The sequence below is a fragment of the Cloeon dipterum genome, chromosome 1, assembly GCF_949628265.1.
Source record: "Cloeon dipterum chromosome 1, ieCloDipt1.1, whole genome shotgun sequence".
Taxonomy (NCBI): domain Eukaryota; kingdom Metazoa; phylum Arthropoda; class Insecta; order Ephemeroptera; family Baetidae; genus Cloeon; species Cloeon dipterum.
The window spans coordinates 16,145,238-16,215,858 of NC_088786.1; the positions used below are offsets into that span (position 1 = coordinate 16,145,238).

The 70,621-nt window shown below is 41.0% G+C and overlaps 1 protein-coding gene across 2 annotated transcripts; it reads right to left on the reverse strand.

Annotated features, from left to right (window-relative positions):
* Window positions 1–20,277: 20,277 nt before the first annotated feature.
* LOC135947873 (zinc finger protein Gfi-1-like) lies at window positions 20,278–43,372 on the reverse strand. 2 transcript variants are annotated; one of them, XM_065496844.1, is made up of 5 exons: window positions 42,944–43,372; window positions 40,466–40,627; window positions 34,862–35,717; window positions 32,731–32,912; window positions 20,278–22,319 (listed from the first exon to the last, which is right to left on the reverse strand). In XM_065496844.1, exons 1-5 carry the CDS (start codon window positions 43,197–43,199, stop codon window positions 22,135–22,137), a joined length of 1,641 nt encoding a protein of 546 aa, XP_065352916.1. In that variant the 5' UTR covers window positions 43,200–43,372; the 3' UTR covers window positions 20,278–22,134. The 2 variants fall into 2 exon arrangements, with proteins under 2 accessions (XP_065352916.1, XP_065352915.1); XM_065496843.1 differs by having other exon boundaries at window positions 32,731–32,924; window positions 42,944–43,371.
* Window positions 43,373–70,621: the final 27,249 nt, after the last annotated feature.

Below are 70,621 nucleotides of genomic sequence, written 5' to 3' on the forward strand. Positions count from 1 at the left end.
TATTAAGAAAATTTTCAATTATTTCCATAAAAAGAGACAAAAAATCTGTCATACCTGGCTATGTATACATCTACGCATAATATATCTTTTTTAAGTTTACTCTCCCTAATATCTCATGTTCTAAAAAGTGTATTTTTATACTACCCATTAACACGATTGATATGGATGTGGTATCCACGTTCCGACATAGCTGTAAATTTTTAGGACGCATAATTAAATGATGTAAAATTTTGTCTGGTACTCATGGTGGATGAGCTCCGGGTGTGTGTTGAATGCATTGAAATTTATTTGCGCGCCAGAGTGTGTTATATTCGTCAAATCTCATGACAATTGCGCTCTTTTCCGAATTAATGACCGACGGCCGAGCGGTTCGCGCATTAACGAGTGAAATCATCAACATGGCGGGATTTTGTAGCGCTGCTGCATAATTCATGGCTGGAGCGCACTCGTTTCAATTACATTGGCCGCTTTTTCGCGCATTATGGAGAGCGAGGGAATATTTTTGCCGGCGCGGAATTACACTACAGCTGGTGTGCGGAGAATCTCAATTGTCATTTACAATGATAATGAGTGCCACACCGGGCCTTCGTTTTAATCAAATTCGCAATCAAATATTCATAAAAGCCGAAAGTATATGTGCGGCGCGAGCGAGCGAGCGCACCGCGTTTGTACTGTTCTGGCCGTTCCGCTCAATTTATTGCCGCAATAAATTTCGCCCCCAGTGTGTTATTTAAATTCATAGCGAAAAATCAAGCCCCGATCTGATTCCACGTGACCCTAATTAACCTAGCGGCCTTTTTGTGATGCGCTAATTAAAATTTGATCCGCGCACGCTTTGCATACAATCACTGTCTCTTTTTATAACGTGAAATGAGATTTTTCTGCCTGTATTGAAAACAGCAATGTTGACCTTTATATTAGTTCAACTTTGTTTATTGTTATGAGCCATGGAAGGTAACTTTGTCTCATTCTTTCCCACATCCAAAACCAAAATATAAAACAAATTGTTTTGAAAGAGAGTTTTGTTAAGTAATTCTTGTGGTCGTTTTTTTTTAATTTTCAGGTTTGAAGTTGATTACAACAAAATGGTGCTGATTGAAAATCGCCTAAATCAGCTCAAGGAATGGTTGGTTTTATTTTAATTAGCAAACTCGTCTCAGCTGGCGAGGTTCAGACCAGAAAAGGACCACTATTCATGTTGCCTCCACACTGAGGTCTTTTATTGAGATTCCAAGCATTCAGAAAAGGTGCAAATAATATGCAAGTAGCGAATTGGAATGCTTTTGCATTCCTCTAAAATCAAAATAGACTCGTCATTGCAATGCAAAAGAGTGCGAAACTTATTGTTAGGTGTTCAGCCCGACGAGTTTAGCCCCTTGCATCGCTCATTAACGCGAGAAATCGACAAAGAAATAGATTTGGCCAATATATTGTGTTAATTTATCTTTTTTCCCTAGACTTTAACTAAATTGAAATACTTAAGTTAGTAAAACTGTGAAGCTTTTCCATTTGGGCAATTTGTTCGTCACAAATGTAGTGCAGGTTGCATACTTAAAATTTACGCACAATAAGGTGTTTTTGTTTGCAAATAAATCGGGGGGCTTTAAGATTTTGTTGTTTTTTCTTACAAAAAAAGAAAATAAAATTAAAATAAATAAATAAATAAACAGCAGAATTTTAAGGCTTGTTTGTAAGTTTAGGTTTTTGAACAAATTTAGTGATCATCAAAACAAATATTTTGGCTGTGCAGCATCTACTTGATTGAAAAATCAATCAATTTCGTGATTATGACGGTATTTTAAACACTACCTCAATAACACCTTAATATTTTGACTCAAAATCCTTTCAAATCATTTTAAAAACCTAAAAAATCTGCTAGAGAACATTCTAATCTGCCTCTTACTCTGGTTTAATCATGCAGTAATTGTTTTACAAACGCAAGGAGTGAAATGCTGGTTCATTAGTTGTGCGAAGCCGTGGAAGAATGCTCGAAGTGGAATTTCATTCGCAATCAGAAGAAAGTGGCTCTTACCGCTCGTATAAATTGTAATCAGTTAGAAATGTGTCTGGGGAAGAGGCGCGCGACTGCGACTTTCCCTCTCCATCTGCATAATTTGGATTTTCCTCCTCAATCTAATCCCACTTTTTACATCTCGCATTCGGCACCTCGGTGCGCACCGTGAGAGCTGGCGGGCGAGCAATATAAAGCTCCCAGCAGCCACTGGCTGCGCGCATCACTCGGAATTGAACCGGATGGCTGCACTGCTACTTTTGCCATTCTGTGAAATTGAAGCTTTTTGCCGGTGGCGGGCGCAAAAGTATGCAAGCAGCAAGCAGCCAGCTATAGCGAGCGAGCGAGAGATGAGATAAGGTCTGCGCGCATAAGGGCGGCGGAGGGCGTATTTAAGTCATAAAAACATAACCAAGCGTATGGGACGGTAGCAGGTAGTCTAATATCACATGATGCTGCCACTTTGTTCCTCTGCGAGAGCAAAAAGTATACACGCGGACGGGCTCTCTACAGCAAGCGAGCAGGGAGGAAAAAGTTGGTCCGTCGGCCAGGTATAATACACAGCAGCAACACGCGCGCGGCAAACCGTGTTGTTTGCTAAACTTGTGCGAGTGTAGCGGCGCAGGAAAAAACCTATTAACTTAACTCTACAGTAATAATGCGAGCAGCTTCTTTCATAACAATATTTGCATGCGCGCGAGCCCTTAAAACTTTATTGTTTGCGAAATATGAACGTGCATGTAGATAAAAATGTATATGCAAAAGAGGCAGACGAGAAGAGAAACACACGCTCTCCTCCGCCCTCAAACCCGCTCTCTGCTCGCTTCAACTTTGCAAATGTGTATGCATAATCTGTCTAGCATTATGGCCTTTGAGAATACTCGGGTTAGAGCGGAGAAGAGCAGCGAGAGGCCGCCTCGAGGTTTTTGTTGCCGAGCGCAGCTACCGAGAAATTGATTTCAATTTGCCTTGCTTGCGTCAAATGTAAACTCTCCTGCATCCATTATTGTTTTTTGAAGATTGCACAGAACTTGCCATTGAGGGTTGAATAAAAGATTTTATTGATGTAGGAATTGATCACAGAGAAGAGAGGTGTTCTCTTTTCCGATCGGTTTGAAATTAATTTTGATGTACTTTACTGAAAATTTAATATTGTTTTTGTGTGTGTAATTATTTATGTTTCTGTTGAGTTGAGAAATTGAGAGATTAAGTTTCGAGACCATTTTCCGAAAAATATTATATAATTATTTAATCGAGCTATAAATGAAGTTTATAGAATCCTCACATTTTCCTCTTAAAAAATAGCTTAAGAACCGATGAATGTTTGGCTTTTGAATTTTTAGAAGAGGAATTAAAGCCGCTGGTGAGTGACAGATTTTCACAAGATTTATTTCCCTGTCATTCTTCCACATTGAGCTCAAAAATTTGTTCCTCCAATCTCCCAGTTGTTTCCAATCCCCTTCGTGTTTAAAGTAACCAATAAATGGCGCCAGCGGTTACTTCAGATTTTAAGGAACTTCCGCTACGATTTAAGACTCAATCCTACTGCTTTTTGCATTTTGCTCTTAAAATTTATTACTTTTGATGTGCTAAAAAAAAATTGCAGTCCAGCCAGTCACCATAGAAACGCCGGGAAAGTTTTTTTTACAAATGTTATTCACGTTTATACGGCGATTGGTAGAACCGATTTTGGTTTCCAGCGCTTCAAAAGAAACAATTTTAAGGGCTGAATTCACAGTAGCAGGAATGAGTGCTAAATCACAACGGAAGGGCCTTAAAATATGAATTATACGGTGGCGCCATCTGTTGATCTTCCCAAAATTGTGAATTTGCGCTTTTGCTTCCGCTTGATCTTATTTCAAAACACCTGGAAGCCTTTTTTAGGTTGGGTTAGGTCGAATTAGAAACTTCCAAAATCTGACCAAAGATTGCATTCATCATAACGATTTTTAAGTTTCAATCAAAGCGGAACATTAAAATTTTTGCAACAGAATCCCGAACTGTCTTATGTTTAATGCTGCAACAAAATAAATTGACGGCGGCGGCTGTTAATCTTCCCGCCCCTTTCAAAACTCCGGGCTTGAGCGGAATGGAATAAAAGCTAATTTCGGCAAAAACGTGGAACTTGGCCGGACACAGGAGCTTTGTAATATGCTAACGAGAGAGTGCAGAACAGACGAGAATAATATACCCTCTATATCCAGTCTCTTTCTCTCGCCACAATGGCGGCTTAAAACAACAGCAAGAACTGCCCTCAAGACGCTAATTGAAAGCGCTAAGCTGAGCACTCATCACCATATTATAAACTCAGGAGCCTAATTACATCTTATAGCAGAGTAGAGAGCGAGCGAGCGAGCTGGTTGGCAGGGCGGCGGCGGGTGTATTAAGTTTGCAGAGAGCCGACCACCGCCATAAAGGAAGCGCGCGCGCGAGTGCCGAGAAAAAGGATTTTTAACTGCTCGAGCTATGCAAATGTTTTTTCACGGAGAGCGCAGCTCCGACCGACAAGGAGGGACAAAAAGAATTAGTATTGCGCTTCTCTCTCGCTCTCGGTACTTTTATTTTCTTGTCGTCGCGCGGCAAATTGCAGTTGTTGTTTTGTCGGCGCTCTGTGCCGCTCGCTTCTTCCCCTAATCATTAGTTTTTGCTTTCCGCCCCGCAGCTCTCGCCAGCAAGGATTAAACAGTTTTTAGAGCGACTTGAGTGTGCAGAGATAAAAGGCAGCGCGGCGTGTAAGCGCTGGAGAAAAAGTTGATTACGAAAGATAGTCTGGCGTCTGGCTTTGTTCCGGAGAGAAAGAGAGGAGCGAAAGAAATTTTCATTATATGTGCACTTCTAAACGTGTAGCAAGGATAATCCTGGCGAATTATTAATGCACTAGCCTGCTTCCATATGTACTTGATTCGGCTTCCTCTCTTTGAGAGTATTTCTTGAACAAGAACAATGTTAAAATCCTGAAATCCAGTTTGGTATTGCAATTCCACATACATTTTTTGCCTTTATAAAAAATAAATTATACACAAAATTCCTTATCGGTGTACTGTTTCATTTTATTTTCTACAATTCTAGATAACAATAATTTCATGTCCCAACCAAGATGAATATGAAAATATCTTCAGATCGATTAAATTATAAATTAGCCTAAGAATGTTTTCTGGCCGACAAAAAGTAAAAAATGTCCAGGTCGGAATATGCGAAAAATTATTAATTTTACTAGTTCCATATTAATAATAAACAATGCTGATTTTCGCAAAATAATACGAGACAGTATTTTCATCTCAGAAAATTATCGAGAAAAATAGCAAAAAAGGACAAAATTATCAGGAAAATACCCAAAATTATTAAGGACACACTCTGCGACTTTTTCCATCGCAATCACTACTTTTTCGAGTTTTTTTTTATTCGCCAAAAAGGCAGAGATCATGCACTCAGTGCCGAAATTGGTTCTCTGCTAAAATCGAGCCTTGGCGTGGATTGCCACTTGAAGTGGCTCACAAGTATTTGGACAAGCAGACACAAGGGGTGGCAGCGCAGTGGAGGAGGAATATTCAATTTTCCCTCACAATTTGATCGGGCAACACTCGTCGTCTAACAGAGAGAGCAGAGCAGAGCCAGGCCGGGGGATAACGACAATCCATTTGCAGGTGCTGGGAATAACTTTGCATCTCTGCTTGCCGATCGAGGCAGAGTGGCAGGCTCGACGGCAGAGCAGGTGCCAGAGCGCCTTCCTCCCGGGAATTGGTTTGTGATATGCAATTCTGCCGAATATGCCAATCCATAAAGATAGAGGCAAGTTGCTCCAGCCACGCGATCATCTCATCAGCGGCTTCGTAAACAGAGCCCGTCCGCCCGCCCTTTTATAGCGCTGCCAATCGAGCGTTCGTATTTATCAGTTGTATTTTTGACAATGCATAAAACCAACAGCGAGAGCGAGGCAGTTTTGGCAAAACACCAGTCGATTGTTCGCAGGTTGGACGATCTCTCCGCAGGGAGTAGAGTCAGGAGATTGGCGCAGAGGAGAGGGCGAGGATGAATTTTAATCATAAAAATTCATGAGCAGCCGCGCGTCACGGCTTGAATTAAATCGTTAAATTTCCCCGAACGTAGCTCCTGTAATGCGGGAAGAGGCGGCGAATTAAGAATTCGTGCGAATGTGCGTACGCGACGAAAATCAAATTTGCAGTGTTTGGTCTGAAGTAAGCCAGACCCGCGGAGCACGTTTTCCGCGAGTGGAGTGGTCGAGGCGGCGGCACAAAAAACTGATGCCGACCGCCGAGCTGAATGAAGACAGAAAACCCGGACGCGAGTTTTTGCGCACGGAAAGAGGGATTAGCAAAGAAGATGGAAGTCAGCTCTTGCCGCATTAATGCACGAATGAATAATCCGGCGGTGCTGGCTCACGCCTAGTGTTGGATTCTCTTGAGTTTTTTTCGCCCTCGCCTCCATCAGCGGCGGTAGCAAGGCATTGCTGAAAATAGCTTTTTTGTGTTTATGAGTCGGGTTCATTATTCATAATATGCGCGAATTCCGAGAGGAGCAAGAACTTTGCCGCTTTCTCCCGCTGCCGCTGCTGGGGAATATACACAAATCCGCATCATGGCTCCATTGAGGGTCACAATGAATAATAAATAAGAAACAAGGCGGGACCACCAGCGCCGTTGGCTCTCTCTCTCTCTCTCTCTCTCTCTCTCTCTCTCTCTCTCTCTCTCTCTCTTTCTCTCTTCGCTCTCATCTCGTGAGAGAGCTTTTCTTCCTAGGCGAATGAGGCACTATACTCGATAAAATGGAAATCATTCACATTTAATGCCACTGCATAGAATTCAATCTTCTCGTGGAATTTCTTCACGACGAGTTGCGAATCGATGAGTGGATGGTAAGACTTTCAGCGCAGTTTCAGATTGATAATACAGGAAGTTGATTTATAATTAAATGGAATCATACATATTTACCTTGATATATACATATATTTTTTCTAACATTGCGGTTACAAACTCAAATTTTCCTTGGCTGCTGAGTGAAAAAGTATACCGAAATTACTATCTGACAGTCCTTAAGCTTGAAGAAATTATTTTGTCTTATGAGAGTGTAGTAATTCCAATTTTCGTGCCCGAAATAAAAAGAAGTAACAAATAGGATACCTTGATATAACGGGAGCCTTAAATCAAAACTTGATATTCGCCCAATTTGACCGACACGACACTCAAAGAGCAACACCACTTGGAGCAGGGAATTTCAAAAGTGCCATTCTGCGTCCGGCGCTGCAGAAGCAAGGGACTTGTATTTTTTGCAGCCCGCGTACTTATCATTCATTCTGTGCATGCAGTAATGAGAGCCGCGCTGAAAAAGTGCTGCAGTGGACAAAAAGCGGCGGCGCTGTTGAAATCAATTAAGAGCTACATGAGCCCAGCGGCGTGCACAGAGGTCATCAGAATTAATCTCGCTCGCAAAAAACGAGATCTCTGCTGAAATGCCCCGTTTGTGCGAGCAGAGAGCGAAGCAGCGCGAGGGAGCGAGCGCGCGCGCGAGCCACAGTCTAGGTGCAGGGCAAAAAATCGAGGGCGTCATCACACCGTGTGGATTCTCGTCATCATCATCATCAGGGCTTTCTGGTTTTATGGCTCACGAGATTAAATTTGTAATGTAACTCTGCAAAAAAGCCACCAGCGTGAAACTGCCGACCGGCGATGGATGTCTTTGTTAATGAAATATATAGCTGGACCGGCTTTTTGCTCAATTTTACGCCGCCTCGGTCAGCGTGTGCCAAATCCCGCAGCGGCAAAATCTATTCGATGCGATTTTTGCGATTTGGCTTCAAAAAGAAAAGAGGATTAGCTCGACTTTTTGCGCGCTATTTTCAAATTACAAGGGCGCGGAAGCAAAAAAGGGGCGATTTGGTAATCTGTAAAAAGTGGATTTGCGAGAAAGCACGTTCTAATAAAAGGTCCGGGAGCTTTCTGACCAGACACGCAGGCAGGAATAATACAAAAAAGAACAAGCAGTACGTGCTCTTTCTGTTTTCCACGTTGGATGAGGCCTTGATTTTTACGATTTCGATCGAGATCAAAGCCGGAACCGGGCAGCGCCGGGCAAAAGGAAGAGCGGCGGCCGGGGCATTATCGCGAATTGAATCATTTCTCAGCAGGCGGCAATATTTTTGTGCCTGCATGGAAGAGAAAAAGCTTTGCCACGGCGCCTCTGGGGAACGAGAGCGGCAGTGACCAGTGGCCAGCGTGTAGAGGGGCCGCGCTCGCCGATGACTGCCACCGCCCCTCGGGCCACGAGGGTGCGTCCGGCGCGCGCCCGCCGATTGTCTTTCCTCAGCGCGCGGGCCGCTTGATAAACCGTCGACAGATTCTTACAGCTCGTAAATTTATAAAGAGCATCAAACGATAAAAGGATGATGACGGCAAGAAGATTTGTGGAGATTACTGCGGCCCTCGATGGCCCGTCCGCACTGCTCTCTCGCGTTTATTATTTCCGCAGCGAACATCGGCGATAAATCTCCTTCGGTAATTGAATGTTTAATGATGGCTATTGTGCCATTTATTATTTACCTCACCAAGAATCAATATTTTATGCGCATAGCAAAGCTGTTTATGAGATTAACTTTCATCACCAGCCTTGAGTGATGTAAATCAGGAATCCTCCTGCATTTTATTTCATCATCTCGTCCCCTCGAAATCTAGTGCAAACGAATGCAAAATGTGTGCTCTACACACAATTCAATAGTTCTACTGATTTTATAATGCTGTAACGAGTAATTGTAATCACTCGTTGAATTTCTAGTATGACTGTTATGTTTCGCCATCTAAGGGATATATTTGGAAATATTTGTAATTCACTATTGATAATGTTTGTGAGCCGGCAAAAACGAATGCTCAAGCCTGGCATTAGGAGTGCGTGTCTGGCCGAGTGCAGCACGTAGCTCGTTGAAGGTGGAATGGCCACGACGGGCCATGTCCACGAATGACGCACGCTTTGATGCGGATCTGCGTACCTTTGTAATTTGAACTGATGTTCAAATCAATTTTTATGAGTATATTCTTCATGTGAATTTGTTCCCAAACTATTGTTATTCCTTTGTCAATTGTAAATTTACTATGGCGAACTGTATGTTTATAACGGCAACCTGGCCGATAGGCTGTAGCGTGGACACGGACCAGCTACTAAACTTGTAATTGAAGGACGAACCAATCGGAAGTTAATGCTCCAGTCGGATTTGCACGAAGATGAGATTAGCTCCATTGAAGATCGTCGATTAAAGACCCAAATTGTATATTTGTTGAGTATGATTGTAAATGACTAACCATGAACTGAAATTTATAATTTAATTGCCACACGTCATTTAGAATGAAATCTGACGGTTTTTGATTGATTTTAATCAAAACAATCAGTTTATTTCTCCTCCCGCCCCAATGAAACTTCTATTCGTGACGACGCCTACGCCCACAAGCGAACAAAATCAGGTAAATGGAAGGCTGACAAATTGAAAATTTTAAAATAAATTTAATATTACACGCTCTCGCAATGTCCAACTGGTTTGGCCCTGCAGCCCTTATCAGCAGTATCTTAATTCCAAAACAAAATTCATATTAAGCTAAAGTATTAGCTGCTGAGAACATTTAAAGGCTTATTATGGTAAATTTGTTCGCGCGTTTTCTAAACAGTTTTAAAATCTGTCCTGCAATAGCAAATATATTCTTACCAGTTTAGTTTTCTGTAATTAATTTCGATAGAAATCTGTATATCAATAATTTAATAATTTAAAATTCTAATATATCCAAAATTAATTATTTTAGGTATTGAAATGAACATATCAAGTCTTTTTCTGAATTTTTGAATATCCACACAAATCTATGAGCATATTGTTTTGTGATTCATAGAAACAGCCGTAAATTTCTTTATTATTACACCTGAAACTCAGCGATTATTTTAAAGTTGATCAAACCACACTTTTAATCACCAGTCAGTTGTTCTACCTCGAGAAAAGTCTGGAAAATCCTTCATTTAAATTTCTGGCCCTCGCTAGCTGGCGTTTTTGGTAAATCAAAAATCAGTCCTGGCTCAATTTGCGCGAATGAAAACATTATTTATGAATGTGGAACACCTCAGAAACACACCTTGGTGTGCGGTGTTGGCTCTCTCTCTGCGGTGGAAATCTTGGCTCGCGGTGAAAATGAGTGCGTGCGTTAGACCAAATCCCGGAGGGGACCGGTGGCGCGTAGCACAAACTCGCTCGGCTGGCTGCTGGCGGCAAACAAAAAGCCATAGCGGACGGGAAATCAGCACAGGAAAAGAGAAAAGAGAGCTGCTGGCGTCGAGCCGAGGGAATTGCGTGGAAATCAAGCCTCGGCGCGGCGAAAATTTGCGCCTAGATTGCATGCAGGCTATCGATTTTGGGGCGGCCGCGCGCTGCTGCTGCGGCTGCACACTGTGTTTTGCGCTCATTTGCAGACTAAATCTCCTACTATGAATGTGTCAAGTTGGTATGCGAGTCTCAGTATTTATGGACTCACTAAAGTATGTAATAATCTGGAGCGAGCGGGCGGACGGCGAGGGCCGTGCAACTAACTGTGTGCCAGCCCGGCAGGCTCCCATAAAGAGCAGTATAAAGAGCAGGCGCTGTCAGGAATGCCCGATTTAATTTCGTGGACTGATTTGCAGCAGTTAATCTCCTTTCGCCTCCCTCGCAGCGCCGTTCTAACTGGCTTCATAGAGCTAGTGATTAATGAGCTGCACATTCCACGCGCCGCCGGCTCAAAAATGCATAACACAAGTCTGGGCCTAAATGAAATTAAATTCTATAGGTTTCGCCCTGCGCGCCCCTTCGTCGATATTTCATCTGCAAAAGCAAAATTTCCCTACCCTGGACTTTTAATAATTGACGCGCACGCGAAAACACGTCGCGACTGCTTTATTCGATTTTTAAAAGTCGACTCGGACCGCACGTCCGATTCGGCCCGTCAGGAAAAATCATCTAATAATCATGGATGACGCATTAAATATGGTAAAAGCCCGAGGGGAAAGCAAACCGTAAAGCTGCAGAAGGGATGAAACGTCCACTTGGACACGCCGTGCGTCGTAATTCATAATATTTTTGAGTGTTTTTGGCCGCGCATCAAATATTCAAAAACGCAAAAGCACTCGGCAGATCAATACGTTTTTTGAGGAGTTGGTCCAAATAGATTTATATTGATGGACATCGTAAAATATGGTCGCTTTGGCATATAAAAGCGTACGTTCGCGGCCAGCGAGCGGCAGACGACGACGATCTCTTGTAACTGATCCCAAGATAGTGTTCCTAACACGTAAATGTATAAACGAATGAAATACTAGACTATAAAAATGTATGCTATGCCCGATACACACACTCTCTCATACGTGTCCGAGAGTGTCCCCGGAGACGCTCTAAAACACCAAATGTGTCCTCTGCTCTTTCTAAACTCGGCGCGCGATCACGTTTTACATTATGATAGCTTCAATAATATTGAGTTACCCACCGCTCCTGCATGGAAAATTTTACACGAAGTCGCTGAGGCTTTCCTCTCAGTCAGATTAGGGCAAGAAGAGCACGATTTGGACAAATTTCAAAACTCTTGGTCTTGGGAAAACTCATACTTTTAACGAATTTTGCTATCAGATCTTCATGATAATATGTAATATTTAGAGTGCTTTTCCATTCATTTCATTATTTTTTTTATTATTTTTTTTGTACATTTATTCTCACAATTAGTCATAGTCACATTTGCAACACAGTCAAGGTTTAAATCAAAAGCATGTGAGAAAGAGAAAAACAAGTTAACCAAGATATATTCTGTTTAGGAAGACAAACTCGTGCGAGCCCAAGAGAGAAATATGCGAAGATTTTGCGATTCTAGTTGTTTACCAGCCACGAAATGAACTCTCGTAAACTTTGGCTTAAAAAAATCTGTTTTGGTGATGGATTTTGACCTTTTTCATCATTCTCTAATTCTATGCTGTCTAAAAATATTCTAAAAAGGAAACAAAATAGATAAAGTTAAGGTTGAAACATTATTATTAATAGTTTATTAAACGCAAAATATGCGTGCAACACTCTACATCTATATAAAGGTTGAAATTCGTTTAAAAAAAAAGAAATTCGTTTTACAGGTTTTTTAAATCGTGTCCTTTTTGCAATTTAGTTACCTTTGTTTTTGCGTGCTAAAACGAATTATTTGGTTTTGGATGGAATTCCAAGACACATAATTATTTGTATGAGCTTCTGTATCAAATGCATATTTTTAAAAATAACATTTAACCATACATAAAATATTATGCCAAAATCTAGAAATAAGTAAAATGAAGACGTAAAAGCAGTAAGTTTTTTTTATTTCTATGCGAATTGCACGCGCGTGCCTTATCAAAAGTACCAAAAATATTGCGAATTGTGTCTGAAAAGTAACCTAACCAACATTTTGAGGGCTAATCGATTATTTCTTAACGAGACTGTCCAAAAAATGACCATCTAATCCGTCTACCGTTTACAAATTAACCTCCGTGCTTGCACACCACACCACACAGCCCTTTGGGAAAGAAATTTTTAATCAATTTGGAAATGCGTGCAAAAGTGACAATCGACGTGCGCGCATTATCTTTGGCCGCGCGCAGGGCGTGCCAAAAGGGCAAACGCTTGTTGAGCGGCAGGTCGTCATCACACACACACACACACACACACACATCCGCGAGCATGCGGACACGCTCTTGAAATAATAACAATAATAATCGTCGCACGCGGCTTAATTATTGTAGCACCGCAGGGTGTAATGCGGCATAACGGCCGGCGCGCACTTGAAAGCACACCGTCACATTGCCTATTCACTTTATTCGCGGCGGCTTTAGCGCCGTCGATAACAATTAAACAGCAAATACATCTCGGTGAATGGCTGATTGTATTTTATATCGGGGCATTATGTATCAAAGCCAGTTGCCTTGCCCTCTCTCTCTCTCTCTCTCTCTCTCTCTCTCTCTCTCTCTCTCTCTCTCTCTCTCTCTCTCTCTCTCTCTCTCTCTCTCTCTCTCTCTCTCGCTCTCCGCCGTGTTTTTGCCCGTGCTTCTCGTGCGACGCGCTAATCCCGCGCCCGGGTGGCCAATTCCCAGCAGATCTCCGTGTCCGGCCTCGATGGACGCACGCCTGCTGGCCTTTATTTATTATATCGGCTGCACGCAGCCACTCTGCTCTTTCCAACCCACTGTTTTGCGAATTTTAATTTGCACCCTCGCCACAAAGGAGAGGATTTTATTGCGCGCACACCGAATTGATGAAAAACATCAGCGGCTGCGGTGGCGGCCTGTGCTACACCTGAATCTGCATGTGCTTGTGCGTTAAAAAAATAAAACCATGCTCCGCCATCGTCAGCTTCAATATCCGAATAATATATCGCTTGTCACGAATTAGTCACCAACCAAAAGCTCGATATTTATGTGAATTTTCCGCGTGAGCTCAGCTCTTTTTGAAGGCATTTCTCCCCAAAATTGAATGTTTAATTTATCGCTATGGGCCTGGCTTGAAAATTTCAATCTATCGACTCTTAAGCTCGGTAGAAAATAAATTGTATGTGGATCGTGTCTTTTACTCAATCTTGGTAATCTGATCAAAATTAACATTTTTAGTAATTTCTTAGTAAATTTGGTAAAATTAAAACTTCACATTTATTCAAATAAAAAGATGTACTCACTAAAAACGTACCTATTTGATTAACCAACAGAAAGAAAACAGTAGCTTTTCTGAAGATTTTAGCTTGAACACAAGCTCAAAAGCAATCTATATTTTCGGCAGAACAAGAACATTTTTCCAGCAAATTTAAATTTACAACATTCGTTAAACTGAAATTATAAAAATCTCTCACAGAAAAAAGGTTTGCTTTGCTTGTAAAACAAATATATCCTAAATCCAAATTTTTTAACTAGCTAAACATATTTTCATTTTAATTATTTCCCAGTCAAAATTAAATTTAAAAAATTTTACATTTGAAAAATGCCATCAAATCGTTTATTTTTTTAGCATGAATTTTTACGACGTTTGTTTACCGAATTCTGCGGCTGCTGCTTGACTGCCACTTAACTGCATTTCGAAGAACACACAGCGGAATGCGCCTAATCCTGTGACGAACGCACTGCTTATTGCGTAGATCGAGGGCATTTTTCAGCCGCGTGTCGGCCAGCCGTCAGGGAGAGTTTTGCGCTGCATCACAAATTTCCTTCCCCCGTACTCACCCTCAAGAGTGGTCCAGATGGGGGAGGAGGGGACATTTAGCATTTTGCATGTGTACACACTCGGCGAGCGGCGAGTTAGGTAATACGCACACACACACAATGCACAGCGCGCAGTGACACGCGGGGGGTGCAATATCATTTCTCTTCCCGGCGACCCCTCATCACACAAACTAAAGCGTAATGCATTCATGACCATTTGTTATTAGTTTTGTGCTACAAATTGAAATTTTTATCGCCCATGTTTCGTTTTGTTGTGACAAATTGATGGGCAGTGCGCTCTCGGCTAACGAGCCGTGAACACGCGAATGGATTCTGAAATCGAGCTGACGATGATTAGGACCAAAACGGATTCTATCCTATACAAAAGAGGAGAATTACGACTTCAGCAACCAAAAGTTAGCTCTATTTAATGTCTTATAGTATAGGGAATTGATGCAATCTGACTTTAGGATATAGAAGACCAAATTCACGGCTATATGTTGTAGGAATATGACGTGTAGTCGAAAGCGAGGAGGAAACATAATTAAAATTTCAAAAGACATTCTAAGAGCAGCATTTGTTTATTTATTTGTAAAAATATTATGTTATACGATATCATTAGTATTTCCCATAGGCAGTCATACTTATAAATTGGGAAACAAATTTGGAGCTCCTTTGGTTTTTGATACCTATAGCTTTTCTTGGAATTTTTATTACATCTGTATATACCAATGTATTGTAGATTGAGAAATGAAAAACTTGTAGATTCAAATGAAAAACTAAGACAACCTCGTGTGCTTCTGCCTTCATTGGTATCTATCAAAAATGATTTATAATTAATTTAACTCTAGATTAAAAAAGAAATTCGAGTGGCCCGAAAGGTCAAGTCGTCTGTCGTTTGCGTAATTTGATTGAAAATGATGAAATCAAATTTTTGCTGTCATCAGGATTATAGACAACTTCAGGGACCTATTTATTTCTCAAAAGAGTTTTAGTCTGACTATTTGAGAAAGCGAATAAGAACATTGATGATTAATATTTAAGATTTGAATAGACAGTTGATTTTTGAATGATGTCTAATTTATTGATAATATTGTCATATTTTTTATAAATTTCTGAACCCACCAAAAGACTCGTGAAATACATGTGAAATCGTGATGTGCGTTAACCTCAATACATGTGTTAGAAATAAAAACAACCTACTGATAATTTTTTACACCTTTTGCAGTATAGAATTCATGTCAAGTCCCTCGACTAACATTTCGAACATTTCAACCTTCTCTTTTCACTCTGGCAAACGACAGAGACACAATCGAGTATAGCTCGTAGACTAGTGATGATATCTCAGTTTGAACAGCTAATTAAATTAAAAAATAATTAATTTAGCACGCGGCGAGTAGCGTCTATGATGCGTGCATGCGCAAATTCGAGGGCGTGGATTTAGTTTGTTATGCTCTGGGTACATAATGCGAACTGAGCATGGCATTAGAATTAAATTAACCACTCACGTTCGACTCTTTACGGGCAAAAGCGGAGGACAAGCCCAAGTTAATTCCATTAAAGTTTACGCGGCGGGGTGCGCACATTAAAATAATGACGATAATCGCGCTCGCGCAATGTTGAAATTATGATTACAATAGTGCGGGCGGGCGACGGTTTTAAGCCCAGCCTGTCGTTTTGCGTGGTGTTTGCCCGCGCATTAGCACACAGTGCGTGCGGCATGTGTGTGCGCGCAAAGTGAGCATGTCAATTAATGATCGTGTTGTGCAAATGTAAAGAGAGCAGCCACCGCGCGCCCGCGCCCGCCGCGCTCGTGAATATCCCTTATGCCACAACAATAAAGTATTATTGACACCTTGTAATCTCGTCAGAAGGGATTACATTAACTATTTGCGCGCACACACGCTCGCGTAGAAATGGCAAACAGCAGCTCTCTGAGCCTCAAGCCGACCATAGACACCAGCGGGGTTTATGGCTGTTCGTTTGATCAAACGACCTGTGCAGCGAGACTTGACGCCAATGTTTTGCAATTGCCAAGATATTCAACAATTTTGCAGAAGCGCCTATACTGCCACTGATGAATTTGTTCAACGTTGCACACACAGATAAAAATTGACATTTCATCCAAATTCAAAAGTGAAGTAAATGGAGAAAAATTAATATTTATCAAGGGGCCAGGAATGCTACAGGGCAACAATTGAAAATCGTTTGAATCCGTTGCGACAATATGCGTTCTATTTGTTTGTCTTCAACAATAAAACACAAAACAGTGGAAAGAGGACCAAGCTACACTAAAAAATTAAGAGATTTGACCAATTTTTATGTTATTTTCGGGTTGTGCTCCAAGCTAGGATAACAAGACTTAGACACAGAGACAGTACATAATAATCAAGGACTTTTTCAAGCTATAGCTAACAAATTTTTCTGAATTTTGAAGGATCGTCATTTCTTAAACAATTTTTATGATTTTATTTTGTTAACCAGTATCTATATAGTCTTAGAATTTGGTTAGCTGGGGACGCGTTACTTTGTCCAAAAGGAATTTGGCCGAAATAGGTGTTTCGGAATTTTTTGAAAGGAATTTGTCCGAATTGAGAATTTGCAGTAGGAAACATTTTCCCAAAATTGTTTTTCATAGCAATTTTATCCAATTTCATGCATATAGATATTATCACTGTATTTTGTTGTGTTCAACCTGAAAAAGTTACTTAATACTACAACTGCTAGGGCACCAATGTATTTTTGCTTGTTAATTGAAATTAATCATTTAACTAAAGCTAAGCAATAAAATTGTAAAATTATATAACCATTATCGGTATTAAGATTCGCAGGGACTTTTGAATTCAGCTGCTTTTAGGCTTTAAAAATAATTTGCATCAAGTTTTTAGAATTATGCAAAATGCCACCACCTTGATTAATTCAAAAACTACTTTTTGTTATCTTTGTAAACTTTTTTCGGATTTTGACAGAAAGTCTGAAAATTTAATAAATACACATAACAATTCTTGGCATCATATGGAATTAATATTGGGTCTCTTCCAAGGTACTTTTATTCATGCTACATTTTTGCTTGTAAATCATGATGATTTTTTTAATTCAAATTGCCTTTCCCGTCACATATTTCACAGGATTGAATCAGAAATGTGTCGTGCAAAGCTTGTGTGATTGCTCCACATTCACATATCATTATCGTGCAGGCCAGTGCTTTTTGTCGAATGAGTTTGCAAGTAGGGCGGCCGCCAGCGCGCGGGTGACTGATGTCAGTTTATACGTTTTGTGATGCGTATTCTGGTGGCTTGATGGAATTGTATAATCTGAATGTCCACTACCGCACTGCCCGTTACGGGTTTGCGTGCTTCGGCTGATATCACGCAACCAAGAGAGCGTCTCTTTAAAAATTAATGTGCACACAGCCCTGTCATCAGTCAAATACTCACACTGTCATTGTGTTGCGGGACGCGGTGGCGTTCCACGAAAACGAAATTTGAGTGAGTGCATTGGCGTTTCGTGATGTGACTTTTGACGGCGTGGGAAATCTGTTGCATATTGCATTCCGTGAGCGGCGCTTAAACATATTTTTGTGTATGTACATAAGTGAATAAGTGTTGGCTGTTGAGAAAACATAACATTATGAGAGTGAATAGACCAAAAAATTATGCTTGAATTTTATCGCTACAGTCAATTTGTAGAGTTAAATTCATTTTTGAGCCTTTGCGAGGGTAAAAATGTATAGAAAGTGCAGGAACAAAAAAAATGATCAAAGTTTAATGGTTTTCTTATTATTATAAGTTTATTTTTTCAGATTTATGAGCCCAGTTCATTTTAGGGCGTCAGAATTTTGTAATTTATAAAATAAAACTGTAAATTTTTTAACTACATAAATATGAGAAAAAGTTAAACAACTGAAATTCCTAAGCCGTACATGAGCAACGTCTGATTCAACCCCCAGCTTTCAATTTCGAACACTTGCCACAGGTGATATTTGTAGAGTAAAAGGAAATTTCTCTGCGTTATGCCCTCTTCTTCCTCGGCGAAATCCGCCAACTGTCAAATTTCGACCGGCTCGGGTTGTTGTGCGCGCACTTTGGATTCCAATTCAGCACGAACCGACGAACTCTTGGCGCGCACGGGTGGGCGGAAATCCATTTTGCATCAGGCCGGAGATCGGGAACAATGAGATTATGCATGCAGAAGACACGCTGGAAACAGAGAGCGAAAGGCGCGACCCGCTCAGCATTCTCCCCAAGTACGGTGCAAACTTTTGATTGATTTACACAGAGCGAGCGAACGAGAGCTAGCGAGCGCGCGGCGGAGAACGAGATACAGCCGCCGAATTTGAATATAATTTGATCGGCACACACACACGCGTGTATTTAGCATGCCGAGAGACGCGCGGCTCCGTTCCAGCAAGATTCGACCCGGGCCCAATGCGCGCCGAGCAATGCAAATTGATTGAAACGTCTCACTTACCAATCAACGAGGATAGAGAGAGATAGAAGGAGAGCGAGCGGCGACGCCAGCTGCGGAGGAATAATGCAAATGCGTGAGCTGTGGTGCGGCCGGCGGGCCGACGGGCGGAAATAATTGTCTTTCGATTAATATGATAATTATTCTGTGATGTCAACCCTTGTACGTGCTGCATAAAATTGTGATTTCCAGCGCGATGCCTGACTAATACGGCGCAATGCTCTTTTCGTCGCGCCCCTCCCCCTCGGCACGACCCGAATCGGCCGTCACTCGTTTTGTCATCTTATTTACAATCTGCCCCGGGGGTAAACTGGGCCTCAAATTATTTCAAATTGCTGCGGGGCTTTGAAATGCAGCAAGTGCAACTCCTGGGGGGACGGACCGGCGATGATTCGAATTTGCTCAATATGCTAAACACATCTCGAATGCATGGAAAAGAGAGCTGGGGTGCGAGTAGCTAGACGTATAAATTCAGCCTCCACCGCCGGTGCTGTTGGCAAGTGCTGCAATTATTTTCAATCTGCATCGATACTTTGACCTCTTTCCTAATAGCTGGAACCTAATAGTTTTCCCTCCCATAATAATTGATGCAGCAAACAAATTTTGAATCACTACTTATTCTTAAAAATTGGTTTAATCTAAGGAATTTCTTTAGCTGAAAAAAATTAGAATTAAAAATAAAATTAAAGTAGATCATTTGCATTTAAAACGTAATTATCTGTACCAATCTCAGGAACTATTGATAGAAATTTGCGGTGATGAATAAAAAAATATATTATATTTTTAACAAATGTAATTCTGAAAATTGAAATTTTATTTTTCACTTGAAACGATTTTTAAATGTTGCTATTAAAATTTAAATTATCTGCTTGTACGTAATTTTACCTTAGACATTTTTATTTGTTTTGAACGTATGCAAATGCTTCGGTAAGTTGCTACTAAATAGTTCTGCTGGTGAGACAACATTTTTTTATGTTTCACAATTTCAGTAAAAATATAATTTTAGGAAGATAAATATAAAATTAATATTATTCAAAAGTTATTTGTATCATTGAATAATATTTAACATTTGAAGCCGTGAGTGAGTTTGCATGTCAGGGAGCGAGTGTGAGCGATTGTTTGGAGGTGGGGGGTGGGAGCAGAAGGGCCGAGAGTGTAACACAACAAAAGACGTGGCGGCGGCGGCAGCGGGCGCAGTGCTAATTGCCCGAGTGCGATCCTATTTAGCGACTTTGGCTGCTGCGCTGCACCCCTGCCTCCCTGGAGATGACGATAATAATCAGTGAGCCCCTACTCGGCTCATCGACACCTTCTGTGGATGCGTTTAGCGTATAATAAATAATTGAATCTGCCTCGCCGCCGCCCGGCTAATTCTCTCTTGTGCAGTCTCGGCTCCCGCGGGAGTGCTGCGCGATAATGTTCTTAATAATCACAGTGCATGCAAGCCTCAATCAAGCAAATGAACGAAACCTGATATTTATGTTCTGTGACGCTGGAATTGCGCGCTGGCAAATCCAATTTGAGCTCATTGCCAGAGCCGCGCATCAGGACGGATTTCCAACGGGTTGACGAAATGACTGCCACACTTTTGATCGTAGAATAATTTATTCCTTTTTTTATCGTATATTTTTAACAATGAACTTTGTCAAAAAGTGCCTTTGGTTTTACAAAATACTGCAATGAACCTTCGGAAACAGCCAACAGAACACCCATAATGATTAATGCGGTATAATAATAATAATCAATAAAACAAATCGAAGTAGGCATCATATTGACAGTATAGCCTGTATCCACAGTTTTACATCCAAGTGCTATAAACAGGAATGATGTTAGCTCAAATCATATAATTCACTCTAAAGACCTATAATGTAACCTTGCAATCACGTGTAACAACAAACACATTTTAAAAAAACAGAGGCGAGTAATGACAGTTAGTTAGCGTTTTGCGTGCTGAAATGCGCGATCGCGGCAAATGTGTGAATTTACAATGAGAAATCATATCATTACCGTCCGTCGATCGAATTACATCCACCATCAATCCTGATTGCGTTTAATTATTACCGATGCCATTACAACCCTTCCCGGTGCACCACTAGAGCGAATAGTTTTAGGAGTATTAATTTCAACACAACATGTCTGACGCACATTGAACATCGATATGAGAGAGAGATAATCAAAAATGACTTATCCGCGACAACTCATTCGTATTTACACACTATGAAGAGCGAGGCGGCGATTCGCTCGTCACAACAATAAGCAGACTTGGCAATTTTAGTCGGTCGACTATCGATTTTTTCCTAGCTCCGTGGATGACAACTAACAACAAATCCTCTCGAATCATGGAAATGTGATATAAATTGAATGCATTTTCTTACAGAAAACAATACTTTAAATCACCCTATAGGCAATTTTCAAGAATAATGCTGAGTGTTCAAACTCGCCTACAGATTGCACCAGTCCATTTCACTCAAAATTCAGATTTCTAGACCTGAACCGCATTTATTTAATGTGCTGAAAACCATAACTGGTTAAGAAATCACATTAAGAAAATATTTTAAATCTTGAAAACCTAACTGTCGGTTCTGCAGCGATTGGCAAATAATTTATAAATATTTCCACGGCGATTGGATGAACCAATTTTTGTATTTAATTAAATCATTTAATTTAATCCTTCCACGTCAAGAAAGCTAACAAAATTGAAACTCAGATAACATAATGGCAGCTGGTGATTAAACATGAATTGTGGCGAAATCTGTAGGCAGTTTTGAACACCAATTGCAGGATACTCTGGAATGCGAAACAGCCACTTGAGATTTATATAAATAAAAATCAGGTCCTCATTCCATTTAGAAATTTTATTAGACAAAAAATGAAGAGGGGAATGTGTGTGTTTTCCTAATAATCAAAGTGGTGTTTATTCTCACTTATTGAAATACATAATAAATTAGTTTTTGAAATGTCAACTTCAGGCAAAATAAAAAAAAACGACTAAATTGCCAAGTCCAACGATCAGGAATGAACAATTGAGAATTTCCGGGCGAGCGAAGCCTCCCCGTCTTGAGTTTGCTATTAAATAGCGCTAGACATTACATGGCGATAGCGATAGTATATTACAATCGTATAATAATAATAACTCTTTGGTTTGCGTTGCGCGTGCAGTCCCAAAGGGCCCTCGGCCCGAATCAACCGAACTGGTTCTAGTCAGTTTGTATCACTTAGGCAGAGGACCAGGGGTCCCTCTGGGGTCCGGCGGGGCGGCCAGCGTCGGCCTGGAAGGGGCCGGCGGGGGCCGGCCACGGCATGCGGCTCGGGATGGGCCCCCATGCGGAGAGGGCCCTTGGCGCGGGCCACTGCGGCGCCGACGGGCTCCACGTCGGCTGGCTCGAGGGCTGCACGGGCGCCCTCGTGGCCGCGGGGACGGTGGCCGCCCCCGCTGCGCTCTGCTATGGCCGCAGCTCCGTGTGCTGCGTCTCCTTGTGACGCCGCAGGTCCACTTTGCGCTGGAAGGCGCGCCCGCACAGGTCGCACGCGAACGGCTTGAAGCCCGTGTGTTTTCTGCTGTGCGTGATCAGGTTCGACGACTGGCTGAACGCCTTGCCGCACACGGTGCACTTGTGCGGCTTCTCGCCTGAAATCACAGAATAAAACGGTTTTCGTTAGAAATGGTGGTAGTGATTTTTAATGTTATTTTTATGCTATTACAAATATTTTTTTTTAATTTTCCTATTAATCAATATTAGTTAAAGTTTTTATTAATTTCAGATCAACAGGACTATACTGCATCAATCCCAATCCAACAGTAAAAATAGAATTTTAAAACGAGGGTAGATCAGTTCAATAGTTGCAATTTTTATTTTTTTCTGTAATTAAAATTTAAAATCATGCACAAAAAATATGACCAAACTGGTCGTTTTCTCTTATTATCTTGCGGAACAGCGGTTGATTTTTTTTAAACAAATTTGAAATTTGTCAGAATTTCTCCTAATTCAAAGCTTTTTCAATCGAGTTAGTCCGCACGCTGAACAACAACGACAAGCGGGTTGCATAGCCCGTCTTCTCGCAGGCACTAACACACTCCAGAAATCACTCTCTCGTCTCAGGACATAAATTTCACGCAACTTAACGGCAGGCTGCAAAATAATTTAGAGCGTGGGGGCGGGCGCCGGGGCATTATGTATTAAGACAAAAAAGGAACCTTAGTGTCGCTGTTTCGTGTCACCCCACCGTGAAAAGCAGCTCGTGTGTAATGAGAGCATTCCTGCATAATGCACGTCATCCGAGAGCGCGCGCGGCACGGCACCTTGCGCCACTAGGGGCCAGGGGGTGCATCTGGCGCTCGCTCGGCGGGTGCATTCCCGACCAGATCCGACCATGCTGGCGTGTACAAAGCGAGAGAGAGCGAGAGAGAGAGAGAGAGAGAGAGAGAGAGAGAGAGAGCATTAGCCGCGCGGTGCCGCGTTTCCATGGTTACAACCTCAGCACTTGCAGTGCAGGGCACGGAAAAATCTTTTACTGGGATTGATTGGCGCCATTGCCTGGCCGCAAGCCGCATTTTGAAGGGGAGGAGTCAGCCGGCGTCTACCAATCCAGCAGCCGTACAAAGCGCGAAAGGCCGCGTCTTACGTGCGTGCTAATCTGCATGCAGTGATTTGCCGCTTTAATTGCGGGGCCGGTCGCCGCGGCCGCAGAGACTTCACCTCTCGGACGCGGTGGGTCGGCTGGCTGCGTGAGGAAAAAAGGGCTCGCTCGCGGCCGGCTGGCTGGCTGGCTCGGCGGGATTGGGTGCTGAGTGGATATTGATCGGGAATCGGCGTGCTTAAAGCGCGGCGCGGTGCGAGAGAGCAAATCGTAAAAATCGGAGCAGCGCTTCTCTTTTACAGCAATAAATGCCACGGTGAAATGAGACCGAAGAAACAAGGCAGAGGAAATCGCACCCCGTTTGTGTGAGGAAAAACGAGCAGACAAAGCTGCCGGCTTACCGAGCGAGAGAGCGAGCGAGCGAAATCTTCGTGTGAGAGCGTCGACATGTGTGACAGTCGTAAACTCGCACCATTTCCTTTATTCCCTAACTCGCAGCCGAGACGTTTTGCACACCGAGATTCGCCATCTCGCTTTAAATGTGTGCGCCGTGCGGCTCGAGCCGTGAGTGCGGATGAAATTTATTTTCCCGCCGGCCGATATAATCACGATTCCGGCAGTCGGTCTCACCGGGCAGCTGCTACAGATTTTGACAAAATTGAGCGGCAGCAATATTTCCCGGCTCTCCAGAGACAGCTCCTTCTTCTTCTACTTCTCCACCGAGCCGACTCTCGGTCGGAATCTCAGGTTTTATAAGTGACCAGTAATATCGCGCGAGATTTTTCGCTGACCGGAATACTAATGCTTTGGCGATAAAAGCGCTCGATTTTTATTATTAATAACGCGCGCACCGTGCGAGCGAGCGGGCGGGCGAGAGCAGCCGCCGTTCGCCCGCCCGCTCGCTCACTCGCTTGCCCTCTTGAGTGCATTTTTTATGCCCACATAAATACTTATTATCCAATCAATATTTCCCAATCTCGCACTTTCATTACTGCTTGCGCTACAATATTGTACTGCCGATACTGAAAGCTCCGAAGAACACTTTTAAAGCTCAGCAGAATCGAAACGAGCGCGCTGTAGTGGCGTTCCTGCTATTCTGCTTTTTAAATCTGATATTTTAGCCAGTTAATATTGAACTTTACGCACGTTTTCTTCGTCATGCAAAACTGATATTCTTTAATAAAAATGAAGCAGTACTAAAATTAAACTCATATTTTTTCATCAAAATGTCTTTGATTAAAATATTGATATAAAATAAATTTTTATTAATTTTTTATAGCTTTTTTTAACAGTTCAATTATTGCATGCATGAAAAAATAATGACATGTATTTGATTTAAATTTTGTAAAATTTAATTTTAAGCGATGGTTGAATCTACCGCATAATTCAACAGATATTTAATGAATGTTAATGATAGGTATTTTAAGTATTTAATGTAGTTCTTTGGGTTCCAATGCACGATAAGCTTTCATCCATGGCTGGCTATACGCAGCACCGCAGTTATAAAAGAGAAAACTTACTAAAAACATGGCCTCCGTGACCTTAAAATACAAAAGTATAGATATACTATACATTGCACTCTTATTATAAACAGTACTATTTTTTAATCAGAAAATTTAGGCCTGGCGGATTGAACCACGAATTTCAAAGTTAAAATCAAGTCCCATCAAGCCTCAAGCATTTTCAAAGGTCAGGACCGGCGGCTGGCTGAACAAGAATCCCAGTGATTGCAACACTGAACTGCCCCAGTCCGGCAAAAAGAAGCTATCTACGCGAAGGGCGCGCGTCGACGAACGGTCGGCAAGAGGGATGCTCTCGCTTTATAACTACACCAGAGAGTTTTTATGATCATGTGCTTCGAATTCTTAACAACGACACCAGTATACGCTTCTGGAAAGTGTGGAGCTATGCAGAGATAGCAAGAGGGAAGAGAGAGAGATATCCGAGAGAGTTGCGCGCTCTGTGCTCTAAAAAGGAAAAGAGTATAAAAATCTCTACGGAATCTGGGTTCTATGTTTAAAGCTCTGAGGACTATATATATGATTCCACTCTGGCGGCGGCGGCGGCAGCAGCAGCAGCAGCTCCACTATATTTATACACTCTGGCTGCTGATATACCCGGCACTTATCTCTTTACGAGTTTCTGAAAATCTCCTGGCCAGGCATCTCCCTCATCTCAATCACCTTCTGTCATATAACGACCGAGGGCTGCGCGCTCTCCCAACTACATTACGCCGCTGCTTTTTCCCTGATGAGTTTTCTAAAGATTTCTCCTTTGCACCGTGAGAGAGATTTCAGCTTGGGCATCTGCAGCCCGCCGTTGCTGCCGCGCCGTTGCCGCCGTCGACGATTTTTACCGTGCCGCTGACCATATCAGCCCCGCTGTTGCCCGGAGATATAATAATCTTTATGCCAACTTGACACCGCACATTTATCATTTCCTCACTCGCTCGCTCGGCTCTTCTCTCGCGCTCGCTTGAGCGGCGCACATGTGCTGCAATGCGTGGGTGGGATTTTCGCAAAAGTGCTGCTAGATTTCCACTGCCGAGCGCTGAGCCAAATTTATGAAGCATGGGTGCCTGCTTGAAATTTATGAACACGCCCGCTCATACCCGGTACTGCCTGCGCCGCCACCAAGTTTTTGTCGCCGTTTTTCAGGCGAAGGGATCAGGTTCAAAATCACAGGCTGCAGAGCAAATTTTTTCATTGAAGAAATAGCGTAATAAAAAGGTTGCGCAATCGTACAAATAATGGAATGGAGCGCTCACTATAAAAAGGCTCTTGTTTGTGAGAAGCTACAATAGGTATAGAGGCAATTATTAAATTTTTGCATTAAATTATAATTTATTTATTTAAAATGCATTATGCCCACATACGTTGGTCCCAAGTCACGTGCTACTGTCTGTGGAACAATCTGTCTTTGTATGAATGTGAATTCAAACAACACGTAAGACAAATTATTTTCTCAGAATGCTCAACTGACAGACTGATTTATCCCTCTGTTCCCAAATTATATATTTGTTGTTTCTTTTTGGATATGGGGATATATCGGGTAAAGTTACCCTGCTGATATGCAATATAATCAAATTTTGAATGTAAAACGATCTTCTTGGTGAGCTGCTTCAACAATTTGATTTAATTTAAAATTTGTTTACTTAATGTATGATGCCTACATATAGTGGCGATAAGAATAACTTAAATTAGCTAAGAATTTAATTTTCCATGACATTTGCGCTCTATTATGCAAAGTTCTAAATTCCTTCACCAGTTCTTAACATTTAAAAACAATTCTATTAAAAAACAGAAATACCTATAGCTCACATTTAATATACATAATTAATAATGATATTGATTTTTGTTAAAATTGGACGATGAGGGTTAAAATAAAAATAAAATTAATTAAACAATTAATAAAAATGTTATTTATTGAATTCATAATGCAAATCTATCTTGTTTTAACTGTAATTTTCTGTGCATTTCATGTCTAATAAACAACGATACACACAGAAATTGTGTTAAACATATTGGTCATTTTATCGCCTACAAATATCATGAGCATAGAAATTTTTTTAAAGAAAAATCTAGAGCTGCAAGCGACAGTATATAAAGATTTTACCAATTACATGGCTTTATTGTAACAACAAACAAGTACATTCTTCTCAATCTAGGTTAGTGCACACATAGAAATAGCGTGCAACTTAACACTTTATCTGTTGCACCTGGGTGAAGGAGCAAGATTGAGTTATACTGTCCGCTGTACACGAAAATCGTGCAGGTTGCCTAAGCGTTAAAGCTCTCCTCGAACGATCACACACGTCTCCAGCTAATCGTCGGAGCAAGAAAGTGCATTGCAGCCTGGAGTCCATTAAAGTTATTGGATTGTGATTTGGAGCGGCGGCGGCGGCGCAGCACAACTGTGGCGTCGTTTTCGCAGCACAGATATACGCAATCTGCTATTAAAACGGCGTGGCTGCTCCGGAGAGAGCGGGGAATTCCTTTATGTTATTACAATAACCGCATCTGAGCTCAAAGATTTTCCCTTATTGAATTATCAGCGGCATGTGCGGGCGCGATTGCGTCGGGCGCCGGCCGGGCCAATGCAAAAGTGGCCGGATTTTTACTGCGAGAACCGCGCTCGCTTCTGCGCGCCGCAACCAGCCATCATTTTTCATTAGCGTCAAATGTTTGCGTCCAATATTTGATTTGGATAATGTTTTATTGGCCGCGTCGCAGCCTCTGCCGATGCACATGTGCCAGATCTCTCTCTATCTCTCTCTTGCTACTTTTGGTGATTGCAGCTTCGCTACACACGAGGGGTGCGCGCAGCCACCGGGGGGAGCGGAAAAAGTAGCTAGGTAATTTAATTACGGGGTGAAATTTAATGCGAGTCTTTTTCACGACGAGGCCACTTTCGGCGGTAATTATCGCGTGCAAAACACTTTCCCACGCAACAATGACGACTTTAAATTATTATCGCGCGCGCACGCTGCGCAGCGTCTGCCGCGGCTGAGCAAATATAATTAGGGTAGTTATGACGGTTGCGGGTGGATTTCAGGGCGTCGGCGGAATCTGCTTCAAATCAAGTAAGCGGAGTTGTTCATTAAATTTTGTACTCGCGCTTGATTAAAAACAGAGCGGCTACATATGAAAATTTTTTTGCACTGCCAGACGCAGAAATTTTGCACTAATTTAATTGAACAAAAAAATTAAATAAAAATGAAGTTGGTTAGTGAAAAAAATTGTTATGACAAAGATATATGTGTTCGAAAGACTCGGGGAAGGAAGGAAAGTTTCCATTCCATCTGTCTTGTTTGGTGACGGTTGCTTCTGCGAATTCCCAAAGTCGCTTGGCAATCAAGTGCGAAACTTGAGATTTCGCTTTTTAGTTGAGTGGCAGAGCTTTTTAACTGATTATATGAGAGTGTGGCGTGTAAAATAGTGGATGGGCTCTAAAAATGAGGTTTGTACAAGGGGGTGAGTGTTATGTTTATATTTCCAGAGAGCAGTGGTGGCGGCGGGAGGCCAGGGGGAGGGAGAGTGAAAAGAGCAGCCGAAGAGGAGGGTGGTTTTGTGCATGTACGAGTTTGCATGCGGCGGTGTATAATCCACTTACATCATCAAACATTCATAAACCATAATCCACTTAGCTCGAGTAATGATTCATAAGTGAAGTTGTGCCTTTGTGTGGCCACCGAAAGCTAATATCAATAAAGAATGGATTTCCGCGCGTCTTTCCGTTGAACTTTGAAACAAAACGTCCGAATTCCGCCCGTAAAATGTTTAATCAAAACCTTGCTCTCCGTCTCTCTCGTGAGTATGTTTGGGTGAGCGTGTAGCGAACGCTGTTGATTTGTTATTTTAATTACAAATTCTGCGGTGCCTCGCAACAATAACAACAAGCCTGATGTGCCCGCCGCCTGCCTGCTGCCGCGCTCGCTCACTCGCTCGGCTCTCGACGCATCACTAATGTAATTATTAATTTATTAATCTGATTACGTCAGCCGATTCATTGTTTGCTGCTGAAATATTCGCAGAGCGGGTGAATCAAATTACCATTAACTGCGGTTTTGCTTGCTCAAAGTGTGCCGAATTCAAGCTGGCCGACACGCACGACAGCTTGCAAATAGATTTGAGCCTCGGCCGAATTGCAAATTGAACAACGCGAACGCTGTTGATGCTGCGCAAATGTGGTTTTGATTGGCGAATGTTGCGAGGAAAAATGTTGACAAACTCGGCCGTGATCGCTAATTTGTCGGCGCAGAGCGTGTTTGTCGTACGCGCGTATTTACTCAACAAATGGACGCCCGGCAGGAATAATAATTGCCCAGGCAAAACACTTGACCAACAAAGTGAAGCAAATGAAAACGAAAAGGGTCGAGATGTTATTGCTCTGCAGTGTTTGCATTCTAATTAATAGTGCGTGGCCAGCAAGCAAGCCCTTTCAGTTTGCTTTGCCATTAGGTGCGGCCCGAAAATACAAGCCGACGCGAAAAATTATTCCTCCAGCCGTGTTTTTTTTCGTGTCTTGTGCGAAATGTCTCAGGAAGAGAGAGAAAATTGCAACCGGCAACAACATCGGACGCCGCACTCTCTGATTTTTGTCTCCGGCGGCAGCACTTCTTTGATTTCATTTTCTCGGGTTGCTTTCTTTTTCCGTTCTTTTCTCGGGTTCGAGATGCGTGAGGATAAGAAGGCGAGTGCGTCCCTCTTCTCTCCGTCTCCGTCGGTAGGTGCTGGATTGATCGACGCTCTCCGGCAATAGGACCGAATTACTTGCCGCCAAGGAAGAATAATATTTGGACTGTGGATTGAGGGCTCGAGCTATTCAATCTGCAAACACAGCTGCAATCTAAATTTCGCATTGCTTTACTTTTTCCATCATCCCATCGGAACACTCGGGCCCTCCTCAATCACACTCGAAAACAATTATTCCCAGTCGTGGAGTGTGACGCAAGTCGCGCCGGAATGGCGGCAATATTCGAGAGAGCAAAAGCAGCGAGAGAGGCAACGGCATTAGCAGATTTGCCGTAAAACACGCGCGCAGAACTCGCCGAGCTTTTTATCGCCCGGCACAAGTCACACAAACAACACTTAAGTAGAAATCTTTAAAGCCCTGCCCGTGCAGCTTCAAAGGCTGCGGCGCTGGATAATAAAAGGAAAGGGAGGCGCGGCATTCGCACGGGAAATGAAATTTAAAATTTAATCTGTCATGAATTACAATGCCGAGTGTGAAAAAATGCAATCCTCAGCGAAGACGGCGAGCCGGCAGCCTTCTCCTGCTCCTCCTCCTCGCCTCTCATTCCCTGACTCGCTGGCAGTTTAATATCCACAAGGAGTTTTTTTATACATATAATTTGTCATGTCACGTACTTAAGCTGTAAAAATCTTCATGCAGTGGAGAAATTACTCGGCGAGCTTTCTCTTTAATTAACATTTTTCTCGTGTAATCCTCACGCTGCCGAGCGGCGCGGCCCCTCGCCAAGTTTGCTCTTTTATTCTCATCCGCACCGCCCTCTTATCTCCCCTGCACTCTTTTCCGAGGGCGCCAACGAGTTGAGTCGAGTTGAGATGGGAGAGAAAAAGCATAGAACGCGTTAAGTGTTGGGTTAGCAATAATTGAATTCGCCGCTGCCGCTTCTTTCCTCGCCGAGAGTAAGGGATGAGGCCCTCATTTCCCTGCCGCTTGTCCGGCAGTTTCAGCAGATATAAATAATAACTCCCCCGTTTTAAAGTATTATCAGCGTGGACTTTGTACTTCAAACGCAATATTTTTACCCTTTGGTCGTTAATACTTAGAGTGCAGCGCTGAAAATCAGAAAGAATCTAGCGGAGGAGCGGAAATTCTGCGCCGAGAGTAATTAAAATTCTTGGAGAAATCCACTCAGCGCGTGAAGAGGCAGTTGTTGATGCAAATTATCCAGGCGCGCGCGTATTAATTACCAACTAATTAGTAATTTATCTTTTAGTCAACCCCGCCGCCAAGATCTAAAGGGTTGAGTTTCAGACACGTTCGCGCGGCGGAGGGAAGGAGCGCTAGGCGTCGGAAGACGCGCTGCCACTGCCGCCGCCGCCGTTACTTTTGCCGACGTTGATTAATCTGCCTTGTCGGTGTTATTAATACCAGAGCTTGGGAGGCCACTTATTGCCGGCTGGCTACATTACCGGCTATGAATTATGCACAAATTAGCAGGCAGCAGCCGAGGCCGCGTAGAGCAGAGCCAGCCACTCCTGCAGACTTGCTTTACCGGTGGAGAGGGGGCTGCTTGATTGCTAACAAGATGAAGGAGCGCTATCATGTTCAGCAACAATAAAAATCCAAAGCAAACTCGGTATCAATTACAGGCCGGCCGCAACTTGTGCAAATAGCATTAGGCGGGTGCCACGCGGTGGTAAATTTGAGAGGCCAAAATCCCTCGTCGCGTGACCGCAGAGAGAGCGCGTGAGTGACAAACTTTTCCCTCCGTCTCCTTTCGCAAAGCTCGGGCCTCGCGTGATCGCGTGTAATCTGCATTTATTGTGTTTGTGTGCGTCGCATGTGCAAATATCAGCCGCCGGCAGATGCCTTCCTGTTGCTCACGACCCCATCAAAAATTCATCCGGGCTTGACAAAGCGTTAGACGAGGAAGATTATATCATTTCCGACTAGGCTATTTGCTGGGCACGTCTGTCCAGCGGGCTGCATAGCTCGGCCTTCTGACGCAACTGGGCTGCTCGCCCACCAGGGATTATGCCGCGCGGCTGCTCTACGATTGGACCGCACATTCTTATTTAATTATGCAGCCGTCAAACACCGCTCGGCAAGGTTTCACTGAGATGGGCCAAAAAAGAAAGCTTGGGAGTTGAAGATTTTAATGATTTTCAAGTAAAAATTGAAAAGTCTAATTGGCTTTTTGATTTACTATATTACTTATGAGCATGCTTCAACTGCAGGTTTAAAATAAGAACTCCTGAATTTTGGCAGCTAACGAGACTTCTCCTTCAGGGGTTCGTCCTGAGCTAGCACTGAGATTTAATTTTCCACCCTCTGTTAAAATACCTTCGGTTTATTACAAATCAGTCATTTGCGGTTCAAAGTTGTGAGGGATTATAATTTGTGAAATTTATTGTTTTTGCAGACTCTCCTCATGATGTTTTTTCACGGACTTCTTTTTTGTATTTATAATTACCATTTTTACTTCAATTCATGTTATCGACAAAAAGTAAATAATGACATTTTTAAGTACTCGTTAGCTTTAAATATTTCCTCGTTTTGTTAATTTCAAGTAAAAATGTAAGAGTACATTCTTCCCGTTAAAAACAGCATCTATATGAAATTTGTTTATCGAGTTTTTTTTACTAAATTCGTGGTATGTATATGTAAAGGAGAAGTAAATATTATAATATAGCAATCAAATTAATTAAATATATGTATGTTTTGGGGTAGCTTACGTACGTGTCTCCCTAATCTGTAAAATCACTCTTGTCCATATTTTGGATTCGCCCCATCCCTAAGGGACTGCCACGCCCTTGCTGGCTCCAGCTAATTTAGGCCTCGCTCGTCAAACGCAGTAAAATGAATCAAACTTGATGTGAACGTTGCAAAATCCACGTGCTCGCGATTATGTGCTTGAAATCGGGGTAAATCGATAATTTTAGGTTGCACGCACGATTGCGGTGCAAAATTACACATTGGAATTGAGCAAACAATAAACTTCACCAGTCGCGCTGAGTTAATATTTACCATGCCGCCAGCCTATTTCAACAAACGGCTCAGTCAGAGACGTAATATTATAGCGTGCGCGGTTGGATTTAATTGACCTTTTTAAATTAAAACAATATTGACAGTGAAATGTGTGTCAGCAGCACGCCGAGAGGGACGTAATCCATTCATCAATCTTGTCTGCTGGACTTACGGATCGAATTTCATCAATGTAAAGCAAGCAGCCCCGAATAACTGGCCGGTTCAATCTCGAATTCTCCTACCTGTGTGAATGTAGGTGTGCTTTTTCATGTCCGACTTCTGGTGGAAACGCTTCCCGCAGTACTGGCAGGGGTAGGGCCGCGTGTCCGAGTGGATCAGCAGGTGTGTGGACAGCGTGGACGACCGCTTGAACGTCTTTCCGCATTGCTTGCACTCGAAAATCTTCTCCACGCTGTGCACAGCCCTACAACAAGACCTAAATTTTCAGGTAAATCCGCATTCAACAAAGCTGGCAAACAAAAAATACAAGTGCGGTTGAGGTGCGAGACTGGTGCCGTGAAATTTTAACAACCGCACGCGCAAAATATATTTATAAGGGTTGACCGCTGGCCGGCTGGCGCGAGAGGGCGTGCAGGCAGGTTTGAAATGAAAAAGCAGCACAAATATCAGTTGCAGACAGTATTAGAGATGATATGAAAGTGTCCCTGGTGGATTGCGCTCGGCGCTGTTTCACACACACTGCGTGTAAAAGGGGTGTAGGCGCGTTGCATATTTAAAGGCGCCGCATCTCGAGGGACAATGCGAGCGCGTGTGTGCTGCCCGAAACATCAGGCCAAGTAACAACTCTGACCATCAAATCTCTCGGACCTAACTGTAAACATACACACACACACCCGCCAGCGGCAGCATTTGCGATGCCTTTTCACTTTTTACTTGACGCACACTCGGCGGCCCTCTTGACAGCCCCTTTCCGCCTCCTCTCCGATGCCTGCGTGCGCTTTTTATGCTAATTTGCCTCGACTGCCTCACTTGCACGCGGCCGGGTACAGTCTGCTTTTGAATTTAATTATTATCTTGCAATTTGTTAATTGTCAAAATGAATAATTTGGAGTGAACTCGATGGTAAATTTGAATATTATGTAATGAGTCTTTTTATAACTAACAAATTCTGATCTGATCTGATTTAAAAAAATCGTGTTTTAAAATTGAAACAAATAAATCACAAATGTTTCTCACTCATGCTGCATGTTTAAAAAAACGCAAAAAAATTGTCCAGTTGTACACTGTTGGTTTCGAATGAATAAATGTATCTAAAATGAAAATTATGGCTTTGCTCTGTGTGTATATCTTCACATTTAGCCGCCCATCCTGGATTGACTCAAACTTTGCCATGGTGTTATTATTTCAGTTTATTTTTAATAAATGCCCCGTGTTTAAAAAAACTAGTTAGAAAATTTATGGTTTAAGTAATATAATAAATAAAATTTCATAAAAACACAGGTACTTTCTTTATTCATGTGAGGAAGGATGTTAGTCGAGATCAATATAATTAATGTGCTATTTATTTATTTATTTAAATATGATTACACTTCCTTGTGCAGCAATTTTTCAATTCAAATCTATGCTCGAACTTTTAAAAATCACACTTAGTTTTATTGCAATAATTTTGAGTTCATCTATTTGAATTTAAGTTTTCTTTAAATGCATATACATGAGTAAAATTTGCATCTGTTCCAAAGGTTTTTCGTCAAGTCAATTGCTTCTCTACCCTTTCCTTGAATTTCTCACGAGACGCCCATTTAGGCAGCATAAATTTTACACCGGGCGTCCCAAATCGCAATTGCTTGCTTAAAAATAGATGCGGCGATAAATATTAAATCAGCCGCGTTGAAAAATGCTGCAGTATTCATGACGGTGGGCAAATAATACAGTGCCACTGACAGCAGGGTGAAAACCCACATGCCTCGCAATCTCATTGTGCTGAGCAGGATTGGTGTCAACCTTTCATGCAGCTTTTCCAAACACGGAACGCCACAAATTTCTGCTTGAATATTTGAGCAGGCGTGTGTGCACTGGAATGAGCTTCAGCTTTCAGTTCTAGTTTATTTTCGGAATGCCGAGCACGAACGGCGAAATTCAACACGGCTTTCCGCGTGGAAAGCTTTTGAAAGATACGAGCAGCAATTGGAAATTACTTTACACCGTGACAGAATTATTTGATATCTCTACGTCAGCGCCGCATGATAAAATTTTCAGTCGGAAATAATTTTGATTTAAATTTATGGAGGGGCTGGGTTGCCGCAGGTCGGAAGGGCAACCCACAAGTGAGTCATCAGGAGCGGAGTTGTTTTGCGCGTGTCACGTAGCTCGAGCAGAAAGGCAAGACACTTGACATACAAATCGCCTGCTTACCTGTGCTGGCTGAGGCTGATCTCGTGTCCAAACGTCTTGTTGCATAACTCGCAGGCGAAGGGCCGCTTGCCGTTGTGGGAGCGGCGGGCGTGCACCTCGAGGCCGTGCGGCGTCGAGAACATCTTCTCGCACTTGATGCACGAATACACGTCCCCCAGGGGCCCGACGGGCCGCAGCAGCCCCGACGCCGACTCTTGCGCTTTGGACGCGCCTGACATGCCCGGCCCGTTGGCCATTGCGGCGGCCGCGGCGGCCACGGCAGCGTGCTGCATCGCGTGGTGGAAGTGGTGCCGCAGCCGGAATAGCTCCTCGTGGTAGGGGGCGGCCGCCCCCGCCTCCGGGGGCGAGTTGGACGACGCTGTCGAGTTTGGCGAGGCCGTCGAGTTGGGCGACGTGACGGCCGGCTGCGAGGCGGCCGCGGCCGCCGCCGCCAGGCTGAAGTAGAGCGAGCCGAAGTGCGGCGGGGCCTGGCCGCCCCCGCCGTCCCGCTCGTAGAGGCCCAGGCCCAGCAGGGGGAAGTGCCGCGGGATGAACTGCTCTTTCAGGTCCAATCCAGGGTAGAAAAAGGGCCGAGCCACATCGGGCAGCACCCTGCGCGCGGGGTCGGGCCGGCTCAGAAGGGCGCTCACGCTGAACGTCTCCGAGTGCTTGGCCGCCGGTTGTACCGCGTTGGGCTTCGAGTCCGGCGTGTCCCGGCCACCGAGCCACACGCGGGTTTTGTTGCTGTTGGTGGTGCTGCTTGAGTCGGCTTTGTTCGTCGGGGGAGGTGGAGATGGCGACGACGGTTTCTCTTCCTCAAACGGTGAAGGGTTCTTCCGCGAGTCCACCAAGCGACTCACTCCAAAGGTAATGCGATCTGAAACGATATAATTTAGGATATTATAAATATTATTATCCTATTATATTTAAGTTGAAACAGGCTTTCATTTAAAATTGCCAGTAATTTTTAAGCCTTGTTGTAACATTTTTAAAACTATAAATATGGTAGACATCACAAAAATTAATAAATGTAATGTCTGCCTTTGTCAAAACTACTTCATTTTTTAAATTATTATTAAAATTTATTTTTAATTATTCATGTATCATTGAGTTATTTTGTTATATACAGACAAAATGTATATTTTGTAGCTGATATTTTAACTATAAATTTTGCACTTTCAACAATGATTATCCAATTGAAAAATTAATTTACAAGTTGTTCTTAAAATATTTTTCTGAAATAAAGACATTGCTTAAGAGCAAAGGAAGGCAAAATACAATAACTTGAAAGTTAAAGCTATGAAAATTTGGCAGTATTGCACTTTTTAATGATTACGATGCAACCTTTTCTCTTTGATTTTCAGGGGTGAAGGAGTGTGAAATACTTAATACTTGTCTGGAATTACAATGCTCATTACTCTATGCGATGCGCGCTTCCCGATTTAGACACAGACAGCAGAGCGTGGCGGATCGGAAGAGAGGGAGGCGATGTAGCGGAATCGCCGCACTCAGGGGTGTTGCGCGCGCGTTGACGAGTCATTGTTGTGTTCATTATTGCTTTCGCTCGCTAGCTCAAAACTATCAATCACGCCTAAGCCCAACTTGGGAAACAAAACACGTGTGCCGTGGAAACAGCAAATCTGCCGGCAATGACGCTCCAACACAATTATTGTTCCACGCCGCCGTCGTCGTTTTGTTTGTGCTCGCGCGTTTCATGCTGTGTCGACGTTCCGACCACCATGGTTGACACTGCACAATGCTAATGAGAGGTTGTGGCGCCAGCCGAGCAAATGTGTGCCGAGAGGAACATGTTCCTCTCGGCGCTGTGCAACTAAATCGCTAAGTGCTTGAGTCTTTATTCACTGTGTTTTTTTAAATACTGCAGTTGTTTCCAACAAATCTAAAAGTTTTTGTATCAGTCATGATAAATTCAAAAATGTTTTGGGATTCGATAATTTTATTTTTTTTAGTTTTTGGTTGTGTTAGTCAAATTGTCAAGTAAAAACTATTTAAAGCAAATCACTCAAGATCTCAAGCTTGTTTTGTAAACCACTACATATTTAATCACGTCGGAATGAAATATAAAATTTCCCACACTGCTGTAGCTGATTTTGGAAGCAAAACAAAATTATAAAAATTGCCCTCTTTAAATGAGAAGCACGTATGCCTGCGAAACCCATTTCTTATTGTTTGACCTTGGAAGAAATAATTTTAAACTCGATTTTACATAGAAAAAATAGGCATTATCTTTTGATAACCTTAAAATGGATATTAAAAATAAATTATCTTGCTTTGTGGATTGTTTACTATACACCGAGGAAGCTGTCTTCTAATTTTAACTTGAAAATTATATTAATTAAAGTCTAACCCAATAAAGCTAATGTGAAGCTACAATTATTCCTCTCAATTAAACTCAATGCTTCGAAATTTCAAGTCCAAATGCAAATTTTCTTAAATATATTCGAAATGGTAATTTTCATAATGCAATGACATAATTCTCATAACCATTAAGAAAGAGAAAGATGGCCAAAAAGATTGAGGAAACAAAATTTACGGGAATATTAGTTATAAAATTTGGTCAATGAACTTAAAAATTCTAGAAAAACCTGCCTGCAATTTGTATCAAACTTTACAACCTTTTGGGTTCAAGAAACGAAAAAAATTTATCAAGTCGCTAACCTAAATTCGCCAGCGGAGAATGAGCAGAGCAAATTGTTCATTTTGCGCAAAGCGAGTACCTTTCTCTCATATTTTTAGCAACGAGGGGCAATAATTTTGTCGAGATATGAGTTCCTCCGCCGATTTTAATTAATCTGCCGACGGCAGAGTGCTCGTTCGCTCGTTATTAAATTATTTTACAGCCTCTCGCTCACTCGCTCGGGCGTAAAGCATAGGCAGTTAAAAATTTTTCGCCGACACTACCTAAAACCTTGGCGAATTATCACCGACAAGGCGCGCTAATAACCCAATCTTATCGGAGGCAATAATAAGAGGGGCAAATAAACCGGTAAAAGTGTAATTTACGACGGTATCGTAAAATATTCTTCAATTTTCATCATCATCGTCATGACGAGAGCCTCTTTGCATATGCACGCCGCTCTGATGGGGTATTATGACAGGCTGGCAGTAAAAATAAATCAATTTCGGGCGTGATGAGCGCACAATAGAGGCGAGAAGCGCGCCGCCGCCGCCGCCGTGGCTTCCGCCCCAATGAATATATTACGCGCCGGCCAATTTGATATCCGTAAATTACAAGTTCATCTTCTCCTCTTCCTCCTCCGTATTTATCACCGAGTTTAATTATTGCCATGAGAGGGTGAAAAAATATATTATGAACTCGAGCGGATTCGCAGTCATGCTTGCGTGCCTCATAGGGGTGTGAAATTCGGGGGTCGAACATCTGCTCGGCAAGGGGTCGCATGAATCCGAATGAGTCGAGGGCATATGTTGCTCTTTCGCAGGCCGGACTCTCGGCTTCTCTTTTCTCAATGGCTTAATTGCCCGGCAATTTTTATTGCCGGGGAATTTTACTGTTTGTTGCATCCACGCACCGAGTGAGAGAGCTGATAGCGCGCACCAGATGATAATTTCCCGAATTTATAAGGACATATCATAATGTTTATACTATTTACCGAAACCCCTGCTATAATGTTTGTCGACTGAGCGCCAGGATTAGAGCTTGATCGCGGATATAGCACACACAAGACACCGCGCAATTTACACACACACACACACACACACATACGAAGGCAGGAGATAAAAAAGTTGGCCGAGTGATTTATGCCAGTTAAATGTTATCAGGACCACAATATAAACCACGTCACTGTTCAATACCGAGAGGTAATCCAATATTAAATCCCAGTCACAATAAAATACCAAGCTGAGAAATCCTTGTGCCACTCCTCGTGCCGAGAGATTATTTTTATGCTCCGAATTATCTCCCTGGGAGTTTTATTCCGGCCAATATAATTAGGGATTACTAGGCAATAACTCGATTGCATTTGAAAACGAGTAGAAATATTCCACCAAATTATCTTGCAAGTGGATCGTAATCCTCGGGGACTTAAGTTATCACCCGAAAATTTCCCAATTTGAAAAATTTCACTCGCGTTTGTGTTGTGTGTGAAAAGGAATCTTGCCCGCGAGGGATTTCTTTTCGGGCGTTATCTGGTGGCGCGGTGCGAGTGTAGTTTGCTTTCGGTGACAGCAGAGTGTTCTTTGATTTATTGCTATTGTAACCACGTGACCTCATCAAATCACTTCTTATCACAGACGTTAATCCCTTTTTTTCATCCAAACCCTGCCTCGCTCGACGTGCAGATGCAGGGAACGGTCGGCGTGCGCTTTTCTCAGCGCACGGATTCGGCCGGCTGACGGAGCAGGGCCCGTCCTCTCGGCCTAAAACACACAAACATCCTACGTAAAAAAGCGGGTGTTATCTCGTCCGTTAGGAGCTGTCTAATTCACACCTTGCCAAAGTTGATCCTCGCTGTGTTTGTCGACAATCACTGCATACGAGGAAAAATTGCAAGGGGAGCTAAATATGATGTCAAATTTTTGGAAGACTTATCAAGAGAGATGGTTTGGAATTTGAAGTTCAATCAATTTTTGTTACTTAAGAAACGTATTTTAGTCAAGTCAATTTAGAAAGAGTGTTATCAGCTAAAGCTTTAGGTTTATTTAACATTGGCTTTAGATATTTTAGGAGCGTTTTTACCTAAATCTTTGCTTTTAGCTGAAGAGTCATTTCCAGATATAAAAAGTAGGATTTTGTTAGCATTTTGGTAATCCAATAATTAGCCCATGTATTAATCACACCTTTTTGTCTTGAATTAGTCTGTTCAAGAACTTAAAAACTTTCAAAATTTTATGGAAACAAATGGATTTCTGGATTTTGCAGTATCATTCTTCGTAATCAAATATAAAATTCTAAAAGAATATTAGTGGTTTCTCAACTATTCTCTCTCAGCCCTAAACCAACTTGCACGCCAGAAGTGGTGCCCTTTCTCACTTTTTTATCTCTTGACATGTCATTTTTGTGATAACTGACAAAAACATAATTATGTATATGTATATTTTCTAAGTGAGAATAAACAAACATAATAATAACTTGGCAGACACATTCCTCCTATACTTTTTGATTGATTTCAGAGTTCGCAAAACGATTTCGAACACCGACTGCTTTGCTCATTTGATCTGCAAGCAACATCAATCGGAAAAGAAAAATGACTTATTAATCAAATACGCGTGTGCTGTTTGCTGCCCGCACTGAATACGGCATTAGGCGCGCTCGAACGTGCTTTGTCGCTATAGCAACAACAATTTGCAAGCGTCTCCCGTCGTGCTGGCTGAGCGCGATGCAAACTATAATTGTCGGCTAGATTTGTGCCGGGCTAATCTGTATGCACAGCCGCACACAATTGCGCTCTCAGTGCCCTGGGGTGCAATCAGCTCTCGGTGTCAGGAGCTGATTGCCAGTATATGCCTCGCCATTACACCCTGCATCATCAAAAAGCTCTGGGCCGGCGCAATCAAGAAGCCCAATCTCGCCCCCTTTTCCGATCCGTCCGCCCGTGCCGCCGCGCACTTTGCAGCCAGAATTGCCATTTTTCTCCTTCCTCTTACCTTTGCTCGAGGCTTCTTCCACGGCCGGGCTCTCCGTCTGCTTCTCTTTCATCAGCGGAGCTGCGCCCCACAGGCGACTGTAGTAGTTTAGGCCGGCAAGGGAGGCGGCCGCCGGGGTGGCCGCCGAAGAGGCCGTTCCTGGACTCGATGAGCTGGTCGCGTCTGGAACAAAATTCGGCCAAATTTGTGTTAAATTAAGATGGTAATTGAGGGTTATTTTATAAAACACTTTTAAAGGAATAATAAATTCTTAAAGAATGTTTTACCACTGAAAATTAAAAGTTCGCTATATGGTTTTATCAACCCAATTAAATTTTTAAGCAATTGAATCACACTTAAAAATGCTATCAAATATAGATTTGATAAGCTATCTGAAATTAGCAGCTACATAATATATGTAGATTTCTAATTTGAAACTATTTCTTTTACCTGGCATTTACTTCAAATTAATTTTCCAATAACAATTGAATATAAATATTACATAATCTAATTTGTTTTCTTAAGAACACTAAATTTGTTTTTCAAATTTTTTATTCTATATACCTTTAAGATAATTTCATTAGACACCAATACTATACAACTTTATTAACTACAGTCAATAATTATTTGTCGTTTATTACCTTTTATTTAAATTTTGATTTTTACCAATTACACGACAGTTTATTTTATGTATATTAATATTACTAAATTTAAAATATTATTGTAACTCATGTTTAGTTTTTAAGTTTTTGTACGACACATTATTTCAAAAATTGTGAAGACAAAGTTTGGAAATTAATTTTATTTTTCATTACTGAATAAGCTAAAATATACATAATTGTGTGGTTTCAATTTATTGAACACAATACCAGAAATCTTCTCATGTAGTTCAGTAGGAGTACTGTGCAACCAATGGCATTTCTTTATCTTATTACCGTACAACAAATTTCAGGAAAAAACCTAGGCTCAAAATGTTGACAGAAGATTTATCCATTAAGAATTTCAGAAATTTTCTGCCAATTTCTTTTAACAATCGGACATAACGAACTCACGAACTGAAAAGACTATAAATATCTATTTCGAACTAATTTATCGATATTCTTAAGTAAAAAATAAGCTTAAATTGGCCCTCAACTCATACCTTAAAACGTGCGAGATTGCAACATTGTTATTTTTCAAGGATTGATAGAATTTAGCTACAGCACAAACTCATAGAAAATCGAAAATATTTCGTCTTTCTATTTGAAACCCTCTTTCTTTGTTTCTCGCTATTATTCAAAGATTATATTCGTGATGGCACATGGCTGCGACAACATTGTAACTCTCACATTTCGTCCACTTGCGAGCATTTGGGCAACACGGAACCGTTGGCGGAACTCGTCGCGCATATTCGGTGCACTCAGACGACCGACCAATTAAATAATATTTTGTCACCGTTTTTTGCGCCCAAACGAACACGGGCCGAGAAATATAGAGGCGACGAGAAATTAAGCCTCGAGTCTGGCTGCGTGCATCAGTCCCACGGTGGAGCGAAATAGAAGAGCTCATGAGCAGGAACTGCACGGCGCGGCGTGCAAAAAAGCAGCAAAAACGGCCCGGCTGCATGCAAAATATGCGGCGCCGAAAAAATTGCCACTCTGACGTCTCGTTGCGTCAAAGTCGAGAGCACATTAAAGGCTCAATCTGTGCCACAAACTGAAGAGATTCGCAGCTTGACGTCACACGTGTGTGATAGCCGCGCGTTTTGAGTTTTTGTGCGGGCAAAAAATCGCGCGCCGCTCTAATTAAGGAATTCTTTTCGCGGGTGGAATTTTCGCAGCCCCTCTAGCACACTTTATTTCTTATATCGAGCCGGATCGAGCGGCTGTTGCGTTCCTCAAATTAAGGGCTAAAAACCCCGTTTATTCCCGAAAACACTCGATTTCCGAGAAGTTTAATTTTGCTTCGGCTAAGCTGTTTAGTGGAATGCGTGGGAACGCTGCGAGTCAGCGAGAATAATTTCGCATTAGTTGTTTGTTATGTCTCGGCACGGTCGTTGGCTCTTATTTTGTTTGACAAATAATTATATTCAGATTTCTACACTCCCGATGTGCTGAGAATGGTTTACCGTTCGAAATCTGTAAATAATCACGTTTCACCAATAATTCTTAGTCAAAACTTTGCCGGCGCACAGTTTCCGAGAAGAGAGAGAGAGAGCGTTTCTGACGTGTGTATTCAAAAACAAACTCTTATGCATGAGATTTATCTCCCGCAGCTGTGCTTTAAAATATAACGAATTGAAGATTTATATGTATGTATAGTGAACAAACGAAAAAATAATTGATTTACATCCCGTGAACGTAAAACAAATTTTTGTAGCAGCAAAAATAATTTAAACAAACGAACAGATGAAAAAATCAAATGTCCGTCGATTTCTTCAGAGTCATTTAAGCGATCAAAACAAAAGCACGTGCGCGGCTGATCGAAAAATGTGATATGTAGTTAAAAATCGGCACTCACCATCGCATTTGCCTTTGGGGGTGACAATCCTGAAAGCACTAGTGTTGGAGTTGGCCTTGCCAAGCAGCAGGTTGAGCCCTGAAGGTGGCGCCGAATTGCGCGGCGCCGGGCTGGGCGACCTGCTGTTGTTCGGCGAACTGCTGGGGCTGCTGTGCCTCTGGTAGATGTACGACGAGTCGTCCAGGTTGTTGTTGTTGACGCTCGTCGTCGACTTCAGGGTGAAGTCGATTGGGTGCGACGAGGAAATCGCCTCCATTGCGGACCCTGAGCTGGCCAAGGAAGGTCTCAGTCAGAGCTGCTGTATTGCCGGTGGGTCCACTTGCACACTGTCAGCCGCCGGGCCACTCTTGGCAATCTTCGGTGTGCAGCACACACCCACAAGGCCCCCACCACCGCTATCAATTCCGGATAATCTCACCCCTTGCTCACCCCGCGCCACCGACAAACACACCCCGCCGGCTCATTCAGATGTGCCGAACGCTTTTCCCTCACACATTTCGCACAAATAAATAAATTTTTGCTAAGAAATTATATTTAAATTCGTGAAAATAATATTTTTTAATTTTTAAATTCCCGTCAGAAAATATTTTTAAAAAATCTCCCTGTAGCAATTTTTGGGGGCATTCGAACCAAATTATTTAATATTTTTCTAAATTTTTTCACCTTTTATTCAGGGTGCTAATGCTGGTTTTGATTTGGAAGTAGAGAATGGGATGAAGTTGTGGCGCATTGATTGGTGCCGTGGTAGTGAGATTATAAGCCTGCCGCTGCGTGATTGGTTGCCAGGCCGCCCTCAGTGCCACGCCTATAGTCGCAGTTAGCTCTACTCGCTCATGCTCTGCTCTCTGCTCTGTGTGTGTGTGTGTTAGCATCGCGGCAGACGGAAAATAGAGTCGGGAAAATACACTCTCTTGCTTTGTCATGCCTGATTTTTTTAAAACTCTCTCCGGCACACTCAATTCAGAAAATCAATCTCACAAAGCAAATCCACGATTTTTCTCTTGCTGTAATAAAATAGAGTAGCATGAAAAATATTTCTTTGCATTTTATCCGTTTGTTTAAAAATATTTTTTTAAACAACAAATTTACTGTATAAATAATTAAGCAAAATAAATAGCTGAAATATAAAGCCTTATTTTTTTACTAAAATTTATTGAGATGAAAAACACAAAAGACCTTTTAAAAATTTTCAAGAATCTTAAACAAAGATCAATTACAAGCATCAGCCTCTCTGGGAAAGTCGATCGATGAATAATATCTATAAATCAGATACACCTTAAGGAAAAACACTCCAACCTTCATCAGCTATTATTAATTTTAATTTAAACTCTAAATTAGTTCAACTCAGCCATGAAATTTATTCAGTTCGAGTTTTTGTGTAATATCTTCTTCTAGATGATGTCGTCAATTTTGTAATCCTTCTCCACAGTGCCACAGAAGCTCGCAAGCAGTTTTTTGCGTTTCGTTCTGCAAGAATAGAGCGTTGTGCATTTATAATCTGTGACGTTGCTGGAGAGTCGTTCATTATACATGGGATTTAGCCACAACAATGAATCATTAGGAATTAAACAGAGGCGGTGCCGGCGAAGGGACGAATTTGCTTCTGCGTTGTGAGCCGCGGGCTGTGTATTGCAGGGATTAACCCCCGGTGCATGCTCCGATACAAGGGGCTAACAATTCTGCACCACGCATTTGCATTATCACGCCGTGCACCCAGACAAAGAACAACATCTCGCCTCAAAAGCAGCGGCGATTAGAAAAAGAAGCGCCGCGTTTTATTGCTTGCTCGGATTAGCAGATCTCTGTGGTGGAATTATAGGCTCTCCTCGATCCTCGTTGTTCAGAGTTCGCGGAAAGGGCGCGTAAATATTCTCGTAAATTACTCGCATGCGCGTTCAGAAAGTTTGCCAAACAAGGAAATATTTAATAATTATATACATATTTGCTCCCGTGTATCATATGGTACAATTTAAGATTTTTAGATCTAAAATGACCATACGTGGAATTTTTTCCTCCTAGCAGCCGCAGGTGGCTCCTTAAAAATCTAACGGGTTATGCAACACGCTGGTCGCCCCAGCACCTCAGGTTGCGCTGTATACCTTCGAATTATTGTGGGATGTAAATTTTCACCAAATCCTTTAATAGCCGTATATAGTAAAAACGAATTTTGTCTCGTAAATTAATAGATTTTTCAAATTGCTGGATCTTAAAATTATTTCACCGGTTATATTTCAGCCACAAAAGGATGCTCAAGTAGAGACTTGGAGATCTTTTGATGTTTTGTGCCTTTCGTCATCTTTTATGCACGAAATGAGCATGAATCACATGATTTTTAAACATTTAAGCCAACACTAAATTGTTGTGAAACGGTCTAAAATATCCACTTAATCCCCATTGATACTTTGAAATTAAAATATTGATTTAAAATCATTAAAAGAGTCGTTTCAGTGAAGATTTTTCTATTTTACTTTCAACGTGTTTGCACTAGATTAACAAATGGGTCAATTTTTTATTTAAAATAAAAATTTCCTTCAAATAATATGCTATAGGAATGAAGACATGGAATCTTCTCACATTAATATTTTGTTATATTTTTCAAGTTCAATCTGAAACTCGTGGTTCAGCGACTACTTTGATATCGCTTCGTTTTTTGAAATATAGCAGATTTTAAATCGATTTTCTGTGGTTCTGTGCAGTCAGCATAATGTTTATTTTCCTTTCTATTGGAAATCAAGCTATGTATTTTTATTTAAGTAAAAACAATCGATATAAGGCAATGACACTGTCCGATTTTGATCTATAAAATATGTAATTGCGCCAGTCGATAAATGAGCAAGGAAATCTGGAAGAAAATCTACCAGCAAAAACCCATCTAAAATGCATTTAAATTTTTTTCAAATAAAAATATGGAAACATCTTTAATTCGCAACTAAAAATTATTGAGAATATAACTTAACGTTTTATATACATACTATGATGATGATCGTGAGTAATTATGTAATATCAAAAGTTAACTATATTGAATCATTTGTTGACATTTAATGTTCACATTTCTGTAGAGCTTAGTAAATGGCACTAAATAATCTTTGTGGTTTAAGCATCAAACTGCTGGTGATAAGTCGCATCAAGCAGGCAGAAGGGCGAGCGTTCACTTTCCACATATAGTGCGTCACGTGGCATCGATCAAATCTTCACGCCAAGGGACAAAATTGTTGCGAAAACCACAGCAAGACGCATTTTTTGCCGCTTAGCCAAACAAGTTCAAACCGAATCGAATTATCACCGGACAAATCATTATCGCTCAAATTTCATGCAGTAAATCTCGGATTAACACTTGGTCTGATAAGGCCTGTTTATCTGTCCAATTAACCTCATAAAATCTCTTTTGAGTAGGGAATCAACCGCGCCAAGGTAGGCGAGATACGTGGCTCTGTTTGCTGGGCTGGCTGCACACAAAGCACGCGAGTTTTGGATTTGGAATGCTAATCAACCAGATTGTGCTGAGTCGAGAGTTAATCATAGACATTATCATCACTTGAAATGTAATTAAGGAATGGCATATCATTTTAACTGCGTTTTAAACGAGCAATTAATCTTGAATTTTCATATCTTTATGCTATCAATCCATGCGTATTTTCTTTAAGTGTTGGTTAAAATTAAAAAAATTTTAAAACAGACAATTTTATAGTGATTAATATTACAATACACTTACGAAAGCGTCTCTAATTTTTTTGAAGTTTCAAATGCATTAATATTAATTTTAAACGATGTGTATTTGTTTAAAATTGTTTTATTAAAAATTAATCGGCTATATGCATTTAAGTTTTTCAGAATAATGCAATCGTCTTAAATATGTTTGTGATAGATGTTACTAATAGTTATTAATTCCATAAGCATCTTGATAGATTCAAATACAATTGGAAAGGATAAAAAAATGATATTGCTCTACTATATAACAATGAGAATAAAAGATATGTTAAATTGACCAAACAACGTCTTTAACTTATGTGAATTCTGAGATTCAGGATAGTGCAAACCAGATGCAAAACATGATTTGTAATAATCGTTGAAAAACATTATTCACTCGAGGTTGGCTAAACATTTGATGGGGAAATGAAAAACAAAGACTTCATCCTCGTTGATTTCAGAGTTTTTCACTGAACTCGACATCAGCGAATCAACTCCACCCTGTTTCATGAGATACAAAAATACAAATCAATATACACCAGCAAAAATACTTTCAAAACAATTAATACAAAACGTTCAATAATCATTAAAATTATTTTGGAGCTAGTTGCGGCATATTTGTGAAAAATAAATGTGTTGTTATTTATTACATAATTTTATTTTTTATGAAAAAATTGTGTTGGTGTGTATTAATTTTTTTATTTCCATGCATTAGGACAGACTTGACTTTCCAAAACTGGTCGAGTGAATAAAAAACTGAAATCAATGAGGATAGATTCGAGCTAAGCATTTTCCTATCAATTATCGATTATTATTATTATTTATTCTCACACTTCGTCATAATACATTAATGTTATCACATGTTAAATACATTTCTTAATGTAAGATCACATTTGATGAATAAGACAAATTTAATAATTTTTAAAACTTTTTAACTGTAAGTAAATATAAAGCTGCGATGTGGACGATTTGAATAAGCAGTTGGTGCGAGTGATAAACAGAAGCGGAAGGCCCGGGCAAATCAGCAACTCACGCAGGCAAGAATTAATTAAAGCCGTGCTCGCAGACCATAAATCACACCGCACGACCAGGGTGCAAACCCGGCTGCATTCCTCGCGTCCCCAACTGCAGTTCATCGCCTTTTCAGATTCCCGCTCTCTCTTTCTCTCAGCACCGCGCTGTCACAGATTATCGATGATGAATGTCTGCCTGCTCTGTGACTATTGATTTGAACCCGGCCCGCGCAATAAATGGGTTAATTGCTGAGATAATTGGCATTCCATTGTCGCGAATCATGAGAAAGCGGCGCTGCAGCATGCGCGCGTGCATGCAAGCTGAATAAATTAATGAAGCCAGCGCGCGCATCTATTTACCCGCCGCGGCAGAGCCACCCCTTTGCATTTTTTGCGCCCTCCGCGTGCGCACCCCTGCTCGATTTTCGAGCGGGATTTCACTTTGATGCCATTATATTTGGCACCCCCTGCCTACTTGCGGCGATAATAAATATTAGTGGTGTGTGCCCACATCAATATCAACAATTATAGTTGAAAAGTCAATCCCGCCTGTTGAAAAGGATCTATTATTATGCTCCTATGAAAGGATTCTCATGCAGCGATATGCTGATGCGTGTGCTGTGCTCTTTCTAACGTGTGTTTCAATGATAATCCGACCCCTGCGCAATAAAAATTTCGTGCCAGATAAATGAGAGAAGAGGGATTAAATCTAGCTTTATGGCACTTTTATCGCTGCTCTTAAAAAGTATAGTCGAAGTTTAAATTTAGAATGAACAAGGCGAAAAGCTCGTTCTGGGTTTTTTAATTGCAATCATTTTTACTATCTTGGCAATTCAAGGGCAAAAATAACCCACGTATTTCAAATGATGGAGAAATTTATTTCCTTACTAAAAGTCTGATTTTTTTATCACCAATACAAAAAAATATATTAATTCGTAACATGCATGTTTAACCTACTAATCCGTAATATTTACAATAGGATTTTGAAATGCATCAAAATATCAATTTTAGCCAAATATTTTTATTAATACATAACTAAACTATTAACTTAACATAGCTAATAAAATTATTATTTTTCTTTTGTCTTTAAAGAACTATCATCTTCTGGTAAGCAAAGAACTCTTTAAAAAAATATTCACTTTCTTTAAGGTCAGCAATTCTGCTCTATCGGCAGCTAAAATTTCTCGTTAAATCCAACCCATTCGTGGCCTGTTGACCCAAGCTGCACTTTTAGACTGTGGAACGGAAGGGAGATGACGTGTTCGCGCGGGCGAATTATTTAATAATTGCCAGTGAGTGAAAGCGTGCTGTTCTAAATTTATACGCAGCTAAAGTGCGTGGTTATCAGTGAGGAGGCGCCACAACGATTGCCCCAGCCGACTCAGATTCTTATTTTTCTCAACCTTTTGACCATCACATCTCGTTGAATGCACACCCACTCACAATAAAAGGCGGCACGGCTCGTTTTCTCTGCCGCGCCGCCGCTGATGTCGCATCCCACATGCTTTTCTCCGCGTTCTTGCGTGATTGTCTCGCCGGCAATCACGAGTTAAAAAATTTAAATTAAACTAGTGCATGGTGCCGCCGCAGCATAGGGGCTTCGTGCCGACTTTTTATTTGGGGGATTTCTCGGAACGAATCGTGACGAGTGTTAATTGCTCAAAGGCCCGCTAAGCGCAAAGCAACAAATTAAAATAGCTTGTGGCAGTTAGATTTTTATCCAAAATTTAGTTTAAACCCGAATTTTTAAATTTGTAATATGATTTAATTAATTTTTGTGCATATTTTCAGAATCAATTTTTTTATTATTATTATAATTATTATTTATTCTCACACTTTTTCATAATACATTAATGTTATCACAAGTCAAATACAAATATAAATCATGTGAGAAAGGGCGACACTTCAGGAAAACACGTTACTAAGACCCTGCCCTTGTTGACAAAGCCGAAGTGAGCCCAGACATATATATATAAAAAATGAATTTTAAGAAAAAAAATCTGTTTCCATCAAATTGTGAAAATGATTGAAATGGTCGCAAACTGTTACACTTTAAGATTTAATTTTACAATGGCTACTCCAAAGGCAATAATTGACAAGGATTGGAAGTCACTATCATAATTATTGAATTAAAATCATAGTAAAAATTATTCATATTCGAAAAATTCAAAAAAGGGGTTTATTTTAAAAGTTGTAGGGTGTCTAATTTTGCATCATTTTGCACAAAGTCTGCCATCTCAAGATATTCTAATTTTTTGGAACGCCGAGGGGCCCAATTTTCTAGATTTCACCTCGATTTTCCGGGAAAAGGATTTTAAATTTTTCCCACAAATTTGGTCATTTACCGCCTCTTTACCACTCAAACTATATATATACACACACACACACACAAATCAGGATTGAGTTCAAACAAGAATTTGAAAATTGCAGACTATCTCAAAATATCTCGTTGAAACATGCGTCTATGAGAACTCATTAGTAATAAACATTTGTTGAAATTTCTTCGAGAAATGAGATAATTTTACTATAATTCGCACCAGTGCAAAGAGAGAACAACGCTGGGTTGTAGTGCACGCGTCAGGCGGTCTCGTGGCAAAAGATAATTTCATTATAGGCGGCGCGATAAACGAGATTATTATTACGCGCGGGCTAGCTTATTTCGCTCAGGGTGTGCGGTGACACGCCAAACTAGGCGAGTGCAAAGAGATGCGCGGCAGATGGCCCCGCAGACAGATGATTTGTCCGACTCGATTAGTCAATTAATTCCGACCTGCATGATGTGCTAACCGGCCGTGTTGCGACGCAACCATAAAAATCTCTCGAATGGAGCTTTTTCTCTGCTCTTTTTTATGCGTGTGATTACTGTATTATTTTCCAGCTGCCGCACCGGCCGTAAAATACAATGTCCCTGTCGCGTCGCCGCCGCCACTGCCACCGCTGCCGCTAAATAAATTTAATAATATTTGGCTGACTGATGTGGTCATGGGGGTGGACACACGAGCTCTTTACGAGCCGCCAGCCGTGAAAAGTGCGCGACATTTGCCGCTGCCCGACGTTATCGCTGCGTTATTATTTTGGATTTGCCTTTTTCCGACGGAATTTGTGTCTGAATTATGTGACCCGTGTGTGTATGTGCAGGAATTCGTACTAAGAGTCATACGTATCAAGTGACAGCAGTGGAAGGAAGCACCGGCCCACCCACTCGCTGCCTGGCTGGCTGCTGCTATTTTTACAAAGCAGCAGGCTCGCCTGTATCAAATTATATCAAATTCTCTGTGTGTGTGATAATAATACGAAGTGTGTTTCATAATCTAGAAGCTAGCTGTCTGCGACGCATCCACTTCGTCGTAACACGACACCGTTCATGTAAAAACCGATTCACCCTTTCATACAAAAGCAACTCGTGCCACTGACTCACCCGGGAAAAAATTAGAACGCCGATGCTCTGTAATGATTTCGACTCGTTAAAAATTTGTTCGAATGATGAGATCAAATAAATCTTGACACATTTTTAAATTAAAGGAAGCATTCATAAGATATAGCGTGACAAAAAGTACACATTTTACTTCCAACTCGATTTCAGCCAACAATAGCTCGATTCCTCTCATTGTTTCAGGTTAGCCTCTTTTTGGTTCTGACCCTTGGTTGATTGCAGGTGAAAGACAGGCAAATAAATTAAGAAAATTAATAATTGATTGTTTTGAATATAGAATAAATTAATAAATTAGTACTAATGCGAATGTGGTAAATATGAAGAATCCCAAGTAATTAAATATAAAAGGAATTCATTTTGGGGAAGGCCTTGTTAAAAACTATTTCGGTTTTACCCACGCTCGGTGATTACAAATATATAATATGTTAAATGCAAGAGTCGACGAATTACGACAGCGATGTTGTTGCTGAACGATTGCCCTTAGCCCTGATGGATTTATGTCCAAGTTAGCGTCGTCTTTCAAGCTGCATTTAAGCTCGAGCCAATGAATGCGATTTTTTGGAATTTTAGTCAATTTTAATTCGGCTTATATTGGTTCAAATATTGCAAAATATTTTAGTCCCAATTTTCAATTTGTTTAATCTATAAAATCAACGTATTAAAACTAACAGAGATCTAGTGCATTGATAATTGCAGTCCATGTCAGGGACAAACCAATTAACGTCATTTGAGCCGATTGTGCAAAGAGCCATTCCCACAAGTGACTACGTAAAAGAGTAAATCAACCGACAATTATTTCGCACACCACAGCTTGAAACAATCCAGAGAATAAAAAAGACAACAACTGCCGAGTTAGTGCGATGCGCCAATTAATCGAGTAAAAAGTGACCTCATATCCTCAGCCGCAGGGTTCACACGGCCATCGTCTAACGTGGACGTATAGGAGCGAGCGAGAGAGAGGAAAATTTGCTTGCGCCCAGCAGAAAGCTAATCCGGCGTAATTGCATCATCACTCATTTTCACAGCGCAAACAAAAGGCGAGCGAGCGAGCGAGCGAGCGAACGAGCGAACGGCGGGGGTCGAAAAGCAAACGCGCAATTTAGCTTGATTATGTAATTCCAGGGGCTAAAATGGAGTCTAATCAAACTCGCAGTGTGCTGTGCTGCGTTGGCTGCGGCCGTTACAATTAATTAAGTCAAGGGCCTTAATCTTCGTAACTTCAATCATCGGCCATCCGAAGACGGAGAACAAAGCCTCGAGACATGATTGTGTCCGTCCGAGTTTTAATTAAACTTAAGTGGACAGTAATTAATCCGAGTGAGTTGGTGCTCGATGGAGCGACGGCGGCTGGCCGTTCGGGGGCCTGAGCCAACTTCGCAGGGGTCACCGCTTCCTCTTCATCCGGCTGCTCTTTTCCTCTCGCTCGCACGTTCGCCCGCTCCGCGCGTTGACACATTCAGGGCCAACGGCCAATCTATTCTGATTCTTTCAAATTGATTCGGGGTTTTTATTTCCTGCACCGGTGTTGGATTTCGTTCAATATTAAGAATTAACGGAGCTGATTGACTCGATTTATGCGCTCAGGTCATTTTTAACACCAATTTATCTATGATTATATGTGGACTTTTTAAATGACAAGGAAAAATTAAAAAATACTGTTTTCTAGTATATGAATTTTGTTTTATTGGACTCATTATACAGTGATTTCTAGTTTTTTGACGTTGAAATAGATATAAGCAATAAATTTTCTTTTTGTATTAAATAATTCCTAAATTTATTTCAGTAAAGAATGTTGAGATCAAGTAGTTAGAAATTATAATTGACTTATTAATTAAATGAAAAATGGGAAAAAATTTGAAATCTGGAATTCAATAATTTAATTCTACAGCCGGTGATTCAAACCCCTTTTCCATGAATCATGTGATGTCACCGGCCAGCCCGCAACAAAAGGTATATTATATATTACTTAAATTACTGTTGCTGCCCAGCACAAGGATGTGCGAGGATAACTTTGCTTCCATTGTTCACCTTAATTCATCTATTCTGAAAAAATGCACATAGTAAATTTATTTTTATTGTTAGTTAAGTGCTACTTTTAACTCCCCGTGAGTGTAATTATCCATTTTTGTTAGACTTTTTAAGTTGAAATTAATCATATTGAATTCTTATTAAATTTTAGTATCCCCTACTAAACTAAGACATAATATTTGTAGATTTTATTCTAAAGCACTATTGACAAATTTATTCAATAATTGTAGGTAATAATACATAAGAAATTAATGCATCTTTATTCCAGCTCATTATTTATACTCCCTAAACGAAACTGATAAAATGTGGAAAAACTTAAATTTGAGAGGCATAGTAATATTCTCGAGCAAAAATATCGACTGCTTTACGCTAAGTAAATATGAAACATTTTAAGAACCAGATAATAACAACTGTTGCGTGTTATGTCCTAAGATCAATCAAAAACACTCATCGCTTTTACAATTTTTAAAGTAATTATAGGCAGTTTTGAGATTTGATTAAATCATCGGGGATCATATTTAATTTGTCTCACGATTGCGGACAGCATTAAAGGCTTAAACATATTGACCTTTTTGTCCCAAGTACCACCCAAGTTGAAAAAACTTATCCTCCAGTGAGTTGGAAGTGAGCGGAGGCGTATTGGAACAATGCAAAACGACGGCCCAACCAGAGGAGCGGTAATAAGCGTCTGCGCAATTATCACAGCACTCCCGGGAAAACGATTGAGGCCAGTGGGTTCTTTCTAATTAATATCTCCCGAGCATTGGCCTGCATGCTGCTGAATAATTTTGTCCGTGTGCGAGCGAAGCCCAACCGACCGACCACCGCCGCCGGACCGAGTTGAGAAGTCAAACAAAAGTTGATGTTTGCGCCCTGTTTTGCCGGCTCTCTTCGGTTTCAATGTGTTTTTCCTCTTGTGTATTAATAAAGTTGAGAGCACCGCAAAAAGTATACAAGCAATGTGCGGATCGAATGTTGACTGTAACCACAGCCTTGTTCCCTGGTCACTGCGCTTCACTGACCACCGCTCGCAGCGCGGCCCAATAGAAATGCTTTGTTGTGTGAGTACGAGTGAGAACGAGAGAGAGAGAGAGAGAGAGAGAGAGAGAGAGAGAGAGAGAGAGAGAGAGCCTTTCTGTTTGTATGCATAACATAATACACCGCACACAAAGCAGCGTGAAACAAAGCACACAAACAGCCCGCTCTCTCTCTCTCTCTCTCTCACACACACACACACACTCGCACGCAGAATCTAACTTTTCTCCATTCCAATTAATTTTTAGTGCTGAAGTTTCAGCCGCACGTTCGCACACAACATGATTGTTGTTTGCCAAAGGCGGCGTTGCAAAGCGGCTGATAGACGCAATTGTTGTTTTATTCCGGACCGAAAATCGAGTGTGAGCCATTTAATTTCCGAGTTGGATTTTGCTTTTGTTGGCTCAGAAGCTAATTTGGCTGAGTCGAATTGAAAAGCGCTGAAAATACAAACGCAACTAGATTTTCCGGCGCGTGGCATCACACTTTTGTTTTCCAATCATGGATGACGCTAAATTGGCAGTGACGAGTTTCATGTTCAAAAAGCACCGGTGCTGATTTTGTTGGAAATATGCGTGAACAAAAATTTGTCACCTGAAAAATGCCGCTTCAGATTACACGCCACCGGAATGACTGTTTAAATTTTTTTCCTTTTTATATAATCATGACATGTGACATTTATTGAAGGCTTGATTTAAAATAAAAAATGCTGCTGTATACAGACAGCCGAACTGTTTTCATCGAACCATGAAATAGGTTTGTGAAACTTAGCCACAAAAATCCCCTTTGGTCGGTTTTGCTTCTTTTTTAGAACGTAAAATTTTACAATCCCAATGAATCAACAATTGATGCAAAAATCACAATCCAACCCTTTCTCGAATGATTCTGGGAAAGGCGCTGCCGCATCAATTTGCTACCTAAATTTAATCTTTTTTGTCTGTAATTTCCAACCTTATAAATTTTCCTTGGCCCAACGTAGAGCGGAAGAAACACTAACTCTAATGAACCAGGGATCAATCTTGGATATTACTTGTTTACAATAATGCCCCGGTGCTGCGCCATTAAGTTTTATTTATATTCCAGGCGAGCATCGGCAATCAATCAATGCGGGAGAGCGGAGAACACATACACACACAGAGACGCCGCAGTTTAACGAAGCGTGTATTGTTTTCCGTGCGGTGGGCGTGCCCTCAATAAAAAATCAGTCCCGCAAATCCCATTTGGACCACAAAGCAGTCGGCAGGCCGGTCGGCCGAAGCAGCAAGCAGGCAGGCTTTGAATCGAAAATTGCCGGGCAAGCTCGGCGCCTGCCGCTTATGCAGCCGGGCGCGTCATCCGTGTCCGACCGTTTGCATATGTACGCACAGGCGGTGGCGGAGGCGGCGGCGGCGTTAACGAAAAGGAACAAAATTGTGCCTTGTGATTATACCGCACTCAGCCGTCGCCGCCGTCGAAACTTATTCTTTTCCAGCAATTAAGCTTTTATATCGCGCGCGAGGGCCCGGCTCTCTTTTCGAGCCGCCGGCCGAGGCAAATCCAGTTTGAAAGCGCGGCCGGGGGCGGCTTGGGGTGCGACTGCATGATGAGCAGCGCCAGTTCAAAGAGAATTTCAATCGCTCGCTCTCGGGCAAACAATCATGCGGCTATCAAAGGACATTTAAACGTCATTACTCCGATGCCCTCGCCGTTTTAACATATTCACCCTCGCGGTTTTTTCATGCCTAATTTTATCCGCTATTTTGTTCCGGATGCATCTCTGGGGGGCCGGCTCCTGCTTTTTGATTTGCAAATCAAGTCCGGATTAGAGAGGAACCGGATGGACGGGTCGGAAGGATAAAATCTACACACATTTTAAATTTTGAATACTGGGTGACCGAAGCGAACAATTATTTTGGTCGTCTTCGTGCTGGACAGCGTCTGATTCTTCGGTAAAATAAACTCAACTTAAAAGAAATCCGCGAATAATTTTGTCTCATCGGCCGTTGAAAATGATTGAATGGATTCAGCTTTCTGATTGTGAGTTTCGTAAAAAAGGCAAGTGACGAATTTGATGGATGCGTCGCCAATTCCTCTTGTAAAACGTATTCATGATAAAAAAAACTATCCCTTTTTCGAGATAATGTGGTTTAAAATGAAACAAATCTTGATTCCTGAATCAGAAAATAAACGGAATTGCGGTGCCGTTGTCCCAGTTGGAAAATCAATTATTTAAAGAAGGGTAAATATTTGTTACAACACAAAAAAAACGTTCAACTGTCTGCAATTTTTGGCACAACACAAACAAGTGTGATTATTGTCAGCTATATAGAAGTCTGTTTGCCTGGAAACTCAAAATAAACTAAAAATGAACTTATTATTTCCTGTACTTTATTTTGATACTTTGCAACCCATCTGCCAGTAATTAGTTCCCCATTTAAGACAGAGTTTAAAAAAACTACAACATCCGAATAAAAAGCCGTTAAGCAAAAAATAAGCTTTTTTTGGTTTCCAGCAAATTCATTAATTTTGACGAAAATTAATAATTTTGTGTTTGTTAAGATGAATATAACATAACTTTTTGTGCTCCAGATTTCCAAAGTTGCAAAGTCATTGAAAACAATTTTCTTATAAGTTAAAACAAAGAAAAAAACCCTCAAGTTTAGAAAATATTTCCTTTTAAAAAATTGGTACGGTGCATTTTTGCACTTAACTTATATTGCAGAGTTGCGTTGTTTGAAATCAATAAAGAAGGGAAAGACAGATAAAAGTTTAATCGGTGGCGTTGCAGAGTCTCGGAGCCGAGTTCAATCTGTGATGAATCAAATTTCTGGGTCTCAGGTGCGGATGCACTAAAAGCCTTTATCCGCGGCGCCAGGTGGCATCACAGCTATTACCTAGCCTCCCGACCTCTTTATTATTTTGCCGAGAGTGCTTTTAGTCGGAGCAGAGTATGCGGAGAAAGCTCCCTCGGTCGGTCTCGCGCCACCAAAGCCGCCGCCCGTGCCGAAGGGTTGTTGCTTAAATTTAATGAACTCGTAAATTGAAGCGAGCGAGCGCACACTGCTTGCGATCGAGTATTATTTTGCACGCTCCAATCTTGCGGAAATCAGCGGGCGCCGTAAACACATGCTGATTTTCAAGGAAACTTCGGTTTCGCCGCAGCAACTGACGCGCTGAGCAACGAATCAAAAATTGCACCTGCGCTAAAAAGTTTTATGGCGCCGGTGATTACCATAAAGAATTAGTGGCCATTAACAGTTGTTGTTGAAATTGCGCAAAGTTAAAAAGCACTCTGCTAGTAACTGCTTTCTTAAATCAACTAAATTTTTCAGCCTGCGCGTAATTACACGTACACCGTCTCTATTTTATATCGAGACACTTTTGTTTCCATTGTAATGCTGAGCTGGTTCTTGTGTGTCGTGTAAAAAAGCTGTCGTTTGCGATGGCCGAGGCGAGCAAGTAGCGAGCCACCCGCGTTGCTGCATGTGCAGAGGAGCAAAAAGCAACGCCGCCGCCGCTGGGTCTGGCTATTTGGATCAACGACTGGCTGGCTGAAACGGACGCAGCACCTGCCCCTTTCTTTGTGCAGCTCATCGTGCAACAGACGCGCCATAAGGGCCTATTAATTGCGTCATCGCTCCATTCCGCCACCATGCCCATTATTGCTGCCACAAGCTCTGATAAACTCCCGGCACTATAATTGACGAATTTAGATTAAAAACTGCTGCGCCAATTGTTTTGGTGAAACGCACACACGTGCAGCTATAAATACGACTTTGGATGACTTTCCAGAGTAGGAGAGGAAGGGAATGGATAGGAAAGACGAAATGATTAGGAAAACTATTGAAATCATTCCGTTTTTAATTGTTTATTTTGAATAGTTGTGCTGGGTTTTTTTTTATTTACAAAAGAAGTTTTTATTTCTTGTGTGGATGAGAAAATGATTTTGATTGTGAAACCAATGAGTGTACGCGGAAAAATTGGTATTTTTCGCTTATTTTAATTAACTCATAACTTGGGTCCTTTTAACACAAACAATTTAAAAAAATATGTAACAAGATATCTTTACAGGCCAACAAAAAAGAACATTTTGAATTGTTGGCTTTAGAAAAAAATGGTTCTTGGAGTCTCTAGGAATTTAGAAGCAGTTTATCCTCTACAATGTGCAATTATGACATCAGGACCAAGTAAAGTAAAAATTAATTTCAGAATTTACCAAATTTCTCGAAAAATTAAACGGCTGTCTGTGATTTAAATTCTTTTAGTCCCGATCTATCCAAGAGTGTGTGAATTATGAAGAAAATTCCCCTCCTGGCTGAATAAATCACGATTTTCAATAAGGTGCTTGATAAGTATGCAAACTTTGGAATCGATTTCCTCGCAAATATAAACAGAAACCTTGGAAATTTCGCTTTTTCCCAATTTGTTTTTACAATTTTTCTGTGCAAATTTACTTTAATTACCCTTCTTTGTGAAATATTTTCGTGTCACTTTTAATCTCAGCTAAACCATCCAAAAATGTAAAAACGAACACCAAAAACAAATTTCCTGCGATAAAGAGGGAAGAAAATAAATTGTATAAAAACAAGAAGTGTGATTTTTTTCCTGAAAATGATTTTGATTCAGTTTTGCACTATTTCTAAATTTTCTTCTCCTGAAAAATGTTTGTTAGTGGTCAGTAAACTAATTTGTTGATTTTTAATCTGGTATGGCCCAATTGCTATGGCAGCTTGTTCCGCTTAGTTAGCTCTTGAAAGCTTTCCTTCAAATGTTTTTCTTTAAATTTTGTACAAACATTTGTGATATATATTGTTTTAATATTATGAAGGAAAATATTTACGTGATTGGGAAAACTCCTTGACCAGATTTTCCGCAAATTCGACTAAAATAGACAACTCATTAATTTCTAATTTGCTAAAAAATGTGTTTTTTTAATCTTCATTTCATTAAATTGTCATGAAAATATTTCAAATGATATGTATTAAACATTTTTATCTCTATAAAATCTTTTTCACTTATGTTCACTTTCATGCGAAAAAGTTTAAAAATACTGCTTTGTAGAGCGAAGCCTAAATGAGGCGCTTATCTCGCAATCAGCCACTCTGGCTGCAAAATTTTGCATTGCGCGTGTTATTTTTATCTTGGTCTTTCAGTCGTGCACTTCAAAGGGACGGCTGCTGCAAAATGTAAATAAGCGGCGGAGAGCTTCATTTAATTACTATTCATTATTTCATTTGCCTTCTGGCTGCTGCTTGAAAACGCTCGCGCACAACACACACACACACACACACACACACACACACACTCGGTTTTTGCGCTCTGCTCTCTCCAGCAGCGGCAGCGCGCCAAGAGAGAATTAAAAAACAACAAAAAGCGAGTGGAAACATCTTCCAAGCAAGTAAGCCGTGAGATTAAATGAGGCTCATTTGCGCGCGTGGTGCGAGTTTTGCCGCTCTGCGGAAACACACACCGAGCAAGCGAGCGTCCGCCTCTCGTTGCCACTCTTATATATCAAAGACGCAAACATTAAACGCAAATTAATAATACAGCGCTTAAGGTATCGCTTCGCTTTGAAGTGGCGAGAGACAATTTAGATGAAGCCGCCGCTCTCATCGATGCCCTGCTCCCTCTCTCTCTCTCTCTCTCTCTCTCTCTCTCTCTCTCTCTCTCTCTCTCTCTCTCTCTCTCTCTCTCTCTCTCTCTCTCTCTCTCTCTCTCTCTCTCTCTCTCTCTCTCTCTCTCTCTCTCTCTCTCTCTCTGTTGCTCTTTCCCTGCTCGCGCGCGCTCTATCTGCTTTGTTAATTTCTCGCTCCTGTGACGCTGCCTCTCTCGCTTGGATTGGCCGTGAGTGTTGCGGCACGTTAGGTGTGAACAAACACACAATCAAATGGAATACATTTATCAGCACGAGTGCCTTCTCTGAAATTTATCTCTGCTGTTGTTTAAAACGCGATTTGACCATTTTCAGCTGCTGCTATAACGGTTCAACTGTAAAACATTTTTGTTTTCATGGAACTTGTGAAAAAATAAAAGTAAACCTGATAATTTGTTGCAAGCGAATGCTTCCTAGATTCTCTGCAAAATGAAATTTTCTAGAATATCTATTGCATAAGAATTCAAGGATTGATAAAATAAAGTGTTTAGTGGTTAGTTAATTTTTTTAATAAAATGTTGTGTAAGAAGTATTACGAATGTCGCTTTTTAACACTATTTAATTTAATTTATTTATTTCACTGATCACCAATAATAAAAAAAGTGACGAAATGCACTTATATTGATAATACAGTATAAAGAATGCGTGATTTGATTTAACCAATAATACAAGATTTGAACATTTAAATGTATGGCAAAAAATCTAGTTTTTAAATTATTATAATGGCCCCTGTTGCCCGTAGATGCAAACTAATGGTGAAAATATAGACTTGGAATATACATAGATCAAAGTTATAATATCTTTCACCTGGCAAAGTTTGTCTATTGCTCATTGTCAGTTAAATATTTTAAAATAAACACGCAAAGCTTTGAATCGCGAAATTTCATTCCAAAAGTTGAAATGCTCCCATTAATCTCAATGTGACGCTCGGTCCAATTTGCATGCTCTTGCAGCGGATTAATGTTGCGACGTGTCTGCCCTTTATGCTGTGTGTGTGTGCGCCGCGCTCATATGCAGTCATCAAAATGCTAAATTTAGCGCGGCTCTCACTTCAGCACTCACGCATCTCGCAGCGACCTTCGCCCCCTGTGACCCACGACAATTCGTACAAAATGCGCTCTCACGCTTGGTGCTATATTTGGCGCCAATTAAATTACTCGAGTGATGTAAGCCACAAAGACGTCAACTACAATATGTCACCGCAAACCGGATCATCTTGAGCTTCAGTGTTTGGAATCGATTTAGTTATTGTTATATTATTCTAAATAAAAAAACTTCCTTCCGGTAAAAAAAAATTAAATAAAAACATACTGCAAAGCTTTCTAAGGAAATTCGTGACATAACTAAGTCTCTACGGGGATCAGGACAGTATAAATAATTCGTATAATGAAGTACTAAACAGAATTAGAGTAAGAGTATAAAATAAAATTTGTTTCTATGATTTGTGCGAATATCGTTTGATGTGTGGGGCTCAGATGTTATCCTTCAGAGATATAAAAAAGGCGTATCTTGAATAATACATTAGCGATTCTATTACTAAAATATAGATATCTTACCCATGAATTAAAATTCCATGTCTCTTCAGCATTCAATTTAATAATGTTTCATATAAGGGTATTGCATACATTCTAATAATTGAAACATGCGTTTTGGTTGGGACACTTTGTTAGAAGAATATTGTTAATTATAATGAGGGACTGTGGAGATAATGTGTAAGTTAAAAATTTACATATTATGCGTTAATGCTTAAAAGATATGTAATAGATTAAATATTTTTTTAAATATAACAAAATGATTATTTAAATAAAGAATAAAACTAAATATATATACAAAAATATTTTAAACAAAATAATAATATATAACGAGTGTTTAGCAGTTCTATACATTAATAAAGAATTAAGTTTGTTTTTAATCTTTAAATTCTTCTTAATGCGAGCTATTATGCAGTATGAGCTAAAGCACTGCTGTATACGGATAAGATGGGAGCTTAAGCGGCATTCACTTTGTATTAATATTATGAAGATAATTATAACATGTGAATTGTTTCAAATTGCTATGTTATGAATCAATATTGTCAACATTTCTACGAAAGAACAAATCGTCCATCAAACAATGATCATGGTTAATGGCCATTTATTTCTCTGTTTTAAAATCCTACAAAACAGTAATAATTGCAATTTCTATCGAACAAATCATGGACAAACTTTTCGAAATCAATCTCGCGGCCGTGAGAGCTGTCAGCATGCCTTAAAAATCAACAAAGCACGCCAAAATCCAAACTCGGCAGCAAAAATTAGACCCCAGCAAGCGGCCCCTTATGAAAAATGAGAGCAATTGGATTTGAATGCTTTCAGCTCCCCTTGCCAAACTCACGGCTGCCTAATTGAATTTGCGTCTGTGCTGCTGCGTGCGTTTAGCAGGAAAGAGTGAGAGCAGAGGAACCACACCAACACCAGAGAGAGGACGCACGCGGCCACATATATTTATGATTCTTTTTTGCACAAGTAGTGTCCCCGGAGAGGAATTGCGAGAGAGAGAGAGAGAGAGAGAGAGAGAGAGAGAGAGAGAGAGAGAGAGAGAGAGAGAGAGAGAGAGAGAGAGAGGATGAGTGCGTGGCATGTGAGTGAATGTGAATTATTCAGTCCAAGTGGAAGATATATTGCCGGCACTCAAAGGGCGAATAATGTTTGTGCCCGGCTGCGGAGCGTCGCGCGCGCGTTGCCACGCAGCCAGCCGACCGATGCCTCCTCTGTGTTGTGCGTCTGGCTATCTTTGTAGCAATAAACAGTCATTGCTACTGAACCAATGATTTATTTAATCGAGTTACGCTTAATTTGTAAACAGCACCAGCCGACACACACACACACACACACACAAAATGATCGGCGGCACATAAACTGCTGCGACGTGTCAACAACGGCCAAAACACCGCCCATAACCATTCCCAGGACATTATGCATTGCCGCTGCCAGCACAGACTGACTTTGCTGCCGCTTTTTTTAAAAAAAAAAAAAAAATCAACTCTGCTCAATTCCAAACCGTGAAAAACTTTACTGTCCTTCTGTTGCCTTTCGATCGATCAAATACAGAGCCATGATCCTGACTGTTTGAAGAGTCTGTTTTGTATAAAAATTCCAGCAGTTGCTGATGGTTAGCAAATAAAATAAAATTAAATAATAAGGGTCAGGTAAAACCCTGACACCAATATATTGATAATTTCTCTATGTTACCAATTTTGTGATTAAAATGTTGGTTCTAAATTGGGGAAAAGTCTCTCTGGATTTAATGATGCCACTTTTAGTAAGTGAATCTAAATTACTTTTAACTAAATTTTTGTGCCTCTCTTCAAGAAAAAATCCGCTTAAATTAAAATCTAATGAAGACACAGCAATAAGCTTTAAGGTATAATATCAATTAAAAGCAATTAAAATTCAAAGTTTTTAATTCCCTCTAAAACCTAGCACTTTCGCTATAAAGACCTGGCAACAAAAAATAAATCAATTATACTTTACAAAACAGTCTGAATTTCAAAATTTTTCTGCTAACCTTTAAGCCCCTCTTATCTGCATAATTTTATGTTTGGCTGTACCATATTTTGTACAATTTATTGTGAAAACTATTTCATATTATTAGATTGCCTCATGTTAAAGATTTTTCAATTTGTTGAGCAACAACAAGCGTTGAATAGGAAGAGTTCATCGCGACTGGTACGTTGATGATAAATTAACAACGTCTTCAAACTACCTGTGGCAGTAGGAGTGGGAGTTATGTTTTCACGTCTGATAACTAAGTCATGCAAGTTTGATTTGTGTGCTGGCCATGATCGGGCCATAAAGAAAGCGTGTCCGTCCAAAAGCGTCTCGCACGCAATGTGTTCGTCAGGGGGTGATTATCACGAGAGCTAGACAACTTTACTGAAGGTGCCGAACGTGTTTTTCCGACTGCCGAAGACAATTTTCTTTATGTCTTTGATGCCGTGGAGCACCGCCTCGTCAAATGTTAATGAGCCGATGGGAGGCAAAGAAAGAGAGTAATGACATCGCACGACAGAATGCATGAAAATCCGCCGAAATTGAGAGCGAGAGAGCTGAGCACTTTGTGCGCGGCCGAGCTCGCTCGCTTTGCGCCGAATGAAAAAGTTTCCAAGAGAGGCAAGCAGGCCTTTGTCATGCAAATTGCCTGACTTGCTATGAATTCAGCAGCCACGAGTGGGTGAAGCTAGGTCTTTATGCGATGGGTGGTGCCTGCTGGATTTGCTTGGCAAAGATATCATGCCAAAGCTCTACCTTTGCCTTCCAAACTCCGTTCTGCAAATTCCATTACAGGGTCGGATTTCTCTCTCTCTCTCTCTCTCTCCGCGGCGGCTCCAGCTATCTCTCTCGTCGGAGGCTGCGTGAACGCGGAGAATGGCAGAGTTCGTCGATGGTGCTTGCAGGAAAATTCTTCTCTCTGTTTGTATACCAACTATTTTTGCGAGCCGGGGAAAAGAGGAGCAAGAGAAAAACATTTTTGTCCGTTTCACCGTCGTCGGAATCATTTATTCTGGCCGCAGCAGCATAGGCAAGGAGCACAAGTGGCTTCGCCCCTATGCAGTAATGTGGAAATCCTCGGCGTGAGGGATAATAAATCCTACAACTCGTGACAGCTCCTTTAAAATATGTGAACACTCTGCGGGTGAAACAGAAGGAAAGGCAGCCAAGCTCTCTGCTCGCGCACACGGCGCGCCGCCGCGTATCAAATTCAGGCGATTATGAATTTTGCCACGTCGGGAAATTAAATTGAACGCGAAGCGGAATACATTTCCTTCGCCAAGATGCAAATCGGATAGGAAAACGCGGATCTCTCTGTGCCGCCGCAAATTGGTCCTGGGAATATTCCATTTCACCCCCGGGGAGAAGAATGCACGAGCTGAGAACGTTGCTCTCACTTTTGACAATACACGTTACGATTTCGGAGACTGACCAAACAGTTTTTTTTTCTCGACGAAATATTTCAATATCGACAAAGAGGCTTGTTGAGCCACTTCACTGGCAGTTTTAGTCCGAGAGGCGGAAGCAAGCAGGTTCGCTTTTCATTCTGACGAGTGTGTGCAATGCTCGGAGGAGAAATAATATTTTGGGGATTTTGACTAATCTGAAAGTCAAATATATTCCAAATAGGAGCCATCGTCGTTCCGTTGCCGCTCTCGGAAAGACACGGCGCGGCTTTTGAAGATGAAAAAGCAATTGGTGCGGGAAAATAAGCAGAGAGCAGAGCGGAAGCAAAGAGATTCTCCGTGCCTGAATATGGAAATGAACTGGCGGCGAGGTTAAACCAATATTCTGCAGATCTGCGCTCGCTGCAGCGCCGTGTCTCTGCTTTTTCGGATGAACGTCGTGCCCCCGAGCACACTCGCCGCCACACATTGGCTCTGCCGTTTGTGCAGTGAGCATAGTCAAATGGACACCTGGCTTCCTTTCCATGCATAAAATTTCCGTCAGAAATGAATGAATTTCTGCATTTTGAATGGCAAAGTAATCGCTAGCCGGAAATTTTCCACCCTGCTAAAACTGCAGCTCTTTCCTGACATCCATATCATTTTTCCTTTTTTCCCCTCCAAGCAGACGATCGATTGCAGTTGACAATCAATTCCGTCCGAAGCAATTTCTCCGACAGATTTCGTATTCAGCACTACTTGCGGCAGACGAGTTGGGAGGAAAGGTTTTGTGGAATACTAAATTTAGCCTCCGCTTGCTTTGCATATCATGCAAATAATGGAAATAAAACGCTCGCCGGCCCTCGGTTTTGTGGTCTGCAGGGCTTTATCAAGCTGGAATACCAAAATCCGCAGCAACCTGCCCATTTTATCTTTTCTTATCCTCAACGCCGGGGCGGAATGATTGAATTCTACTTGGCCGACGAGTGAGTGCGGTTAGACCGGCAGGCAGAGAGCGAACCAACCCTGAAAGGCCGGCCATAACCACGAGCACAACTCTCAAATTTTATTGTGTGCCCAGTCTCAACCCGCTTTTTATGCAATTTCTTTTATACCCCCTTTGAATACTGAAGTGAAGTTTTCCTAAATAAATATTGCTCAAAAATCAACGTATGTGGGTTTAGAAGAAAAATTTGGACACTCGGATCGCCGTTAAAAAATCGTTAATTTAAATAATGTAGAGTACCTGACTGAATGTGAAAATAAACAACAATATATAAATAGTCATTATTTTATTTGTGCCTAAGCTAGTTTCGGCTGTCAACTGCATCCCTATTTAATGGCACAAACTTGTAGGCATAAATATAACGACGACTTTTTAAACGAGCAATGCCCAAATTTTTCTTACGTTATTGAATCCTCGCTTGCGACCTCCAATGAATTCTATGACTTGATTAGGGCAATTATAACATTGAAATATATGTTACAAGTAATTTTCGGTTGATCGTGACGGACTCACAGGGTGTATAATTATTTATAAAATTTTTTTGCGGAATATTCAAAATGAGAGAAATTGATAAAATATATGAAGAAAATCGTTGCAGGTGGTTTAGTTCAATTTACTGAAATTTGGCATTTTCTTTTATGGGCAAAAAAAATAATTTTTTATTTTAGTTCGTGCGATAAAATCTCCGCGATGGTTATGCAGCTCGTGCCACCTCGTATCAAGCGTTTGCACCACAGCGAGGAGAACTTCATGGGCTTTGCGGCAGTCAGCTCTCCCTACACTGCCTGCGTTGAAGGTACCAAGTTGGAAATTGGCAAGTTGTCTATTGCATCTTATTCTAATGCATATTCATGGTATATCCTGTATTTTATTAAGGTAACAATAATTATTGGCGATTCAAATTTAAAACGGTTGTATAACAAATTAAAAAAATTTGCAATCGAGGGAATCACAAAAGAAGAAACATAAAATTTTGTTGCTTTTAATTTTTCTACGCACTATACACACACTGCACCAAACAAAAAATAAATTATCGAATTGGTACCTCACTTTCATGTGGTTTATCCCATTCATTACCAATTTTTCCAGCCAATTATTTTGCAAATTATGTCGATAGGTTCAACTAACTTAGCCTGTAGCATTTAATTACACATTCCTTCGTCTATTTTGTAAAAATACAGATAACGGTCAGAAGCAAGGTATACAAATCATGCAAATCATGAAAAAATAACTGTATGAGCTTCAAGATTGAAGTAGAGGGAAACCTTTTTGATTTCTCAAGGGCTACAATGTGACCTTCCTCCCAACATAAAAATCTGGAAAGTGGGAAGTTTTCAGTGATATGGATGTTTTATTTTATTTTTAGGGGAAAAACTGCATTGAGAGATTAATTCTGCATTCAATCGCGGTTCCCTGCAGTTTCTTTTTCCACTTCCTATAGCGTTTTTTCGTGCATTTAACTTACGCAAGCAAAAGCATGTTGAACAATTGAGTCATAAAGGCAAAAAGACTTCAACACACTGAATATTAGAAAATTTGATTGGAGAAAACCACATTTGCGCAGCTCATGGGAACGGAAAGAATTTCCGCTGCGACCTTTCTGTACGAGAGAGTCACCTGCATCTTACGTCGAGTGTCTTGCAGGTGCTCAAACGATTTGTAAACGTTGTTGATGGGCCAAGGAAGGAAGACCACTGATTAAAATCAGGAATAAGAGATGACCACTCACGAATTGCAATATTAAAACCGGTGTGGCCAGTGATAGCTGACGAAAAAACAAGAGAATGCTAAAATATTATTATTAATGACCACACGCTAATGTGCATCTGCTTGCTACAAACCTCCACATGACAGCGTGCTAAAAAGAAGTAAAAAGTACAGCCTAAATTTCATTTGAATATTTGTTGGACACACACAAAAACCGAAAGCGAATTTGAACTGGAATAACACGCATTATTAATTATCCTTGAAATAAATTTATGCAAGCAGAACTAACAAATCCTCACCAGGAAAAATCCAACGCGCCAAAGAAATCCGTTTGCCGAGTAGTAATGAGCGTTGGCCGACATATGGCAGCATTTTCGTTGAATCGTAATTACACATAGAAAAGTCGCGCGATTGCCGGCCAGGAAATCTTCTCTGCCGCATTAGATTTACAATATTCAAATCTTAATCAGTTTCGGCGGCGCGCACGAACCAACAAAAACACAACAGTTGGTGCCTTGGCATTAAAAAAGGCACACGCGCGCGTCTGTTACATTTTTTATCAAACGGGTGCTGCTGCTGCCTTTTATGTTCTCTTTCGCTTTAATTAGGGTGGGCCTGGTGCGTGCCGCCTTCCTGCTGTCGCGAGTTGGCTCCTCTGGCCGTTGCTTTGTTGTCTGCTCTCTCGCATCACTCCGCAGACAGGTCGCGTGCCCCTTGCCGCAGCCAGCCAGCCAGGATGAATCAAAATGCAACCCTCCACTTTCACTCGCACCTGGATTTGCACCCCTCTAACCACCCTGTCTGTTTTCACTTTTTCCATTAATTTTCGAATTAGCCACACCGCCGTCGATACACTTTCCCGCAGCCGGACCGCAGCTTTTACCGTGAATTTAGATAAGATTAACTCCATCCATATGAGCGTTTTCCTCAAAATAATCGACTTCTGCTGATGTGTTTCAATTAAAAGTCGTTCAGCCGCTTACAAAAGATAATGGATTTTACTACTCAGAACGCTTATATAATCAACCTCTTAAGAGAGGACAAGAATATCAAAAGTCAATTGAACTTCAAGACTTAGTAAAATTAAAAAAAATCAAATCTTGCCTATTTCTTTAAGCGTAACAACGATCGATTTGTGCATTGTGGTGTTTGGTCTTTGAAGGAAAAACTACTTGCTTAAGTATCATGCTGAATTAATTTTGCAATATGAATTACAAGCCAACACATTAACTCTAAAATACACTAAATTTATTATGCTCTCAAAATTTCAATCATTTATGATAGCCACCAATCCTTAGTAAACTCCTCATTGATTGGTTATATTACATTAGTTTTAAGACTCAAATTATGTAATTCGTAATTCATTAAATTTCCAAATAAGATTAGTATTTAAGAATAGTTATACATATTATGATGTGTGTAAACGAAGCGGCAGCACTAGAGCTAAATTTTTGGGCATAACAAGGCCAGGGCTATTTTTTTAGATGTCTTTTCATACAATAAAAAGTACTCGATATTTAACGAAAATGATAGTAATAAGGATTGGATGTTGAACTTAATTTCCTTGTAAAATCACCCTTAACCGTTTGCGGCAGTAAATGGTGCTGTTCAATCTCAGTGTTTCATTATTGTTCGTTAATGCGGCTCAGTGCGGCGTGATATTACTCTGTAAAGGATCGTTTTAGCTTTATTTTGCTAGTACTGTTTGCCATTTCTTGCTTTTAATATTTCTATTCAATGTATTTATTGTATTGACTACTGCAAGAATAAACAAGAATAAAATCAAAGAAGCAGTTAGTTATTAAAGAATAGTAGTTTAAGAAATATTTTCATTTCTGTCATATTCAAGTTTATTTTCAAATTTTACCCGTTCGCGCAGGAAGTTTTGGAATGATGCTTGGACGAACTTGTTTTAATATTTTCATTCAAAGTAAAAGTCATTGAAAGACACATTTCTAACATTTTTAAAAATTTAATTTGATTCATTGTACAGTGAAAGAGACACTTGAATTTGAAAGAAGAATGTTAAAACATGGATGAATGAAATAATTTAATGGTTTCCTCATTGCATTAATCGAGTACCTTCTTAAGTTCGGCTATGCTGCAGCCAGAAATATATGAAGAGAATTTTCTTTTCCAGCAGTATCAAACCCATTACATCATCCTTTACGATCTCATTATCATTTTAAAAGGGAAAACAATGGAGTGCGGGCGAGCGAGCGAGTGGCAGACGAGAAGGCAGACGAGACTCGCTTTTGCCTCCGGGGATCGCGCGCGCACAGGTGAAGATGCAATGTGTATTTTTATTTTGATACAACAGCCGGTAGATGCGAGACCATTCTTAAGCGAGCTGGACACAGCCGAGAGGGTGGCGCACCCTCACCTGGGGGTGGCTTCTTCTCTCATCCCCCGCCGACTCACTCTTACTCTCGTAAGGTGAAAACGAAATTAAACTAACTGTTCTCTGCGAGGAAGAAAGAAAGAAAACGCCGGGGATGCAGTCCCCCTGAGGAATTTATTTGTCTGCGGCTGTTGATACCGTTTTGCACTTTAGGAAAATTAATGAGTAACAGCAATATAACAACAGACGTGCCGCCGCAAACAGTTATCTTTCTAACAGACATTGTGGCCCTGCCCTCTCAATTTCTCCGCTGATTCGCGCCCCCTCCTGACGTTCACTTTCGTAGAAGTATTCTTCATCAGTTTTAGGATTATGTGGACACCTCTGTTTGATAGGGAGGGTTTATTAAAAATTGACTGCCCATATCTCCAATATTAACTCAAATTATAGAGGTCTTACAATAATTATTAAGCATTGTTATTATTGTTAAGCAATTGTTGTTAGCAAGAATATTGTGTAATTCATAAAATTCATGGAAAGTTAAAAATGTATATTCTTATATGTAAGCAATAAAACTGTCCCACGATAAAAATAGAAAAAGACCGAAAAATGTAGGAATTTATTTGATATTCTATCAAAACCTTTTTTTATCTGTTTGGTTTTATTAATTGAAATTCAACTCCTTCCATTGTTATATTGGTGCGAATAGAGAAAACCAAATTATTTTTAAAAAAATATCCAGTGTTTAGTGAATCTGAGCATAATTGACAGGGAAAAAATCGATTTGAAACGTCAGTTGGAACATTATACGGACTTATGCAAAGTCACGAGGTCTAATAACGCGCAGCACATTCAAATACTCCCTTACGCTCGGCTTCTCG

Excerpts from the sequence above, each read along its gene's own strand:
- LOC135947873 (XM_065496843.1), bottom strand. The coding sequence starts at position 43,199 with ATGGAGGCGATTTCCTCGTCGCACCCAATCGACTTCACCCTGAAGTCG. Across the intron at positions 40,628-42,943 it reads CCCCAAAGGCAAATGCGATG|ACGCGACCAGCTCATCGAGT; the intron begins GTGAGTGCCGAT and ends ATTTTGTTCCAG. Across the intron at positions 32,925-34,861 it reads ATCAGCCTCAGCCAGCACAG|GTCTTGTTGTAGGGCTGTGC; the intron begins GTAAGCAGGCGA and ends CTGAAAATTTAG.